Source organism: Sciurus carolinensis, chromosome 3 (assembly GCF_902686445.1).
Source record: "Sciurus carolinensis chromosome 3, mSciCar1.2, whole genome shotgun sequence".
Taxonomy (NCBI): domain Eukaryota; kingdom Metazoa; phylum Chordata; class Mammalia; order Rodentia; family Sciuridae; genus Sciurus; species Sciurus carolinensis.
The window spans coordinates 28,539,694-28,611,782 of NC_062215.1; positions in this window are offsets into that span (position 1 = coordinate 28,539,694).

The window sequence follows — 72,089 nt, forward strand, 5'->3', positions numbered from 1 at the left end:
CTTTATAAAACAGATGTCCATATAGTGCATAAAAATGCAATATATCTGTGGTATTAACATTTAATGGATGGTTGTTGGGAATAATTAGGAACAAAATGTTTTGAATTCTGTTCAAGGAGATAATAACAAAAAGAGATTGGGGGAATATATTTAGAAATTTAAAAGTGATGTCTAATTATGTTCAGTTGTAACTATGATGAAATGACATATTCTGATCACATTTTGACATTAAAGGTCTATAAAATTTGGTTTAAATGTGGGTAATCATTTGAAGGTAGTAGGGATTAACCACCTTAGTATCAAGGTAAATCAAAAAGGATTTCTTTTTCAGCAAATAGTGCTGGATCCATGGTCTAGTCCTAGGTAAAAACTTCCACCTCATACCATATATAAAATTGTTTCAATTTGGATGATAGATCTAAACTTATAGGACAAAAAAAGATAACTTTTAGGAAAAAAAATAACCCCTGAGGTTAGGCAAGGACTTTTTAGACAGAATTCAAAAACATCTTCTCAGAATTAAAGCTTTTACACATCCTAAGACCTCATTAAGTCCAGGAAATGTGAAGTCACCTGTAGGTATAAAATATTCATAATACATATATTAGACACATAATTTCTATCTCAATTATACAAATACCTCTTCCATTATAATCAGTAATCCAATGAAAACATTAAAAGAGTTAAACAGATTCTTCACAAAAGGAGACATGCAAAAAGGTCAATTAACACTTGGGAAGTTTCTAGATGTCATCAGTCATCAGAGAAATGCAAGTTAAAAAAGTGAGATGACACCACACACACAAACATCCTTGAGAGAAAGGTTAAAATTTTAGCATGTCAAGGATGCCAAATGCTAGAGAGGAGGAGATGGAGTTATTGATGTTGTAAGTGCAAAGCTACAAAACAACTTTGCAACAGTTTAACAGTCTAACAGTTTAATTGGTTAAACATACACCTACTCTATGGCTGAGAAATTCCACTTCTAGATGTTTACCCAAGAGAAGTTGAAACAGATGCCTGTGAAAGAAAAGAACAGGGTTTGCAGCTTTCATCATATATGTGCTGAAAATGGCCTGCTTCACAATGAAGAAAAAAAAAATGTCAAACAGAAGATGTACAAACAAACTGCACATTAATGGAACACTGCACCACGGCAGATCTGTTGAGTGAAACATGCACAACAGATGAATCTCAAATATACGGTGAGGATAATAAGTCAGATATGGAAAATATGTACTGTTACTACATATGCATGGAATTTGTGGGAACAGGCAAGGTTAAATTCTAGTGTTACAAGTTAGAACTACAGTTACCTTCAGGATGGGAAGAGGTTGATGGAAAGGAGTACAAGGGGATTTTCTAGGTTATTGGCAATATTTTATTTCTTAACTGAGGCAGTTGTTACGCAGGTATACACAGTCCCACGACTCATCATATCTTACACAAATTTCATGCCAATAAAAATACTGTTTTTATAATGCCTATATTCCCCTTCCACTATTTAATAATTTAAAAGCTTAAAGTTTCATAAATCATATTTTAACTACTTTCTCGTGCTTGAATCTGCATGGTTCAAGACAATGCAGAAACAAATCTTTCTTCAGTTCATTTGTTTTTTTTCTTTTATATATTAAATTTCTTTCATGGCTAGGTTCAATTTTTTTTGTCTTTGATGTATTGATTCATTGATTTTGGATTTATTTTGTGATATGCATGGGGATCATTCCAGAGGAGTTCATTAGTCTCAGGATTTTCCCTTATTTAATAACCTGCCCAGCACCCAGTGATTCCTTTCCAGCATTTTTAATTTTTTTTTAAAGAAAAGCCTTTGATATTTTCTACTGATTGTTATGACTCAATTCCAGAGTGTTCCTACAACAAGAAGTAAATGGCCAGTCTGCGTTCCATCACTTGTGCGTCTCACACCAGTCCTGCAGCCTTTGGGCCTGGTGTCCAGGGTGCCTAGAACAAGCCCTGTGACCCTCTGATTGTCAGAGCATCTTCAAGTGTTCTGTTACCTCCTCTGGATTCCACTGTGTGCAGACTGATTTTATCACTTCCCATTGGGCATTATCTGAGACTCGGATAAAGTGACTTGATTTTTCAACAACATCGTACTAAGACACCTTCACTTTGATCAAGTGTTCCTCGAGCACCCACCCTGTTATTATTCTAGCAAATGTGACAAACTGTAATTGCCTTCAACTTGCAGGTTTCCCCTGATTCTTGCCACTTACCCATAATATGCCTCTGCCTCGAGGACTCTGCCTAACACTCCACTTAAGTTAAAACTCCCAAGATGTTTAGCCTGTCAGCACAACCCTGTCTGGCCATCTCCCATTTATCCAAATAAATATCCTTCCTCTTTCCTCTTTCATCTCAATCCTATAGCATAACTCTTTAAAGGAGGTTACACAGACCCTATCTTGACATACCATTTTAATGTTCTGTCATAGAACTTCAAACTTCAGTGTTCCACATTGTACACAGTGTTCCACTTTATATACTTATTGAAAAGCATCCAGAAACCACTCCGGATGCAGGAACTCACGTTAGAGATTTTATTAAGTGGACAGGCAGAGTGTCTGCCTGCAGGGTGAGAGAAAGAGAGAGAGGAAAATAAAAATGAAAGAGAGAAAGAGAGAGAATGGCCTTGGAGTCATTCTTAAGTAGTCGAATTTAACGGGCTAATAACAATGGACCAATGAGTGGTGCAGAGGTTCTTGGGCTAACAATCTGAACCAATGACTGCCTAGGAGGATGGTGGACTAACAAGCTGAGTTATAAAATGTTGTGGGGTGGGGAGGGGAGAATAATGAAGGCAGCAAAACAGCAGATCTGATGCCAATACTTATATACAGTGTTTATCTGTCTTTCCTCCCTAGTGTCTGAGCTACATCAGAGCAGGTCCCTCTTCTGTGTTAATCACTAGAGTGATGATGGAGACAGAGTGGATACTCAATAAATTTTTATTAAATATGTTTTTAAATCTTAAGGCTACTGAAAACCTAAATTTTGAGCCACATTTTGAAGAATTGAGAAATTTTATCTTTGAATCTCAGGCTCCTAATGTGCTAAGTAGGATTGGTAAAATGCACATAGAGGGGTTTTTGAGCAGGAAATGTGAAAGTGTTCTTAAGATGACAAAATTTCTAATATACTTTTAGGTTACATTTTGAGGAATATATATATTCAGGTGCTACTCTAATGTTACTGTAAGGCAATTATAAACAAACAAAAAAAAAAACTCTTAAAGATAATAATGATGTTCTAATATCACCTTTAATTAAATTAGTTCAGGAAGAAAATAAAATGCACTTCCAAATATGGAAGAATTCAGCTTACTGAGGACCTCGGGAAGTAGTCCAACATCCAAAGATGTGACGATGTCGAAAGTTATTGGAGGGCTGGGCTTATAGCTCAGTGGTAGAGTGCTTGCCTAGCATGTGTGAAGCACTGGATATAAATAAGTGAATGAAATAAAAGTCCATCAACAACTAAAAATATATTTTAAAAAAATCTATGATTGATGTTGCTTATTTAAAATTAAATCTCATTAAAAAAAAAAAAAAAAAAGCTATTGGGATTCTTCAAGGTCTGCTTGTCAAGTTCCAGGTAAATGCGGGTTTCAGATCTAGCATAGCTTTTCCTGCTAGACCATAAAGGGCTATGCCCAGGATGAATCACGTCCAGGTAGGGGCAGGCCAGGCCTTCACTGAGCAGAAAGGGCAGGTAGAGGTCATCAGAACTAAGGAAATCAGGAGCAGAACTTTGGGATAATTCAACAACTTTGAACAAAGATGGTTCTAGCATTCAATTATTTCATTTTACTTTTGTCTTCTCTGTAATCAGTGAATTGTTCCTTAAAGCATTCTAGACTGGCCTGGGTTCTAAAATGACACTGTGTCTTCTGTTGCCTCATTACTCAGTAATCAGCAGAGTCTCAGGAGGTAATAACCTAGTATATTAATTGTTATTCAGATCCAGATGACTATCTGTCTTTAGTTTCTTCCTTTCTTCTTCCCTTGGATAAAATGAATAAGTGGCAAAATTTCAGGTGGTAGGAAATGACAGATAAGACAGATACTTAGAGAAAGAGAAACTTGCTACTAGCAATTTCAGAGTACATTTGACCTCATTTTATAACAAAGGTATGGACTTCAACTCTAGTTTCTGGTCTGCTGATCACATATGCACTCGTACACACGTTTTGAAGATAATCAAATTAAAGTTGAGATAATCTAAGTCACAAATTCCAAAGTTCTGTAACTCATAATTGTGGAGCTGGGATTGAAGAAGAGGTTCACAATTTTTATTCTACGAAAGTGAAAAGTGTATTTGTAAGGTTCTACCAGTCATTAAATGGGTTCATCTTTATCTGGCTAGTAAATTTTTCATTTAGAGAATGTCAGTATCAACACATCATCAATTATCTGAATGGAAAAATGTTGGATAATTTTAAATATCTAGGGAGTGTCCATCTTTTGGGATGAATTGTTTTATTCATTGATCCACATGTCAATTCTCCCAAATATGTATCCCAATAAATATTTGATTATCAAAAGTGGTTTTTCCCTATAGTAACTCTTCAATGGCAGAGTATTTGGTGTTTGGAAGACTATATAAAGAGATCAAGGATATCAATTACTCTGCATCATAAAGTTCTTAAGATTTGTTTTTAATGAGCTCAGTTACCTCAAAGATAAAAGTATGTTCAGGAAACCAAGATGATAAAGTATGCATTGTACAGCACTAATCATAATGGCTTAATTGGATGTTAATGTGTATTTTACTCTCATTAAAATTTAATGGTAACTGAATATTTAAGTGCTCAGTTCTCATTTTCCAACAGCATAGTTCTGGGTGAGGAGATATCCTTTCAAATCTAGAACTTGGTGATGAAATGGTGTCAGTATAAATTAGACTCCAAAGAGAAATTTCCCATTTCTCAAGACTACATTTCATTCCAGGCCATAGCAGGTGGTGAAATCAGACAGGGCATGAATAACGTAACTTCTATTTATGACCAGTCCTAGAACTAGAAAGTAGCGGCTGCCATCTGGCATAATTTTGGAGGGTGTTGAAAGGTCACTCTGATCACAATATTCAATTAATTCTCTTGATTTAGACTCAAGTAATATTTATTAAACTATAGTTATGCGTCAGGTGCTCTCCCAGGGGCTATTACATATGCTATCTTAAAAAGCAAAAGAAAACAAAGAAACAAACAACAACAAAATCACCACCACAAACTCAACATTGATTTTTACTTTAGATCAGAAAATTAAGACTTGGAAAAACAAAGTTGTTAAAGGTAACCTAGGCAATGCATCAAGGCTTAGATAAGCTGAGATTTCAACACAAAATCTTTAATTCCAACAGCCAGATGTGGAATTTCCACTAACACACTCGCTATTCATGGTCTTCTTTAGAAAATGCATTTTAACCAGCTCCACCTACGTTGTCACCAGAAAACTGTAGAATGTATCAACAATATTTCAGGTCTGTTAAACTAAGGTTGATTATAATTTGTCTAGGTTTCTTTGCATAAAACTGAAAATGACAGATTGACAAGGGAAAACCTGATTGATGATGGGAGACCAGACTAATGAACAAACCTCTACACTATTAAATGTGTGGAACAATAAGATGTGATACATAGAGAAAACTTTTAGAAGATCTACATGTGACTTCAAATATTTTGTTAAATGAATTTTTTTTTTTCTGTTCATGTCCCAAGATGAGTGAATGAGGCAATGTGTGATTAGAGGTGTCTGAGATATGGTGAGGGAGGAAGAGTCTTAGAGATAGATGACAAGGAAAAATGACTTCATAGCAATGTCTGAGTCACATAACGTCTAGGTTCCTCCGCCAAACAGGAGAATCTATGATAGCACAAGAAATAAAAGCAAGAATCAATAACTGGGCTAGATTCAAACTAAATAGCTTTCTCTCAGCAAAGGAAACTATCAGCAATGCAAAGAGAGAACCTACAGAGTGGGAGAAAATCTTTGCCATGCATACTTCGGATAGAGCACTAATTTCCAGAATATATAAAGAATTCAAAAAACTCTACACCAAGAATACAAATAACCCAATCAACAAATGGGCTAAGTAAATGAACAGACACTTCACAGAAGATACAATCAATAGATACATGAAAAAAGGTTCAACATCTTTAGAAATAAGAAAAATGCAAATCAAAACTACCCTAAGATTCCATCTCACCCCAATTAGAATGGCGAGTATCAAGAGCACTAGCAACAATAGGTGTTGGTGAGGATTTGGGGAAAAAGGTACACTCATACATTGCTGGTGGGGATGCAAATTAGTGCACCACTCTAGAAAGCAGTGTGGAGATTCCTTAGAAAACTTGGAATGGAACCACCATTTGACCCAGCTATCCCACTCCTCGGCCTATAGCCAAAGGACTTAAAATCAGCATACTACAGAGATACAGCCACATCAATGTTCATAGCTGTTCAATTCACCATAGCCAGATTGTGGAACCAACCTAGATGCTTCAATTGATGAATTGATAAAGAAACTGTGATATATATACATATATGTATATATACACACCATGGAATATTACTCAGTCATAAGAATAATAAAATTATGGCATTTGCAAGCAAATGGATGAAACTGGAGAATATCATGCTAAGTGAGATAAGCCAATCTCAAAAAAAATCAAAGGACGAATGATCTTGCTGATAAGCGGATGATGACACATAATGGGGGGTGGGAGGGGGGCAAGAATAGAGGAAGGAGGGACTGTATAGAGGGAAAAGAGGGTGGGAGGGATGGGGGAAGAAAAAAAATAACAGAATGAATCAAAAACTATGTAAATGTATAATTACACAAATGGTATACCTCTACTTCATGTACAGAGAAAGAAGATGTATCCCCTTTGTTTACAATAAAAATGAATTAAAAAAATAGTTGGTTAAAATTTTTAACAAGAAGTTTGTGAAGCTTACAATGGGAATGGAACTCAAAAGATATTTGAAATTTCATTGGTGAATTAATAAGGCTCCATGAGCCACTCATTAGAGCTGGCTTCAAAGGTCAATGCTATATACAAAAATTTAGAAAAGGTGATTCAAGAACCCACTAGATTTCTTGCTAAGAGAATTCTTCATTCTTCTTGTCTTGGAGTCTGAAATACAACATTGTAGAGACAGTCAAGTGACTTTTGAAGACTAGTTGATCTTCAGGAATTTCCATTGAAATGTATGTACCCTACAAGACTTCATCAATAAGCATTTCGAACAGTATGATAGAAGATTGCAGTTTAACTCTGAAGCAGTATGCAAGACATTAGTATTGAAATCTATGAGAAAAGGGTCAGAAATGAGAAACAAATGAGAAAAGAGATTTGTAAGTTTAAAAGTCAGGTGTTTAGAAGGACATAGAGCATAGTATTTCTCAGTGATTCCTTTAACGTGAACTTTTTTCAATAGCTACCACTGATTCTAGACTGCATGCACAGACCTACCACCCTACATTTTCTCACCAAATTACACCTGTGCTCATTCAGGAACACACACACACACACACACACACACTCACATTTCCTCACAAAATCTAAAATATGACTAAAGCAAATTTTGAAAATGAGCAAAGTTGGAGAATTGATTTCAAGATTTGCCCCAAAATAATACCAATGGAGGTATTCATGAAAGTAGTTCTTTATGGAGAAGAATAAGGCATCAATAGATGCACTCACACATATGCAGTCAATGAATTTTCAACAAGATTGCTGAACATACACAAATAGCAAGTATGTGAAAGAGACAATTGACTTTACTCAAACTTACTCTCTAGAACAAATGAAAACACCAGAGAGATCGTAGTACCCAAAGGGCTAAACTTCCAAAAACTGATATTTCAAGTATAGGAAAAGATGTGGAGCCATGCTATACAGCAGGGCATATAGTAAGTGCTCAATAAATGTTAATACCTTTAAAAAAACTAGTAAGAGAAAAAAAATAAATGTTCGACTATATTAGTTTTTCTAATGTAGTTTGCACATGTATAATCAAATACACTTCAGCTTATATACAAATTCACACATGGTGGCAATGAATCTTTGACAGGTGTAGGGGAAGTAGATGAGAAAATGCACAAGTGGTAGGATGACCAGGACTTATTTCTCACACTGATAGACACACGAGAGTCCAAGGAATCCTGAATATTGTTACATAAACGAGAACTTCTTGCAATTATTTTTTGCAATAGCATATGACATTTTAATTTTTCCACTTAAATAAAAGTTATCATACTGTAAACCAGGTATTTATTTCCAATTATGGATATAGATATGGCTGTATCTCCATGACCCTATCTACACATCTCTATATAGGAATAGATAAAGACAATTTTTAATATACAATATTTTGCATCATTCGGATTTTTCCTACAGTACCCATGTATTTAGTAATTCAAGACATGAAAGTGCAAATTTAACTGGTGTATTTTGGTTAACTATATCTATTACTTTTATAATTTTAAAAGTGAAAGCTATAGTGGGATGCTGGAAAAGGAAATTTGGGGTCTTTACCTGGTTTCTATCAGTCTTGTATTGCCACTGGGCAATTTCAAATGCATACTGCTAGTCAGCATCTGTTTCCCTTTTCAGGGTGGCTTGACTTTAGTCACTCTGCAAAAACACTCATTTTGAAGTTTAAACTAACTCAACTGTTAAACTTGGAACCTACTGCATTTAGTTCTTGATACATAATTATTTTAATTCTTTTTTTAATGTCACTTTGGACAAGTCCTTTATGCCTCCTTAGTCTACTGGGAATATCAATTTGTTGTCATTCCCACTCTCTCTCTCACTGGTTGGGTGATGGTAGTCAAGTCTCTTCATCTCTCTAAACCTTGTATTCATTATGTGTAAAAAAGAAATGATGATATTGCCTCCGAGTGCTGGAAGCAACTTGAATTGATAAATAAAATAACTTTGTGAACTGAATTTTATATAAAGGTGATACAAATAGAGAACTAAGAAGGATACAGTTGTGGAACATAAACTATTATCAAAATTCAGATACCCAGCATGGTGGCACACACCTATAATCCCAGTGGCTCAGGAGGCTGAGGCAGGAGGATCTCAAGTGCAAAGCCAGACTCAGCAACTCACCAAGGCCCTAAGCAACTCAGTGAGACCTTGTCTCTAAAGAAAAATACAATAAAGAACTGGGGATGTGTCTCAGTGTTTGAGTGCCCCTGGGTTCAATCCCTGGTTAAAAAAAATAATAATAATAATAACTCAGACAAATGATGGAGCAATAGAAGATTCATTCTTCAGGGGTTCATATATCAAAGTAACCAGAGATATCTTCATTCAAAAATCCCCCATCTACACAAAACAGTTAATATAATTATAGTTGTAGAAAAATGTCATCTTAATAATTTCCCAATTTATTGCAAATTTGATTTAACCAAACCACAAGTGCAAGTGGATAGCAAAAGAAATTTCTCTAAGGGAGCCAATCATTAAAAAAACATTCAGTCACCAATTGTTCTGGCCTACTTCTCATATTTTCATTTGGCTCTTTGCCCAGATTTGCACAAATCACTAGTAATGCCCCAAACAATTCATGAATATAGTAAAAAATAAAAAAACAGAAAAAGGAGAGGAAAAGGAAAAATAAACTCAAGGGAAAAATAAACATCAGTTTTTAATTACTGGGGCACTAATGAAGACAGTGAATCAAGTAAACAGTTTGTTCTCCAAGTGTTGTCATGCAAAACGCAATAAACCTGAAAGTTCCCAAAATAACACTTCACAGCTAGTGGAGGGAAATGCCCTATAACAGTCCTTGAAAGAAGAAATACATTAGTATTTTGCTTTATTATTCCTGGTCTCAGGTTCCAATCTAATCTCCATAGAAATGGAATTCCAATTGGGCCTCAGAGATATCTTACAAGTACCCTGTAATCCCAATTTGAGAGAGAAGTTCAAGTTAACTGAAATTCAGTTTACTCTCCTGGGAGCAGTTAGGTTGAACTACTAGGAGGGACCAAATTCAAGTTGTTAAAATTGGCCAGGATGAATTCTAATAAATACGAAAAGAGCTAATATTAGAATATCGTATGAAGAAAAACAGTTTTACGTTCCTTTCTCAGCTTATTCCGTTTCTTTTCTTTCTCCCGATTTCTACCATCAGTGGACTGTTTGTCTCTCTTTACTTTCCTTTCACAAATATGAAGAGATTACATGAATGGAAAGGAAAAAATAATGGCCCAAAGTACCCAACAATTCAGGCACCTTTAGAGCCAGTAAAACAAATATGTAACCACCATTCTAACACAGGGACTCCTATCCATAAGGAACCACGGGGTTTATTTTTATTTCAACAACTATTAGGTTCTTCATGATTGCCAGAAATAAATCATTGTTTGCTTTGATGCTTTAAGTTTTTTTTTAATTTTTGTTGTTTTTACTAAAGTGAAGCAATTTTAAAAACTCATCTAACTGTATGTGGATTCATGGTTTGGCCTACACTGTTACCTCTTTCCTATGTTTTGAAAATTATATTTACCTTTTCAAAACATCTGACAGTAAATATTTCCTACACATTTCAGGATATAGGAATATGTGGGGGTCCTCTCAGCCACATCCCTCATGGATGAGAAAAGGTTAAACTGCCGAAGGATGAAGTTGGCCATCAATCAATCAATTACCCATAAATTATCTAATCAATAAATGCACAAGAGCCAATGCTTTTTTAAATGAGAGGGGGCATGATGGATCTGTCCGTACCAGGTCTCGTCTCTAACAACATGGAGAAGTCCACGTCTCTTTTATTTATAATCACACAGGTAAAGGGGCCCGGAATGGGAGGGGCTTCTTCTGTGATGAACAGGATGGGGTGGAGTTACAGGAGCCAATTTTCTCAGGGAAATTATCATATAACCAGGCAGGGAACCACTCCCACAGTCCCACATAGCCCCTGGCAATCAGGGACAGACCTCCGTCTCTGCCAGTTCAGAGAAGTCAGGCCCTCCTGAGGCTCAACCTCGTCTGATTCTGCTAGATAAGGATGGTTTCTCACAGGAATACAGTCAATTTGAGTAACCACATTCTTTTGCTGATTTTTGAACATATTTCTCTGTACTAAGAATGACTCTTTTGAGGTGAGTGGGGAGAAGACTGGGGATTGAACCTATGGTGCTTAGCCATTGAGCCACATGCCTAGACTTTTTATTTTTTATTTCCAAACAGGATCTCACTAAGTTGCTTAGGGCCTCCCTTAGTAATTGAGGCTGGCCTTGAATTGAGACTCTCCTGGCTCAGCCTCCCGGTTGCTGGGATTACAGGCATTTGCCACCATGCCCAGCAAGAATGACTTTTAATAGCTCTTTTTAGTGTCAAATAGAATGAGACTTAAGTGGTAGCTCTACCCTTTCTCTGGGCAGGTTGCTGGATCCACAGGAGCCTTTCTTCTTCAACTGCGAAATCATCTGTTTGAGATTAAATGCTGCAAGGCAAGTGGTTCTCCCACAACACTGCATAACTGAGGAATTCAAACCTTGTTGAAAAGTCACTGGTAGCCATTTGGTCTTTGGTGGGTCCATCTTTGAAGACAGAGAATGCCTCCCCATGGCCATTTCTGCACCACCTGATCTTGTCATGGAAGTAGCTGATGGATTTGGGACTTTGATCTGGGCCAGATTCTCTGCCTCAGAAAATAGAACTGAGATGGGAAAAAACCCAGAGCTTGGGAGCTGTCCCTTCTGAATCTCCTTGCACAGAGACTCTTGGGAAGAAGAGATCGTGGCTCTTGATGCTGAGGTCTGCAGGGCTGACCTTGTCCCTTCCCTTCTTGATCTTGTGCGAAACCATAGTCATTCTGCCTTATCAATGTGCACACTCTTCCTTTTCACTTGTTTGTTTTCCCTCAGTTAGAAAGAGTTTCATGTACCTTAGAAGATGGAAAGATCTCCCATGTTCTTGGGTGGGCAGAATTAATATTGTCAAAATGGCCATACTACCAAAAGTGCTATACAGATTCAATGCAATTCCAATTAAAATCCCAATGATGTTCCTTACAGAAATAGAGCAAGCAATCATGAAATTCATCTGGAAGAATAAGAAACCCAGAATAGCTAAAGCAATCCTCAGTAGAAAGAGCGAAGCAGGGGGTATCGCAATACCAGATCTTCAACTCTACTGCAAAGCAATAGTAACAAAAATGGCATGGTATTGGTACCAAAATAGAAAGGTAGATCAATGGTACAGAATAGAGGACACGGACACAAACCCAAATAAATACAATTTTCTCATACTAGACAAAGGGGCCAAAAATATGCAATGGAGAAAAGATAGCCTCTTCAACAAATGGTGCTGGGAAAACTGGAAATCCATATGCAACAGAATGAAATTAAACCCCTATCTCTCACCCTGCACAAAACTCAACTCAAAATGAATCAAGGACCTCGGAATCAAACCAGAGACCCTGCATCTTAAAGAAGACAAAGTAGGTCCAAATCTTCAACATGTTGGCTTAGTATCAGACTTCCTTAACAGGACTCCCATAGCACAAGAAATAAAAGCAAGAATCAATAACTGGGATAGACTCAAACTAAAAAGCTTTCTCTCAGCAAAGGAAACTATCAGTAATGTGAAGAGAGAGCCTACAGAGCGGGAGAATATCTTTGCCACTCATACTTCAGATAGAGCACTAATTTCCAGAATATATAAAGAAAAAAATTCTACACCAAGAATACAAATAATCCAATCAACAAATGGGCTAAGGAAATGAACAGACACTTCACAGAAGATGTACAAGCAATCAACAGATATATGAAAAAACGTTCAATATCTCTAGTAATAAGAGAAATGCAAATCAAAACTACCCTAAGATTCCATCTCACCCCAATTAGAATGGGGATTATCAAGAACACAAGCAACAATAGGTGTTGGAGAGGATGTGGAGAAAAAGGTACACTCATCCATTGCTGGTGGGGTTGCAAATTAGTGCCGTCACTCTGGAAAGCACTATTCCTGAGAAAGCGTGGAATGGACCCACCATTTGACCCAGCTATCCCACTCCTCGGCCTATACCCAAAGGACTTAAAATCAGCATACTACATAGATACAGTCACATCAATGTTCATTGCTGCTCAATTCACCATAGTCAGATTGTGGAACTAACCTAGATGTCCTTCAATTGATGAATGGATAAAGAAACTGTGGTATATATATACAATGGGATATTACTCAGCTATAAAGAATGATAAAATTATGGCATTTGCAGGCAAATGGATGAAATTGGAGAATATCATGCTAAGTGAGATAAGCCAATCTCAAAAAACTAAAGGACGAATGATCTCGCTGATAAGTGGATGAGGACATATAATGGGGGGTGGGAGGGATTAGCGTTAGGGTTAGGGTTAGGTTAGGTTTAAGGAGGGTGGTAAGAATGGAGGAAGGAAGTACTGTATAGAGGGAAAAGAGGGGTGGCAGGGGTGGGGGGGGAGGGAAAAATAACAGAGTGAATCAAACAACATTACCCTATGTAAATTTATGATTACACAAATGGTATGCCTTGACTCCATGTACAAATAGAGAAATAACATGTATCCCATTTGTTTACAATAAAAAAAAATAAAGAGTTTCATGTGCTTTTAGATGAATATTAACTAACAGAAATAGATGTAGATGAGTATGTTTTAGAAACAGACATTTAGGGAGATGGAAGTGATTTACATAGTGGGAACAAATATGGGAAAAATCACAAGACTGTCTTCCACAGGACTAGAAGAAAGCTGTGAATCCAGAAACAATTCACAGCAGTTGTTACTGAGGATGATGTACCAGAATTGGATGGTTGCTCTTATTATATTTTATACAATGACCACTGGAAACCGTTCTATTGCCTTCTCTCATAGTTAGGCTACTAGCACTGAAAACTAAATACAGACATTTATTTGTTCCAGTTATTGGATTACTTTAGCTTAATTCATGAACTCTCCCTAGTTATAATACCTATATTGTGTTACTGGTCAAATAGGATTGACTTTTTGAAGATTAGGGTCAGAATTTCTGGGAAGTATTCAGAGAATGCAAGAAGAGTCACGCTCCTCACCTGCATCCCAAGCCTACCTTACATGCTTCATCTGGGTCTGCTCTGGTGGAAGGAACTATCCATCTAGCTCATGCCTCCTCTTCGTTGTCACTTGCTAAGGAAATACTTTCAAAATCAGTTTATTTGGGAATATGATAAGCAGCATCAGGAAAATGATCAGCATTTACAAGAATAATAATCAAAATGTTTGCAACTATGATTTACGAAGTATTAATAGAAAATTCTGGTGGGGTGTGACTGGGAAAATATATCTTGCAGATTTTGAAGGTTGTCAATCAAAGAAGATTAAACATGAGCTGAGAACTGCATCTCATGGCCTAGTTTGAAGATCTCGCTGTGTTTGTAACCCTTGTAAAAACTCCCTAATACAATCATGAACACCATGCTTGATTGTCCCCAGTGTCATTGAGCTATCAGATCCTTCTTGTCACTACAGAGAAAAGTATTCAAATATTTCAGAGGGCAAATATACTCAGTTGGGTCTGTACTGTGCTTTCTGATTACTTTTGGCTTTGAAACATGCTGGGGAGAGCAGTATCCATATTTTTCAAAAGGCCATGACCAATTCTTCTGGACATTTTTTTTAAGATAGGCATATTAGCTGGGCACAATGGCACACACCTGTAATCCCAGTGGCTTGGAAAGCTGAGGCAGGAGGATTCTAAGTTCAAAGCCAGACTCAGACATTTAGCAAGGCCCTAAGCAACTTAGTGGGATCCTGTCTCAAATAAAAAAAAAAAAAAAAAAGGCTGGGAATGTAGTTTAGTGGTTAAGAGGACCTGGTTTCAATCTTAGGACCCACCTACCAAAAACAGAAAAAGCATATTAAAAGGGAAGAGCTTCCACCAACATAAAGTTGCTGATCTAAGGTGCTGCATATACAGGGCCTACATGATCATAGTTCATCCTGTTGATGACAACAAAATGGACTTTATATTGGGTTTTAAGGGATATGTCAATTCACCTTCCGTCTGTGGTGTGTGGTGGAAAGTCATGTCAGTTCTTTCTGAAAAAAAAAAGATTCCTGTCATTTCTGTATCAAACTCTACTGACCTAGTACTAGCCATCTTTATCCTTTGCCTGGAGGACCTCAGTGCCTCCAGTCAGTCTCTGTTTCCCCTTTCCTCACTCTGAATAATACTATGGAGAATCGAGAGTGATCATGCAATGATGTAACCCCAATAATGACAGCTCTCTGCTCCATGTAGGCAGCTTTAGTTGCATCTAGAACTAAAACCAAATTTATTTTTTTAAATATTTCATGTTCATACCTGAACCCATTTATGTCTCCTTTTATACAATATGGATTTTTCTATAATTTATATTTTCCTCTGTGTGCATATTTTGAATAGGTAAGATATAGACTGGAAATCAATATTCTGAAATATATATATAACTGGCCATATGTTTGTACCCAAATAATATAAGAAATTTCTACAAAAAAATCTTTGATAAGGTGACAGACGTACAAATTTAAAAATGGGCAAAAGATTCGAGCTGACACATCTAAAATATATATATGAATGTCAATTAAAAAATGAGAAGATGTTAAATAGACTTGATCCACAGAGAAAGGCTCTAGATATAGTAAAATAATAATAATAATAATAATAATAATAATAATAATAATGAAGTAATACCTGCTCTAAATATCTGGATGTCTTATACACAACATTTGTTATCCATGACTCTAACAAGTCTAAGAGCAAGGAAAGCATTTAATAGCATAGATATAGGGAACATGAAATTATACAGGAAGTTGACTTCAGCAAAGATTCCTATGAAGAAAGATTCCTAAAGAAGAATGAAATGTGAGTTCTATCAACCTACTATGTGACAGAATTTATTCCAATATAGCTAATAACTGCTTTATGTCCTACTAAAGCCAATTTTAAGCACTAGCTTCTGTGTTTGATATTGGTAATAAAACTATGTCTTTCTTCCCTGAGTTCACAGTAAATATAGGAAAGAGCATTAAGTGGTAATCATCATAATATGGAAATACTGATACAATCAAGAAGTGAAAATAGTTCATCAAAACTTAGGGTTTAGAAAGATCTGGTGAAAGAATAATGTATCTTCCCCAATAGATGTGCATTCTTATCCCAGGTAATTGTGAATATGTTACCTTACATGGCAAAAGGGACTTGACACATCTGATTCATTTAAGGATCTTGAAATGAGAAGATTATTCTGGATTTCACAGGTAGACCTAATATAATCATGGGGTCCCCGAAAGTGGGAGAGGGAGGCAAAAACGAGAGGGACAGAGGCAGTTTTAACCACTGGAGAAGAGATTGGACTGATGTGGTGTGAAGAAGATGAGACCCATCACACTCTGAAGATGGAGGAAGGAGGGCTGGGAGCCAACTACTATACCTGGAAAGGGCTGGGCAGTAGATTGTGCTGCCTTGCTGACTGAGTTTCCAGCCTAGTGAGACCTATTCCAGACTTCCAACTTCCAGGATTGTGAGATGAGGTCTTCTTGACTTCAATCACTAACTTTATGGTAATTTGCTAAACAAGTCATAAACATGGAACCCAGATCTCGTATGAAGGATGAAGGGACCCTGTGGGTAGCCATGTCCTTTCTTTTTTTCTATTTAGATATGACTCTTTCCATCTTTTGGATTGTGGATGAAAACAGGATCTTGGACCCTGTCCAAATATGGGGCTTTATCATAGTGTGGATTAAATGTCAGGAGAGCAGAGACTTTGAAGTCAGACAAACCTGGGTAATGGTGTCATCGATGTCGCTCGCTCGCTCACTTACTCCATGAGCTGGTAAACATGCTCCACAGGTCGAGTCTCACTCTGCTTTCTCACTCACAAATCAGGAGGATTATCACTGAGCTGCTATGGGAATTAGCTGATGCTTATAAAAATTCTAACCCCATCCCTGATTGTGCATGCTTAGCACATAGTCTCACATCTCAGATTTCACAGTAAAGTCTTAATATTTATGAATATATATATACATGAAATAATTAAAACACATATACAAATAAATTGTTTAATTGACAGGATTTCAGCACTTTTTCTGAATGTGTGCTATCATAGAGAAGTGAGAATTGACCTGATCCCTTCTTCAGAGCTTAGTAAACTCACTTAAATGTCTAAGATAAATGCATACACATCAGTCCTGGGGAGATTTTTCTGGAGAAATGTGAATTCTTCCTTGAGGAACTTGGGTTTGTTGTTTGTTTTATTATGTTTATCCAACAGGAATTTTTTAAACTTAGTTTTGTAACAGTATTTGGACAACAATCTGTTTTTAATTAAAACAGATTGGCATTCTAGCTGAATAGCCAGCCCCATTTACACCATAGAACTCGAAACCCTGGCAGAACATGAGAACTTCTCTCCAAGGTGCCCCCAACATGGCACATAGAACATCACATTTCCTCTTGAGGGGGGCACTTTGTTTTCATCTTCTTCAGACCTGAGTAAGAAGTCTGCCATCATCTCTTTGAATGACCTGTAAATCTTAGGTAAAACACCTCAACGCTACTTTCCCAATGATTTTCAAATATTTGACTTGTGATCTATTTTAATGATATCACTAATAAAAGCAGGAAAGTAAAAGGCAATGTTATATATAAAACATTGATACAAACATACTTCCTCAAAACCTATGGGTTTCTTTCACATAACAAATTGAGATAAGCATTATTCTTCCTATTTAACAAAAAAGAAAATTCAAAATTTCTTATTTTTTTATGTATTGGTTCTTTTTAGTTATACATGACAGTAGAATTCATTTTGGCATAAATATAAAAGCATGAAATATACCTTGTTTGAATTCAGTCCCCCATACCTTTCCTTGTCCTTCCCTCCCGGCCAATCCCTACTCCCATAAATTTACTGATCTTCCTGCCATTTGCCTATAATTATATGTTTTTTAAATAAATTTCTTGACCAACAAGCAAAACCAAAACTTGCTTCCCACTGACTGCTCAGGTTGAGGGTTAAACTCTATTTTACGTAGAGTCCTTTAAATTTTTTACATTAACACTTGTTATGATTACAAACATATATTTGGCAAATCTTGTTTTCTTCATTATAACATTTATGCCTCATGCAAAAACTATTGTACTTCTATGTGTGTTCTTTTATAAATTATGATTTAGGGTTAGAGGAGAATTATGTCCAGACTCAGTAGTTATATGAGCATTGACAGATAAGTTATAAAATCTTTTCAAATGTCCCTATTGGTAACATGGGGTGACTAGGCTATGTGTCATGGCTCATTTTATGTTAAACACTCATATTTCCTAATGTAAATATTTGGAACTAACCTTTGGGCTGCAATAGCTAGGTTATTCACTAGTGATAGAGTTATGGAATATTTGATTTCCTCTTCTGGTGCTTATGGGTCTAAGGAAAGTTTTATAAGGGTTGAGAATTTATTTTTATTTCTTTAGATATTTAATTCAGCATTATAATATACATGCTGAGAGCATTCTTGAATAGATATTTTGCATGTGAATTGAATTTTTTCAAAATTATTTTTCAAAAGTAACTGCTCTAAATGATTATTTTTTATGAAAAGATGAGTTCAGGGTATGTACAAAAGTTATTCTCTACTATCAAAACCTTGGAAGCGTTACCAAGAAACCCAACATTTCATACTGGAAGAAAATACAGAAAATTATTGTAGAAAATATGTAAAGAATAAATGAAGTAATTCTAGATAAAATATGAACTGATGTTCCTTGGAAATGAGAATCTTATCATACTACTTGTATTTGAAATACTTAAAAGACATCTGGACTAAGAATAAATAACATGCCAAACACAGTATTTCTTTTAGACCAGTGGTTTAGTGATCAAATGGTAAATCAACATTACATTAGGTACTCAGAGATTATTATTTTTGTTTGTATCAAAAGCCACACATGTATTTTTTTTTAATTTATTTTTTTGGAAACAAATGGGATACATGTTATTTCTGTTTGTACATGGAGTAACAGCATACCATTTGCGTAATCATACATTTACATAGGGTAATGATGTTTGATTCATTCTGCTATTTTGTCCTCCCCCCACCCCTCCCACCCCTCTTTTCCCTCTATACAGTCCCTCCTTCATCCATTCTTGCCCCCCTTCAACCCCCCATTATGTGTCATCATCCGCTTATCAGCAAGATCATTCATCATTTGATATTTTGAGACTGGCTTATCTCACTTAGCATATTCTACAATTTCATCCATTTGCCTGCAAATGCCATAATTTTATTATTCTTTATAGCTGAGTAATATTCCATTGTATATATATATGCCACAGGTTCTTTATCCATTCATCAATTGAAGGACATCTAGGTTGGTTCCGCAGTCTGGCTATTGTGAATTGAGCAGCTATGAACATTGATGTGGCTATATCTCTGTAGTATGCTGAGTTTAAGTCCTTTGGCTATAGGCCGAGAAGTGGGATAGCTGGGTCAAATGGTGGTTCCATTCCAAGTTTTCTAAGGAATCTCCACACTGCTTTCCAGAGTGGTGTACTAATTTGCATCCCCACCAGCAATGTATGAGTGTACCTTTTTCCCCACATCCTCTCCAACACAATGTGTTGCTTGTATTCTTGATAATTGCCATTCTAATTGGGGTGAGATGGAATCTTAGTGTAGTTTTGATTTGCATTTCTCTTATTACTAAAGATGGTGAACATTTTTTCATATGTTTGTTTATTGCTTGTAGATCTTCTTCTGTGAAGTGTCTGTTCATATCCTTAGCCCATTTGTTGATTGGATTATTTGCATTCTTGGTGTAGAGTTTTTTGAGTTCTTTATATATTCTGGAAATTAGCGCTCTATCCGAAGTATGAGTGGCAAAGATTTTCTCCCACTCTGTAGGCTCTCTAATCGCATTGCTGATGGTTTCCTTTGCTGAGAGAAAGCTATTTAGTTTGAATCTATCCCAGTTGTTGATTCTTGCTTTTATTTCTTGTGCTATGGGAGTCCTGTTAAGGAAGTCTGATACTAAGCCAACAAGTTGAAGATTTGGAACTACTTTTTCTTCTATAAGATGCAGGGTGTCTGGTCTGATTTTAAGGACTTTGATCCATTGTGAGTTGATTTTTGTGCAGGGTGAGAGATAGGGGTTTAGTTTCATTCTGTTGCATATGGATTTCCAGTTTTCCCAGCACCATTTGTTGAAGAGGCTATCTTTCTCCATTGCATATTTTTGGACCCTTTGTCTAGTATGAGAAAATTGTATTTATTTTGGTTTGTGTCCATGTCCTCTATTCTGTACCATTGATCCACCTGTCTACTTTGGTACCAATACCATGCCGTTTTTGTTACTATTGCTTTGTAGTAGATTGAAGTTCTGGTATTGCGATACCCCCGTTTCATTCTTCCTGCTAAGGATTACTTTAGGTATTCTGGGTTTCTTATTCTTTCAGATGAATTTCATGATTGCTTGCTCTATTTCTGTAAGGTACGTCATTGAGATTTTAATTGGAATTGCATTGAATCTGTATAGCACTTTTGGTAGTATGGCCAGTTTGACAATATTAATTCTGCTTATCCAGGAACACGGGAGATCCTTCCATCTTCTAAGGTCTTTCTGAATTTCTTTCTCCAATGTTTTGAAGTTTTAATTGTAGAGATTTTTTACCTTTGGTTAGATTGATTCCCAAGTATTTTTTTTTTGAGGCTATTGCAAATGAAGTTGTTTTCCTCATTTCTCTTTCAGCTGTTTCATTGCTTGCGTATAAAAATGCTTTAGATTTATGCATGTTCATTTTATAGCCTGCTATTTGCTGAATTCATTGATGAGGTCTAGAAGTTTTCTGGAGGAGTTTTTTAAATCCTCTAAATATAGAATCATGTCATTAGCAAATAGTGACGGCTTAAGTACCTCTTTTCCTATTCTATCCCTTTAATTTCTTTGGTCTGCCTAATTGCTCTGGCTAGAGTTTCGAGGAAAATGTTGAATAGAAGTGGTGAAAGAGGACATCCCTGTCTTGCTCCCGTTTGTAAAGGGAATGATTTCAGTTTTTCTGCATTAAGAATGATGTTGGCCATGGTCTTAGCATAAATAGCCTTTACAATGTTCAAGAATGTTCCTACTATCCCTATTTTTTCTAGTGTTTTGAACATGAAGGGGTGTTGTATTTTGTCGAACGCTTTTTCTGCATCAATTGAAATAACCATATGATTCCTATCCTTAAGTCTATTGACATGATGGATTATGTTTATTGATTTACGGATGTTAAACCATCCTTGCATTCCAGGAATGAACCCAACTTGATGGTGGTACACAATTTTCTTAATATGTTTATGGATATGGTTTGCCAATATTTTGTTAAGGATTTTTGCATCTATATTCATCAAGGATATTGGTCCAAAATTTTCTTTTCTTTATGTGTCTTTTCCTGGTTTGGGTATGAGTGTGATATTAGCTTCATAGAATGAGTTTGGTAGGGTACCCTCCTTTTCTATATCCTGGAATACTTTGAATAGAATTGGAAAGAGTTCTTCTTTGAAGGTCTTGTAGAACTCAGCTGAGAATTCGTCTGGACCTGGATTTTTCTTGGATGGTAGGTTTTTAGTGGTTCCTTCTATTTCATTGCTTGATATTGATCTGTTTAAATTGTGTATGTCCTCCTGGTTCAGTTTGGGAGGAGCATATGTCTCTAGAAATTTGTCAATGTCTTCGGTAGTTTCTATTTTGTTGGGATACAGATTTTCAAAGTAGCTTCTCATTATGTTCTGTATCTCAGTGGTGACTGTTGTGATATTTCCTTTTGTATCACAAATTTTAGTACTTTGAGTTTTCTCTCTCCTTCTCTTTGTTAGTGTGGCTAAGGGTTTGTCTATTTTGTTTACTTTCTCAAAGAACTAACTTTTTGTTTTGTCAATTTTTTGAATTGTTTCTTTTGTTTCAATTTCATTGATTACACATCTGATTTTAATTATTTCCTGTCTTCTACTACTTTTACTGTTATTCTGTTATTCTTTTTCTAGGGCTTTGAGCTGAAATGTTAGGTCATTTAGTTGTTGACTTTTCATTCTTTTCTGGAATGTGCTCTATGCAATGAATTTTCCTCTTAGTACTGCTTTTACAGTGTCCCAGAGATTTTGATATGTTGTATTGTCATTCTCATTGACCTCTAAGAATTGTTTTATCTCCTCCCTGATGTTTTCTGCTATCCAGGTTTTATTCAATAGCATATCATTTAGTCTCCAGGTGTTGGAGTTATTTCTGTTTTTATTTTGTCATTGATTTCTACTCTCAGTCCATTATGATCTGATAGAACACAAGACAGTATCTCTATTTTTTTGCATTTCCTAAGGGCTGCTTTGTGGCATAACATATGGTCTATTTTCGAGAAGGTTCCATGTGCTGCTGAGAAGAAGGTGAATCCGCTTGTTGATGGATGGAATATTCTATATATGTCTATTAAGTCTAGGTTATTGATTGTGTTTTTGAGTTCTATGGTTTCTTTGGATGTTTTTGTTTGGAAGAGCTATCTATTGGTGACAGCAGTGCATTAAAGTCTCCCAGAATTATTGTATTGTGGTCTATGTGATTCCTGAAATTGAGAAGGATTTGTTTGTTGTACAGGGATGCACCATTGTTTGGGGCATAAATATTTACTATCGTTCGGTCTTCCTGATTTATGGTTCCCTTAGCAGTATGAAATGTCCTTCTTTATCCCTTCTTACTTACTTTGGCTTGATGTCCACTTTATCTGATATAAGGATGGAAACCCCTGCTTTTTTACTGAGTCCATGTGCTTGGTAGGGTTTTTTTCCCATCTTTCACCTTTAGTCTGTGGATGTCTTTTTCTATGAGATGAGTCTCTTGCAGGCAGCATATTGTTGGCTCTTTCTTTTTAATCCATTCTACCCATCCATGTTTTTTGATTGATGTGTTTAGGCCATTAACTTTCAGGGTTATTATTGAGATATAATTTGTATTCCCAGTCATTTGGCTTATTTTTGGTTTTTAAGTTGGCTTGGTTTCTCCTTTGAGTGGTTTTTCTCTATGGTAGTTCCTCCCTTTGCTGACCTCCATTGTTGTTTTTCATTTCCTCCTCATGGAATATTTTGTTGAGAACATTCTGTAGCACAGGCTTTCTATTTGTAAATTCTTTTAACTTTTGTTTATCATGGAAGGATTTTATTTCATCTACAAATCTGAAGGTTAGTTTTGCTGGGTAGAGGATTCTTGGTTGGCAACCATGTTCTTTCAGAGCTTGAAATACGTTGTTCCAGGCCCTTCTAGCTTTTAGAGTCTGGGTTGAGAAATTGGCTGCCATCCGTATTGGTCTCCCCCTATATGTAATCTGATGCTTTTCTCTTGTGGCTTTCAAAATCCTATCTTTATTTTGAATGTTAGACATTTTCATTATAATGTGTCTTGGTGTGGACCTGTTGTGATTTTGTGCACTTGGTGTTCTGTAAGCATCTTGTATTTGATTTCCCATTTCATTCTTCAGACTTGGGAAATTTTCTGATATTATTTCATTGAATAGGTTGTTCATTCCTTTGGTTTGTATCTCTGTTCCTTCCTCAATCCCAATAATCCTTAAATTTGTTCTTTTCATGATGTCCCATTGTTCTTGTAGATACTGTTCATGATTTCTTACCATCTTCTCTCTTTGGGAAAGTTTATTTTCAAGGTTAAGTATTTTGTCTTCATTGTCTGAGGATCTGTCTTCTAAGTGGTCTAGTCTTTTGTTGATATTTTCCATTGATTTTTTTTAATTTGGTTTATTGTTTGCTTCATCAAGAATTTGTTTTTTTTTTTTGTTTTGTTTTTTTTTTTTGAGAATTTCTATCTCTTTGTTGAAATGATCTTTTGCTTCCTGCAGTTGCTCTTTCAGGTTATTGGTATTATCATTTATTGCATGAATTTGCTCTCTTATCTCATCTTTGATTTGCAAATCTTCTTAATCATGTATAATCTGAAGTCCTTTTCTGACATTTCTTCTAACATACTCTCATTGGATTGTATTAATACAGAATCTAGATTTGTTTGGATCATTTTGTTCCCTTGTTTTTTCATGTTGTTCATGTATCTTCCCCTGAAGCAGTGCAGATCTGGACTATTGAAGATTTCCCCCTATAGGCTTATAGTGGCCCTATAGGTTTCCAAATCCCTTTCTTTAAGGGGAGATCAATATTAGCAGTGCCCAATTCAGACAGTATGCAATCCTATAATAAGTAGCCCCTGTGAGGACAATAACAAAATTGTCATATTAAACAGAATGAGTTCAAATACTATCTTCAGTAAAACAAACAGATTTGCAATAAGGTCTGCAGTTTTGAATGGAGGGCAAAGAGGATGCAGAGGGATGTAGAATGTGGCTGTTAATGGGATAAGAAAAGAATATGCAGAAGTTCTAGATAATAGAAAGGTGAGAGTGTAATCAAAAGAAATTGGATGTTAGCATGCAAAAAATGGAGAAAGAGACTCTGAGGGAAGAGGTAAACAAAAGGAAAAGAGAGCAAGAAAAGTAAAGAAATAAAAACTTAAATTTTTTAGTAAGGAGAAAAAAGAAAATCTACAGTATAACAGTCAAATAGTATTCAAACCTCCCTGAGTTCAGTAGTCTGATGCATGAGACGTACCTCACAATGAGCTTCAAGCTTCCAGCTGGTGTCTCAGGATGGGATTTGCCCCACCTAAAGATCTGAGCTATGGCTTCCAGGATTATCCAGGATGGTCGCTCTGGCTTCGAAATGTGTTGGCAAATAGGGAGCTGCAGCTCAGGGTGTGGCCGTGGTCAGCAGGAAGTCCTGGAGGCGGGATGCGTTTGGTCAGGCAGGGGTCCTGGAAGTCAGGTGTGTTTGATGTGGTTGTGGGATCCTGGAGCCAGGGGCAATCAGTCTGTCTGGGGTCCCGGTGATAGGGCGCAGTCAGTTGGTCTGGGGGTCCTGGCAGCAGGGAGCGGTCATTCGATGTGAGGGCCCCAGAGGCAGGAGTGATGGGTCGGTCTCAGGGATCCTGGAGATGGGGCTCAGTCATTCTGGCCAGGGGTCCTACAGGACCTGGCTCTTGTCTCAAAATGGCGGCAGCCAGGTGTAATCAAACCTGCAGCTACTGTGACAGTGAACTTCCAGGCAACAGCAGGCTGTTGGTGCTCCACTGACAGTTGGCAATCAGTTTGCTGACTGTAGTCGGATGATCGGGAGGTGAACCTCATGTGTTGGGTGATGGATAGGTGTAAGGCAGGCAATGGACAGGCGAGAGACAGGCAAATGGCGGATGATAGGCATCTGACTGTGAGCAATCTGCACTCAAAAAAGGAGTCAATATGCTGGCAAACTGCAGGTGATCACAGCAGACAAATGGGCACACACATTTCTTTTTAGTTAAGTCTGTTACCCTAGACCCGATCCAACATCATTCATTTTTGTCACCTCACTCATTCTTGAGGACCACCTTTGAATTTCAACCTCAATACTAGGGTCTTCTCAGCTAGAACTGTATATTGAATTTTAAACACTTGCCAGCAATATATCTAACATTTATCAGGCAACTGTTATGAAGTAGGTTCTTATGTACATTATCTCATTTAATCATGGAAGTAAAATTTGCTTAAAAAAACCATTTCAGCTGCAGATGAATCAGTCAGTTGCTACAATCTGAACATGAACATCCTTATTTGTTAAGATAGTAGTAGTTATTTGCAAGCATTAAATAACTCCCTGTAAGCTGATGAAGAACTCCTGCCACTTCAGGCCTTGTAGGAAAATCTCCTGAAGTTTTCCTAAGACCTTAAACATAGCAGTTTGTGAGAGCTCTCATTCTTCATTCTTGCTCACAGCAAATGAATACGTCTAGACTTCTCAGGAATCTCTTCTTTCCAGTACCTCTAATTCCTTTAGTATTTTTTTTTAAATCCTGTGGGTTGACATTATGTTGCCTCTAATTTTCTTCTCCCTCAAGATCTATGAGGATTCCTAATTTATTAGAATGGATTCATGTTTTATGCATTAGAAATTGACCCATAATTATAGCAAAACATAAAGGAATAAATTCTTCTGTTCCTGTTTCCTCAAGTCCCTCTAATACCTTATATTGCTTTTCAACTTATCTTTTTGAAATACCTAACCAGCCATCTTGTGTGTCCACACCGATTGTGTTTTTATGGATATCAGTTAAGTTCCTCAGTTTAGCACATCAGTCCATTCATGATGAAGTTCTTTCCATTAGCTTTTATTTCATTCATTCCACCTTCTTTTTAAATCAGTGCTTGTTAGTCATACATGGGAGTCGAATTCATTTTTATAAAATTAAATAAGCATGACTATATCCCATTCTCATTAGGATCCCATTCTTATAGGTTTAATTTCAGATATATGCTGTGTTAAGCCATTGTATCTTTCTACATGTTATTCCCTCTGTGAACAATGCCTTTTACTTCCTCTTGTACCACTTCCTCTTAACTTTCCAGAAAACTCCACTTACCCTAAATTACAAAAGCATTTGGTGTGTTCACCAGATTGGAATGTTTTTCACACTATGGGTAAATGAATCATTGGGTTATCCACTTGAATATTTCATGAGACCATAGAACCTGGTGGGTGAGGAATATATCTTACTTATGATTTCATCTTGATTACTTAGGACAAGTTACCTTGATTTTGGTCAGATCCTGAGCTCCGCACTTATATCAACATCTGTCTCCATCTTCATGACCAAAAGACACCTCTAACCAAATGAACTGAACGAGATTTCTTTTCTTTATGAAAAAGTGTTTTCTTTCAATAAATATTCTTCTTACAAATAGACACAGTAGGATCTATGTTTTCTAAGACAGAAGCTATGAAATTATCCTGAAGATTTCTTTGCTCTCACCACCTTTATACCTTACCAAACTGTCACACTTCACGTACCCTAAAATCTCCAATCTTCAGGACTCTGCATCCCCACCGAGACAACCCTAGGATCAGACTCCAGCAGCTCAACCTGAACTAATGGTATTCTAATAACCAGGCTCTCTGCTTTTGCTCTTACCCTCTACAACTGATATTTCACAGGATGACTATGGCCATCTTTCTAAAGAACGCATCTTATTGCCCTCATGCTACATCCCCAAAACCTTCTGATGGTCTCCCATTGCCTTTGGAAAAAGTTCAAATGGCTTATTGTGACCATCAGAAACATTTGCCACCTGGAACATCTTTACTTCTTCAGTTTCATTCTTATATAATTCATGTAGGAAAGTATCAGCAAATCAAAATTAATTCTTTATGTTTTTCCCCAAATGCTATGTGTTTCAGATACTTGTACAGTTCTGCTTGAAATACTTCCCCTTCCTCTCTGCTTCACTGTCTGCCATTCTTTCTTCCTGTCCCAATTAGGTATTAATTCTTGAAATCTTACTTGGTCATCATCACTGTGTTATTTTACACAAAGGTAGCCCAATCCTGGGCCAAATCACATTTACATTAAATATTCAATAACCTTATGAACAGCTGTCAAATTACTGGTAATCTGAAATCAGTTATGGTAGAAACACATACAACGTGGAAATTAACCAGTAGTACAAAATCAGTTTTCTTTTTTAATTTGCTCCCAAAGAGCCAGTTTACTTGCACACTACCTAAATATAAGGAGGAGAGTAAGTTTCGAGGGCTCCTTACAGAATTCTTCATATCATTAAAGTAGAACTGGTGATTTTTTAAAAAATATTCTTCACATATTTAATTTAGAATGGAAGCTTAGCCTTGTGGACATCATCCTGGGCAGAAAGGAAATTATTTTAAATGTTACTATAAATTTAACCACATTTCTTATTTTCCAGGGGTAAATAATTGGCATCTAAGACAAATGAGTGATGAATAAGGAAAATAAATTGACTAAAAGGAACAGAATTGTAGATAAGTTTTATGCATGCTATCTATATCCTGAAATACAAAGTCAAGTTTTATGATACACATAAAGAAAAAGGATATTTTTACTAAAATCTCTGGGAAAAACTTCAAACTCTTGATTGTCATGAAAATTTTGAGCATGTCACAATCTATATGAACCAATGACTGAGGAATGCAGTATGTTTTCATTTATGCTTATGACTGAGTACATATGTCAATGTACAGAACATATTTGCTTATTTATGAAAAATAACTTTAAATATATCAACCACATTAAAATAATTCTATGTTCAGTATAAAAAAAAAGTATCTCCATTCTTCTTAAAGTGGTACAGCTTAAAGCCTCTTCCTATAGTTACAGCATCCAGAACCAAATCAGAAAGAATAGATTTTATCTTTTTTGCTATCAGAAAGAGGCTACATGATAAATTATTTGCACTCAAAATATGCATTTGACAGCTGTAAATGAAATCGCTATTTTATTAAGGACCCTCAGTAGAATAAGAGTAGAAGCAGAAACAGCATATAACATGCATTAGCATTTCTTCTTGGAAAGGAGCAATAAATGTTTTCCCCTTACCAATAATGAAGACTTCAGTCAGTCAGTCCACTCATGATTTATTCTTGAGAAAAATCATTTTTCTTCGTATTAGACTTGAGTAAGTCTTTGAGGGAGCACTTTTCTTTTTACCAAGAACATAGGGCTAAGGAAGATCCTGAGGATTGAGCAAATACATTATCGATGTACCCAGATTCTGAAAAAGTTGTCAATTGTGATGGTTAATTTTACATATTAATTTGACTAGCCTAAGGGATGTCTAGGTAGTGGGCAAATAATATTTCTGGGTGTATCTGTGAAGAAACTTTCAGAAGGATCAACATTACCATCAACAGATTGAGTAAATGAGATCATCCTTAACAATGTGAGTAGGCCCATGTATTCCATCAAGGGCCCAGATAGACCAAAGAGCTAAAGGAAGGACAAATTCTCTTCTCTACAACTACAATTTCCATCTTCTCTACTTAGTCATTGGAACTACCGGTTTTCTGGTCCTCATTCTGGTTGGATTTAGAATAGTGGCATCCCACCCACTTTCTTGGTTCAGGCCTTTTGCCTTGGACTGGGAATGACACCTCAGCTTCCCTGATTCTCAGGACCTTGAACTCCAACTCATACTGAATTATACCATTTGACTTCCTGGTTCTCCAGTTTGCATAAAGCACGTCTGGGGACTTCTCAGTCTCCATAATTGTGTGACTGTTATAAATTCAGTTTCTGTTATAAATCACCTCTTATACATGTATCTCTGTATGTCCTATTGATTCAGTTTTTCTGGAGAACCCTAACTTATACCTGAGCTAATACCTAAACCAAAAGGTTGCCCAAAAAATGCCCTAAATCCATTGCCAACATTTTTTACTGTGATTGATGCTACTTTGCACTGGGCTGCAGTGCTAGGAAGTCCACCTGGCCACACATTCAATTTAGTTGGAACATCTTGCTTTTGGCTTTTTAAGCAACACATGTGAGTAGATATTTCCCAAGAGAGCAGGTCTCACATGCTCTTTGATCCTAGGCCTCATCAAATAGTACTGCCCTTCACTGTTGGGTAATTGGTTATCTTTGAATGGTAAAATAAAACTTTTAAGAGAGTTTCTGGCCATTCCTTAGTTCCATTCTTGTATCCTCTTTGGTTTCTCAAAATCGTTTTTCCCCCACTAACATTAGCTTGGAAACAGAGATTGTAGTTCTTGTTTTTTTTTTTTTTTTTCTTTTTTTTTTTTTTTCTTATCCAGCAGTCTTTGTGATTTTAAGACTTGGTCGAACATATGACTTACAAATTAAAGGAGTCTTCCCAGCAACACACGGTGTGTTTGCTTGTTGGCTGACAGGTCATCGTATCTTAGACTGTAACTTTCTCTCTCTTTTTAAATGAGGTTTTTCAGAAAGATATTAACAGAAGAACCCCAACCTTCTGAAATGTCTCAATGAGTCCCTTAACTGATGCATCTTTATGGGCACACAATCTGATTTCACAGAGAGTGAGTGTATGTCTCACTGCTGACTTCTCAATGCAATAACAACTTTTTAATCCTGGTTGGGTGCTTGCTGCACAACCTCTTCTCAATTTGCCACTCTCATTATTGACTCTGTTATGGATAGTATATGGCATCCAGTTACTTAACAAATCAGGAATAGTTAAATTGTAATTTACCTAAATCCAACTGAATGTAGTTTAAGTGAAATATAACAAGGCTGACCTTTGTAGTCAGACATTCTGACATGGATTGTCTTTAGGCACAGCAGGATCAGGGCTCTGCCTTTTTCATCAATGTACTAGTCTTTTCTCAGTAGTGGCTTCATTTTTCAGAGTATTTACTGTAAAAGCGATAGAAAAGATATCGCCAACACTAGGTCCCACCTTATGTATTCTTCCTATGACTTATCTTAAAACCTCAGTGAAAGTAAGTGTCCACAGAGTCCTAAGGAAGATGCTAATTTATGGTTATGCTGGACCATTACTCTTTGAAGAGGAAGATAAAATTCAGATTGCCAGGCTGACACAGTGGGATGCAGATGAAGATTTGGTACAGATCCAGCCACTAATTGTGTAGAATTAGTATGAATTCAGAGAAACACTGATTCTTAAGTAGAAGAGATAATGACAAAAAAGAAAAAAAAAAAGGTCATAAAGAGTAAAGAAAGAAGGAAACTTTGTATCTAATATATACCTAAAAATAGAACTGAATGCACATGTTGATACATAAGAAAATTTCAGCTTTGCCTATTTTTAAAAAGGATGGTAATTTTTATGGTTAGTTCATCACATCTAGGAACTATGATGTAATTTCACAACAGTATGCTTTTCATCTTTCTACAAAGAGTCTTTCTCTTCACTTAGACTTAAGCCACTTTATTTCTGATTCTGAAATCATCTACAAAATAAAGTTAACAATATTTTGCAATGTTATTATGAGAATAAAATGTAGCAACATGAGGTCCAATTAAGGAATAGTTGAGAGCTAATAATGTCTGTTTGGTTAAGTCTGTATTTGAATACTGAGTCAGCTGAGAAACCTCCATGTTGCTGGATGAAGTGCCCACAGTCATGAAGTCCAGTGTTATCTATGACAGATAGACAAGAAAGCCTGATGTTTTGAAAAGGTGAGACAGTAATGATCAGCTGTCATGGTCTCTGTCTTAGAGTACACAGATAATCATAAAGTGGTCTGAAGATCAACATATTGAGAGCAACATATCGACGGAAAGGGGATACTACACTAATTGAGGTGAATGTCATCATCTATATTTTCTATACACAATGACTATATTTAAAAGTCCATTTCTTTTGCAGTCATCTTATTTTTACTAGATGTTAACTATAATTTACAGATTCCTTGCACCCAGACCACAGTATCTTAAAGAACAAAAAGTAAAATAAATAAAACTAATATTAAAGAACAAATAGTATATGCAAATAAAGCTAATATTAAATGGAATAAGTTCCTATCTTAAGGCATTTTCCATTTCTCAAACAGTATGTCTCCTGAGATGTATACATGACTGAGCAATAAGTGAGAATTAATTAAGAAGCCCTTGTTTTCCATGAAAATTGTTCCTTTCCGCCTTGGTTTCCATCCCTGCCAAAACCCCTCCAGCAACTTCAGTATGCACCTATAAATACTGCACTGCCTTTCATATTTGATCTCAAAAAGGAACTGAGCTTGATGAAGCAGAGAAAATGAAAAATAATAAGACAAGATGTTTTCAGTATTTTTAACAATTAAAAAATACATAAACAATGCATTTGTTAATATTCTTGGTTCAATACATAAAATCATCAACAGTGTTACCCAGAAGTGATCATTTTCAAGTCTTCTGTTTCCCCCAGTAAGTTTTACTGAAGTCTTGATTTCTAGTGATGTTCTCTAACCTCCTATTTCTGGAACTCCTCAAATGAATACATAATGGATTCTAGGGAGATCTGTTCAATATGTTGGTCTTTTAACAAATATTAAGCTTCCTCCCTAGATGTTTATGAATTTGGTTAAGGTAAGTCTGACACACATGTAATTTTGAATCATTATACAATTACCTATTATAAAAAGACCTTTTAGAAAAAATAATGGGACATAAATAAAGTGTTCAAGCACACAAAATTAATCTACAGCTTATTTTCCTAGATAGAATCCTGTCAATCTTCTCATATAGAATGCTCTGGTTAGATATCATTTCTTAAGCATAAAATCATTTACGTTTTATTATAAAGTAGATATATATGTAATATATAAAAATTAAAGTAATATTATTAATTTCCCCTCAAAATATATCTATGCATAGACGTGTCATATGACTTGATATTGAACTTCAAATTAATGTTGATTCTTCAAATCGTAATATGTAATTAATTACATATGTCAATTATGTAATTATGTAATTACATGTCAATATGTAATTATGTGGTATCTGTCTAAACCATTACCAAATAAGCATATTTGTTTCATTTCTGACAAGAATTTATTGTTAGTTGTTAGTTTAAAAAGGAATATTCAGACTATGATAGGACGTGGGTTTTGAAGCTAGAAAACACGTAATCAGGTCCTTTGAAGTGCTACTTCCTGCATATGCATAACAAAATCGATTATATATCCTGTTCTTTCTCATCTGTAAAATAGCATTTTATGTCTTACCTTTTGTCTTGAGAAGTAATTGTAGTAATATACGTAAAGAATCTATCACATTACTAATTCTGAACAAATATTAGTTTCTGCTTACTTTCAAAAGGATTTTGAACTATAAGAAAAAATGAAAGACACTCAGGAGCTTAAGAAACTGTTTACATTTTTTTTTTTTTTTTTTTTTGGTATCAGAGATTGAACTCAGGGACACTTAACCACTGAGCCTCATCCCCAGTCCTTTTTATATTTTTTTTAGAGACAGGGTCTTGCTGAGTTGCTTAGGGCCTTGCTGAGTTGCTGAGGCTGGCGTTGAACTCGTGATCTTCCTCAGTCTCCTGAGCCACTCGGATTACAGGCACGCGTTATCACTCCTGGCTGAGAAACTGCTTAATTTTTGAATGTGTATGTTTTCAACATTTCTCTTTATACTTACAAAAAAAAATGGGATGTGTGTTAATCAGGATCCTCCTGAAAAACAGAATTCATCATACACACACACACACACACACACACACACACACACACACGATTTATATATATAGATACATGTGTACAGAGAGTGAGAGACAAACAGGAGGCAGAGAGAGAGAGAATTATTTCTTGTAGAGATTAAGCTTATAAGATAGGGGGAGTGAAAAGTCCTGGGAACATAACCAGCAGGAGACCCAAAAAGGCTGAATATATGTACCTACAGGTCCAGGTCCAATCTGAAGCCCTGAACACCTAAGAGACAGACCTTCAGTTACAGTGTGAAAACTGGCAAGTTTAAGATCCAAGGAGAGCCAATGCTTCTGTTAGAGTCTAAAGACTGGAAAAAGACCAACTATTCCCCACCTTAAGATGGTTCGGCAGAAGAAATTCCCCATTTTTTTTTTCCCATATAGACCTTCAGCTGATTGGGGAGAGGGCCACCCACATAAAAGGAAGGCAGTTTGTTTTTATTTACTCTGCTACTAACTAATTTATAAACACCATCACTGACACACCACAAATAATGTTTGACCAACTCTAGGGGCACCCCATAGCCCAGTCAAATTGACACATAAAACTACTACAGGACTAATAATGGCATGCTAAATATTTGACCAATGAATATTTTGGTGTAGTTTTCTTTCTGATAATTTCTAACCACAGAAGTGACCTCTGAAGCATAGGGCATTTCCTTGGGAACTAATTGCTCTGTTAGGGTTAATGGCCCACAGCAATGAACTTTCCAAGAGAGTCATTAATCTGCCTTGATTATTGTTGCTTTATTACTCAGTTCTCCCCCTTGGTATAAAAATCGAGCACCTGTGTTCCATCACTTTCTGTTTAAAATGTTTGTGCAGCCAGAACTTTTAAAATATCTTTAACCTGGTAATGATGATAAATCTCGATTTAATCATTTTAATGATTCTTCATTGCCCAGTCAATGAAGAGCAAACTCCTAGGTTTGTATTTGGAACCTTTACCCTCTAGCCTCAACAAAAGTACATTTCCTTCCTTGACACTTCCTCAGTGTCTTTTAAGTTCCTAACTCAATGTATTTCTTATCATTTTCCAGACAAGGTATTCTATATCATATGTTTGCATAGAGGCATTTCAAATTGTCAATTTCTAGAATTCCATAAAATCTTCCTTTTGTACCTGAAACACACCTATCACTTCTAAGAGTAACACAGTCTGTAAAAAGTGGAGTTGGCATTTGAGCCGAGGCAGGCACACTTAAAATTCCCAAATAACCACTGCGATAAGTGAATTCATACATCTTTATTATTATACTTAATCATTTGAAAAAATTTGTTCTTTTGTACCCACTCTACTCTTAACATGTAGTAGAAATAGTCTTATTTATTTTTTATCATTGGTGCCCAAAACATTATGTGGAAATTCAGCAAATATTTACTTAAAAAATTAAAAATATAATTCAAAATCTAGTGTTAACAAATGTTTTCCAATTTTCTAAAATTCCTTTCCAGTTTCTTGTCAATTTACCTATATAATAATTGCATAGTTTACATGACAGCAGGAATAGAATTTATCATCTTCCCTGATATTTTGCTAACATTATGTTGATAATTTTATAAGGTGCCACATATTCTTCATAATTACCCTTTTCAGATTCCAGAAAGTACTCAATAAGTAGTTCCTAATATGTATTAAACAGCAATGTAACTTGCAATAAATTTGTAATAATCATTTCTCCTATGAAGTATTTACTTGGATAAGACTTTTTTTGGTGATATAAAAGATAAACTAAGAAAATTAACCATATAGCTTCTTCCTACACTTCTTTCAGAAATGGAAAGGAAATTTGAAGATATCACACTTAATATATTTTTTATTGGACTTGGGATACTGTTGACCAAGATATAGGAATCTCCCCTCAAAAAGTGAAGCATTAGTTTGTGGGTGGTAAGACAAAGTTCTGTAACTCATGATTCACTATCTCTCAAAAGTGAACTTTGGTTGGTACATTATATATTGGTACGTTATATACTCTCCCTGATTATAAAAGTTTCATAAAACATTGCATATCTTGAAGAATTAAGCTTTGTAACAGTGTGAAGTTAAATATATGTTTTATTGTAATATATGTTAGTTTGAAACATGAAAATAAGTGATTTTTAATGAAGGAACCCACTGGAATTTTGCTTTTTTTTTTTTCATTTTCTTTTTATTTTTACAGACTGCATTTTGATTCATTGTACACAAATGGGGTACATCATTTAGTTTCTGTGGTTGTGCATGACGTAGATTCATACTATTCCTGTAATCATACATGTACATAGGGTAATGATGTCTGTCTCATCCCACCGTTTTTCATACCCCCCTCCCCTCATTTCCCTCTAGGTAATCAATTTCCTCCATTCTTCTCCCCCTCACCCCCCATTTTATTTTATTTAGTTTCTTATTTGTTTGTAGTTATTCTTGGCAAATATTACATAAATCTTTCTCTATTGTTAACAAATTTTTAAACATTTTATTCCAATGCATTAAATTTTTTGCAATAGTTTTTCAACTGTAACTTTTATGTGTTTTTATAGCCATTTACACTAGTATGAGCTTTTAGCTTCTTTACTGAACATTATCATCCTTTACTCTTTAGGGAAACATTGTTGTTTTCTTTAAAAAATGAGGTTTCAATAAATTTGTAGTTTATATTTATGTGTAGCATAAAATACAAATGAAAATTATTATTTTAAGTAATAGCTTTTGTTCCCCAAATTTATTTCCAGTGATTTGATATGTTATTTTTATCAAAGGTGTAATTTTTTATTCATATGAACCTCATTAAAAACTCTCTTCATATTAATTCTCTATCGTACTCTTCTGAAGCAATAAAAGATTACATTAATTTAAAAATAATAACTAATTTTAATTTTTTTCTATTTGGTAAGAAGAGTGCTCTCATTACTATTCATTTCAGTAGCTTAATTGTTTTGTGTTTTATTTGTTTTAGGGTTTTTTGGGCTACACTTATATTACTTTACATAATGAAATAAATCTTGTGCCTCATTGTTCATCTAATTTAGACTGTAGCTATTAGTTTACAAGGGGAAGATTCACGTTCTCCCAAAACATTCACCCTTTATCCTCCATTTCCTGACTGGAATACTCAAATCCTATTATATTTAACTTTTCACTTGTATTCATAAAAACTAACTTTTGATTGAAATGGGATTTTTGTTCACTGTCACCACTGACAGAATAATCTCTTCATTTTTTCTTCATTGTTTTATTTCCTCTTTAGGTCAACTAAATATCACTGTCAAGTAGCCATTTTCTAGCTGTTTTAACCTGGTTCCTTTAACATGGAAGAACTTCTGTTGCATTCAGCCTTCGCGGTGTTATATGTAGCACCTGCCCCCAGTTCTCACTCCCCTTGAAATTTGTAGGTATTTCTTCAAGATTCAATTTTCTGAAAAGTTCTTTGGAAGAAAATCACAGTCTAGCCAAGTTTTGCCATCTTGTAGAAAACAATTTTTGTTATTTTTGTTCAGTTCTTTCTCCATAATTTCCTAAGAGTCCCTTTGATTTTATAATTCTTTCAATCTCCTTGGGTTTTTTGATGATCCCATATTAAAATTTCTCAGTGTACAAGGAGATGTTCTGATCTAAAGAATAATTTTCTCCCTAGTTTTAGGATTTTTTTTAACTTATTCTCTCTCTAAATAGGTTTTTATTCTTATTCTTATTCTTCTTGCATTTTTCTTCAGGTACTGAGATATTGTGTAGTTGTTTTGTTGTTGTTTTTGTTGTTGTTTTTGTCTTTTTGCGGTGCTGGGGACTGAACCCAGGGCCTTATGCTTGACAGGCTATGAACTGAGCTATATCCCCAGCTGGTAGTTGGTTTTTTGTTGCGCACTGTCTTGCTCTCCTTTTCCAAAATCATTTCATTCTCTCATCTTTTTTTTTTTTTTTTTGATATACTGCACCATGTCTCATTTTAAATGCTTTTCCTCGATGTCACTAATTTGACCTTTTGCCATATGATTTCTGTTTCTCTTGTATTAATTGGTTCTGAAAAAGAACAATATTGGTTATTTTAAAGCATTCTGGTATCACTTAATTTATTCGTATCTTGACCTTTCATTGTTAAATTCACTTTGGATATTTTGTGTTTTTCTAACTTTTTGGGGAAAGTTTGAAGTTATTGTTGAATTCTTTTTTTCTTCTATTCCTTGGGATTTCTTTTTCTGGAACCAATTATCGTTTCTTCTTTTTATTTCACTATTCCCATCTCCATTTCATTATCATTTGCTTTAGTGTTTTAACATTTCCACCTTGCCATGTCTTTCTAGATCTTTTGTTAATTAAGCAGGCGGCTTCCTCTGAACCTTACCTTTGGTCAATTACCTTGTGAATGTGTTATTTTTAGATGAGTGTTGGGAGGTTTTCTTTCAGAGCATCAGATTGAAGACTGAAAGTCATGGGCTCTGAGAGGCATCCATGTTCTGATTTTCTAACGACTCATAATGGTGAGGGGGTCAGGGTGGGAGAGAAACTTGAAGGGTTTTATAGCCAGTGGACTTTTTTTTTTTTTTTTTTTTTCCTGGTACAACTTTTTTAATGTCATTCTGCCTTGTGGAGTCATACAAGATATTGTGGGGAGTGAGGCCAAAAGAGCTTCCATTTGTATAGTTCCCCTAATTTGGTAGGATTCTAACACTTGACTCTGCCTAGCATTCATTACAAGTCAACACAACTGGGAATTAGAAAGCATCCACGTCAATGCGAATCATTCCTTACCCACTGTGGGTAGACTGCTTTCATCTGGAAAAGTGTTTGCCACTTACTGAAGTATACCTCCATGACTTACATTGACTTCTTATTTAACTTTTTAATTCCTAAAGATATTCTTCTTTGTTGGAGATAATTAGTATTATTGTCATCTTTCTCCCTGTCTGAACGAGACCAAATGACAATTCTGTTAATGACAGTTTTTAGCAAGGCACATTAGCAGAAATGATATTCTAAGCCTTTTCCTCCATTTTTTTTTTTTTTTTAACTTCTTTTCCTTCCTGGTTGGCCCACCATCTCAATTCCTCTTTCAGACTCTTCACCTAGGATCCTTCCCCAAATAGCGAATTTCCTCTGAATTCCTCTCTCCCTCTTCTCCACACAATCCTTTGGTGGTGATTGGTGAGGGATGCTGATGGGGTTACTGGTTCTGAACTGAATGATGGAGGAAGACTTTTCTGTGGATTCTGATTTACTACTTTCAATTTTTATATGCTTGTTCTTTATCTACTAAGACAATACTTTTTTATTACTTACCATATGTCATCAAGCCCTTGAACGATGTCGAATGTGGTTAGTTTATTTTGCTATTTTTACTTACCTCAACCTCCACCCAAAGGTATTAAAAGAGAGTCGTGTCAATTTTTATGTCCACAATTTGTGGACCACCAAAATTCACTCAACTTATGACTTTGGCTACTCTTGGAGTGGTGATTAAGCTTAAATTGATTAGGATCCTGTCTCATTTTGTTCTCATAAACTGAATGACTGCAATGACAACCAAAGCTACAACTTCAAGTCTGTTGTTAATCAGTTAATTTATTTCTTAGCCAATACCCTAATTTTTAGCAATGTTCACTTTGCATTCAGAGTGACTGGTGGGTGACGGATGGGAGACCACTAATCATTTCAAATCATTTCAAATGTAAAACCAACTCCAAGCTTAAATTCTGTGGATGGCAAGGCAAATGTAAATTAGTTGTGGATGTAAGGGATAATTTTTAAGCTCTTAATGTAGACAAGAAACTATTTAACCTGTTTAAACTAATATCTGTAGTTTGTCTATTGTACCAGGTTAGCTCAGGTAAGGACGCGAAGTCAAGATGCACAGACTCCGGGAGTTGGGTGGAAGCAGGCTTGTGGCGAGCAGCCTGCAAACTTGTTTATTGAGGGAACAGGCATACATTTTATAGGCTTCTTGCCCAATCACAATGTGCCACAGGGGATCAGACCACCAGGTTGCTATACAGGTTCCCTAGGTAACACTGGGTCAACCTGGGGCAGTTGTTTACTTTCCTAGGTAGCTGAAGTGGAACGCTCCTCCCTGCAAGGGTACATGCTTGAGACATTCACTACTGCCAGCCAACAACTAGGATTTCTCCCAACAAATAGCCAGGTTTGTTTGATACCTTCCATCAAGGCAGGTGGTATACGCACACACGTGCGCACACCAGCTTTGGGAACATTTATCATGACTTTAAAAGAAGTTACTTTTGTTCGACTTCCAGAATATAAGAATCTTCTCGGTGCTCTCCATCTCAAAAATGTTACTGCTAACATCACACTATGGAATGATTATAAAATGCAGTATCTGTCGTTTACTTACATTCGAGATTTGTCATTGAAGAGTAATATGAGATCTTCGAATATGGATCAAAGTCCCAGGGTCATCTCTTGTAACTTGGAATAATTTTATTTTATCTGGAATGCCACTACCTGAGGAAAGTGTTGTCACATCTTGGTGCCTGGATGGAAAGAAGACCAAGATGACTTTTCCATAAGCAGAGTACATTAAAAGGTGTGTCAGACTGGGGTTGCAGCTCAGTGATACCTAGCATGTACCTAGCATGCATGTGGTCCCGGGTCCAATTCCCAAGTGCCACATATGCACATAAAGATGAAATTTACTTGAGAAAAAAATGTGTCAAAATAACCAAAATTTAAAAGTGCACTTCTCATTTCAGATAGTCACTCATAGTGTCCTTCATCTAGATCTTCTGTTCTCATCTGTGGTTGGTGACATTTGGAACATTAACCTTCAGATGGCAGTTTTCTTATTCCACTTTTCTCCTTTCTCAGCTAGGATTAATTTTAATCAGATGGTAATTAAAATAGGCACTGCATAACCAACTCACATTTCTGTAGGTAATTAAAGCTTCTAGATTCATGCATCTTCCCCCTTCCAGCTCTGTTAGAAGCAGTGGCAGATAATTTGTATTTTTCCCTTGGAGCACAATTCTTGTTGGTAGTAATGGCTCAAATTCTAATAAATCTCTTGCACAATAACTTGTCTGGGGTTTGGATATAAGACACAAGAAATTATAAACTGTTCATTTGTTCTTCTTTTCCTTAAAAATGTGTAATTCCCCATTGTATGCTATTGATTCTAAAACCTATAATTTGTCATTGTTTTATTATGAAATAGTTGGGAGTTATATCTCAGAATTCATGTTTGTGGCTAAACCCTGAAGCAAAAAAAAAAAAAAGACCTTCTTTATCTCCATTCTTATTTCTTTTCCTTTTTAGAACTAAGCATGATACAAGGATTTTTCAAATATATATATTTTATATATAAATTATATTTGTATATGGGTGTATAAATGTGTGTACATATAAATTTTATATATATATATATTTAAATACACACACATATAACTTATTTCTTCACATGAAGAAGAAAATAACCCAACCTTAGGAAAATTTGGTTACATATATTTCTCTTTGCTGGATTATTACCACATAGTAAAAATAAACTACCCACTTGCCCACAGGGAATATCTTTGTTATGGAAATTTCTCCCATTAGGACTACTTTTAAGAAAGACTCTTGAGTGGTCTTTGTACACACATTACATAATATACATATTTTAATCAATGGAGCTGTACAAGAAATTTTAAAAAGCAAGCTTTTTTTTGTTTTTGTTTTTTGTTTTTTGTTTTTTTTCCAAATTGGGTGCCTTGCTTTTCACAGCTGCTGGTATATTACTCTGCTTCCAACCTGGAGCTGCTTGAATGTCACTTGCAGCCCTGAGCTTGCAATATTGGATCACTTGCCAACGGCAAGGCCAGCAAACAGCATCCCACCAAAATCTCACTCTCTGGGAAGGGGTTGCCCCCTCGCCATTGCTAGAGTCTCTGGTGAGCAGCTCGCTATGCATCTGGTGGTTATGAAATCTCATTTCATTACACTACTAATTTACAGGGAATGAAATTATAAACAAGGTGATTACCCAGTGTAATTTATGGTCCATGTAATTATATAGTTGTCAAAGTAGTGCTGGCAGCTGCATTGTGCAGAAGAGGGCTGCACTTTTGCCTGGTCAACTGAGTTTGTTAATTGTCCACAGCTGAATCTTTTTTTCTTTTTTTTTTTTTTTTTTGCTACTGCAAGATCAGTAACCTTCAGTGTGGAGGGCTCAGCTAGAGCTGGTTCTAATTACCTACCTACTGGAAATGTTGCCTATTGGCTTTGAACTTCCCAAACCTTTTGGTCAATGGAGACAAACAATGAAATAGTAGCAAATAAAAAAAGGCAGAGGCACAAATAATGTATCTCCATCTAAATATCACCTATTTTACACACTCACACCTAGATATACATAATAGAAATAATAGTGATAGAAAGAAAACTTCATATTGCTACAATGAAAATAAACAGAAACAAATTCTACCTTTCCCCTTTTCAATAAATGGGACCTTCGCAGTGTCTTTGTTAAACATATCCCAGGTCTTATGGCTTTTGAGGGAGACCACATCTGCGAATGATGGCTAGCAGGTGAAACACACCCAATTCCTCATTACTCTAACCTGATGCCCAAACTGACATATAAAAAAGCACAGAGGTGGGTCATTAAATCAAACACTTTGTTTATACAGTGTAAACTGAATGATTTTTTTTTTTTTTTTGCTCTTTTCAATTTATAGATATTACCTGGGAAATACAAGCTCTATCACAAAATGCTTACCTGAGTATCTTCTGCTATAGATGATCAGAAATTCATTTTTTTATTAAATTTAGTTTATTCTAATTAGTTGTACACGGCAGTAGAATGTATTTATACATTTTGATAGCTCATACATAAATGGAGTGTAATCTCTCATTTTTCTGACTATACATGTTGTAGGATCACATTGGTCATGTCATATATGTACGTGAGATAATAATGTCTGGTTCACTCTACTATCCTTTCTTCCCCCATACCCCACTTCCCTCTACCTAATATAAAGTAACTCTGTTATTCCCTATCCACCCACCTTACTGTGAATTAGCTTCTGCATATCAAAGAAAACACTGGGCCTTTGTTTTTGGGGGTTTGGCTTATTTCGCTTAGCATGATATTCCCTAACTCCATCCATTTACCAGCAAATGCTTAAAGCTGAGTAATATCATATAGTACACATATACCACATTTTCTTTATCCATTCATCTGTTGAAGGGCAGAAATTCTAATGCCAAAACAGAAGTATGTAAACTATGCTGCCTATGTAAATGGTCTGAACCCCTCTATAGCCTGAAGTACCATTAACTTCCTCTGCTGTTGTGTATGCAGTTGACAGTAAACAGACCCATTATTCCCTTGTACCATTTCTTGCTGCAGTTTCTAGGATCAGGTCTCTCCAGACTCCCTTATGATTGTTACTCCTGAGCAATAACAAAAGACAGCAGTATTTTTACACTTTTCCTTCCCCTTAGAGAGCAGATTTTGTTCCTGAGGTTTGACTTGTACAATGTTAAACCTAATGGTAGAGAGTCATTGACACTTGAAGTTGAAATTAAAAATGTCAAAAGTGGTATTCTAGTTAAGCAGCATTTTATATAGCAAACTACTAGGATACAAATTAGTTTTATTTAAAAATAATAGTTAAATTTCTACTGTGGAGTATCTTGCACAGCTTTCTCACAGGTGATGATAAAATGTAGTAACTTGATAGTTGAACAGTTTGTTTGAAGGGGACCATAAGAAAATCTGGCTAGAGGAAAATTTGTATTTGTCTTGAAATTGATTAGATGATGTATTACTGGTATCCAATCTACATTTATTAGAAAGCAGATAATCAATTTTGTCAAGGTCATGTGGTCCTTTGGACTTAAAAAAGTCAGGATTTATAATAAAAAGGTGTTCATATGTAACACCTAGTTATTAGTAAAAAATTAAAACAACTTGATTTTTATGGAAGACTGTTTCAGTAAATTATGATATACAATTAGATTGAAGTAAAAAAAAGCAAAGTAGAGTATTTGGTTATAGTGGTATAAGAAAATGGAGTAAACATAGAAAATTGAAAATAAATGAAAAGGAGAATAAAAAAAAAAAAAAAAAAAACACAACTAGTGAGGTTGTACAATGATTCCTGCCACTGGTGAGGAGTTTTTGTGTAATGCACTTTAAAGAATATTTTAAGGCAAAGCAAAAGTTGCTTTCCCCTTCTACTTCCCAGGTAAAGCCTTTGACTAACCACAAAAAACCCCAGACCCGGGGAGAGCCACACCTTTGCTGCAATGAACACTTTTTGTCCTGGCCAGGATTTCCTAGGGACTCATTGGCTTGACTAAATTCACCAACATCTAAGATGCATTCAGACAAATATTTAGGAAATGCCTCGTGTGTGTGTAGCCAGGTTGGCAGGACTGTTTGCTGAGGAGGATACAGACAAAACCAGCATCTCATGTAAGTTAATAAAAACTCACAATGGGGGGTCCCTATCCAAAGACTCTCTCTTGTCTTTGTGATCTAGGGTTACTGGAAATTCCACCACAGATGCAAACTGATTTTCAGGCAGTGTGAATCTTTTTATTAGTGGCAGGCTAAGGAAAAGAGATAGTAAATGGAAATTAACTTTCAAGAGAAAAACATCAAATCATCCTGGCAAATAACTTACTTTGTTTTTTAACTGCTAGAGGTTTCTCTGATGTATTTTAGTCAATGAAAATGCTTTGTCTTTCAAGATAAAATTAGTATCAATTCCCCAAGTACCACTGTCCCACAATGCACCTCTCTGTAAAGAGGGCTCACCTCATACAGGAAAAGGCTTTTATTGAATTTATATTTTCTAATCTAAGTCATACTACTGTTTACTACATCTCTGAATAAAAGTCATCGTAAATTTTATTAATTGTGCATTCTCCTCCATGTTGATGAATTTCACTGGACATGGAAAAGTTACATCTTCCCTCACCTCTGAAACAGTTTTTGCTTTCCTTTCTTCCCCACCCCCCTATAATCATACTGAAGTATTTCTCCAAACTTGATGAGATTCCATATGCAATCGTACCTCAGAAACTTTATAGCATTCTCTTCTATCCTGAGAGTCCCAAAGTTGAAGGTCAGATTGACCTGGAGCAGGGATGATTATTATGCTATGAATCAAATTAGCTCACTCTTTCCACCTAAGTAGAAAATAATATCAGAAGTAGTTGAAGTCCTAAGTCAGACTTCTCCTATTAAATGGCCTCTGCATGCTTTGTCCTTCCCTGATCCCTGTCTGCTACTCTGCTGTTCTCTTCCCTATTTTTACAAAATTCCCCCATTTTATTTTCTTTTTTTCTCTTTAGCTTCCACATTTTTAAGAAAATACATGACCCTTGACTTTCTGAGTCAGATTATTTCACTTACCAGAATGTTCTCCCCTTTCCTTCATTTTCCTACAAATGTGTAATTACATTACTTGGGACTGGTTACAGCCCCATTGGGTACAAGCACCACATTTTCTTTATCCATTCATCCATTTTTTTGTTGTTGTTGTTGGTTCTCTTTATACCTAGCATTAAGATTCATTGTGACAAAATTATAAAAGCAGGAAATGTAGTTTATTCTAGTTAGGTTCCTAGTATTTCCCCTTTCCCCTCCTGCCTTCCTCTTCTCTACTGATCTTTCTGCTATTATATATTTTTTAAATTAGTGTCTTGTGGAGATACATGATGGTGAGAGTCACTGGGGTATATATTCATAAGTGTACACAGGAAAATTAGGTCAGATTCCTTCCACTCTTCTTTCCTTATCCCAACCCTCCCCCTTCCCTTTCAATCCCCTTCATCTATTCCACTGATCTTTATTTTTTATCTCCCTTCCCTTGTTTTGGACTAGTTTCCACATCAGAGAAAAATTTGACCTTTGTTTTTTTTTGGGGGGGCGGGAAGGATACTAGCTTATTTCACTTAGCATAATAGTCTCCAGTTCTGTCCATTTACCAGCAAATGCCATAAGGGCTCTCTTTTTTATGGCTAAGTAATACTCTATTGTGTATATATACCACATTTTCTTTGTCCATTTATCTCTTGACAGGCACCTAGGTAGGTTCCATGGCTTAGCTATTATGAATTGTGCTGCTATAAACATTGATGTTGTATGCTAATTCTGAATCTTTGGCTATTTACTGAGGAGAGGAATTAACTGGGTCATATGGTGGTTCCATTCCTAGATTTTTGAGGAACCTCCATATTGCCTTCTAGAGTGCTTGTACTAATTTGCAGTCAAGCAAATTTCTGGCAGATATTTTTTTCTATTCTGTGGGATCTCTTTACACTCTTGTTTTCTTTACTGTGCTGAAGCTTTTTAATTTGGTACCATCCCATTTGTTCCTTCTTGGTCTTATTTTCTGAGCTTTAAGAATGTTATTGAGGAGGTAACTGCCTGGGCCTGTTGGAGGGTTGATGGTTTTCTTCCACCAATTGCAGAGTTTCTGCTTTAATTCCTAGTTCTTTGATCTACAGAGTTGACATTTTTTTTTTTCCAAGTGCTGGGGATCGAACCCAGGGCCTTGTGCTTGTAAGACAAGCACTCTACCAACTGAGCTATCTCCCCAGCCCCAGAGTTGATTTTTGAGTATGGTGAAAGATAGGGACCTAGTTTCATTCTTTAACGTACGGTATTCAGGTTGCCCAGCACCCTTTGTTTATGAGCCTGTCTTTTCTCTAACGTATGTTCTTGGAGTCTTTGTTAATGATGCATCTGTGTAGATTTTTTTTCTGTGTAAAGACATTTTTTTTTTTTTCCAACTAGCACTCTGGTCTTGGACTAAATCTTGACTTTTGTGGAAGTAGCCACTCTTGCCTTCTTTTTGCTCAAAATGTGATTATTTATGGTATACTTATTATTATACTTACTTAGATTTCCCCAGTTTGTCAGATAATTGTAGTATTTTAAAATTTATTACAATAGCTTAAGAATAAGAGAGTGATTTCCCTTTTAGCTCTTATTTCATATCTCCCTAATCTGGCTGCTATAAACATGTTGATTGCCTTCTATCCCATTTCTCACAGTCAGAGGGATTGGAGAAATCCTTTTTAACAGGGGGCGTTGATCTGGATATGCAGAGCATTTTAATTGAGTAGTGTTTGTCACCCCACTTTTCATTATTTTTTTATGTTCCAGCTGCTAAGAAAAGGCTATTTAAACCTAAACATGATATCCATAGCAATCTAACTAGATGCATTTAATTCTGTAACCAAGTAGACTGTGAAATACCTGATTTGGCAAAGCAGGTCTCTCAAAGGAAGAAACTCTCTTACCAAGAACCTTGCTCAACAGGATGTTGGCGTTGCACATGTCTTTCCGATATGTGCAATTCTTTAAGTCTTCTTTCACATCAGACTAGTTGGCAGTGATTCCTGCCTGTGTCAGATGTCATGGGAAGGAATAAAAGCATTTACTACCCTATTTCAAAGAAATACATGACTATTCAAATTTTTATTTTCTTCCCTTATTTTCCTTTTTTAAAAATGTTTTCTTCCCCTGGTGTTTATCTCATTAGCACAATGTTGAATTATTTCCATCTGGCAAGCTGGGGAAATTGCCTAGGATTATGGAGACCAAGCCAAAAACTAACATGATAAGTTATTTATTAGTTCTGGCCCTCTGGTTCCTTTACCGTAGTGGGGGTTGTGGAGATAGTTTTTCATTGCTTATTTGTAATCCTTTTATTTAAAGGGAAAGCAAATGCTGATTATCTCTGCAGAGAAAAGAAACACGGATATGCACCTAAAAAAACTAGAAATACTCATGTCTGGCTCTATCCCTGGAACTGATTATGATGAACAGAGGTCCTCTGAAATAAAAACACAAAAATGAGGTTTTATAACTGTGTTTCATGATAGGTCACTGGCATGCAGGATGGAAAATCAAGTAAGGCTAACAGAGAAGATTAGTAAGAATTATTTATTGCATCGGTTCACATATCAAGGTGGATACCCCATAGGCGTAGAAGCAAGGAAACGGGGCCTCTCCATAGGAAGAGGAGGAAGAAAATCAAGGGATGAACCACAAATCCATATTTTGGAGCTAGAACTTAAACTACTTATAAGCTACATTGCAATCTCTCATTGAGCCTGGACCAATTTGCATGTGATAAAAAACATGTGCCTAAAATTACGTTAGATCTTCCCACTGGACAGAAGATATTTGGTATAGGTATACTTTAAATTTGTATGAGAATTTCAATTTTATCCTGTAGGTAGTTTGAGAGAGTCTGGTTTCAGTTAACCTTTGTCGTCTATAGAGAAAGTTCAACAAGGGTAGAGGACTAAGTTTAGAGAGCAGTACAGCTACCTGAGAAAGTGCACAGGACCCGTTCCCGAAATAATAAGGAACTGCCAGGCGAAACTTCATACATATCTAAATAATAAAGCCAGTGCTCAGGGCTTGTATGGACTAATTAGTTACGCATACATTGAACTACGGGTCCAGCCTGGCGGAATATAAATATGAACAGCAGGAAAATACACGAGAGAATTAAAAACATACCGAAGAATAATTCAGACCCAACCAACAGAAAATACTTCTTTAGCTGTTCTTGTTATAATATCCCAGTGATTACTTAGTGAGGATAAAACCTTTAAAATTTTTTACATTTGTTTTTCCTGTATTCATGTGTATTGTAGGGCACGCCACAGGAATTCCACAATATCAGTGCCATTACCGTCAACCCATCCTGAGGTTGTAAAATATTCTAGATTAAACACTTCTTCTATGGGTTGCTATAAATACTTGAAAAAGATGTATTATTTTCTAAACTTGTATTATTTCCTGCATGAATAAAACCTAACATCCAGAATATCTTATGTCTCCAAGAGACTTACACCTATGGGGATATGAGTCATTATATTAGAATCAGGGAGTATCTTTTAAAAAAGCAAGTAAAATGATTGGACATTGCAAAATTATAGTATTACTCTAAAACTTCTTGTTTTGCTGTCAATTCTAGGGATAGAATTTGACATGCCCAATTAGTGCCTTTCATTTTGATTTTTTTTTAACAATGTCAATTCATATTCCATTTTACTCCGTCCCATCCCATCCTGTGGCTAATGGATTGTCTTTAGGCTTATGAATATGAATGGGCAATGCCATATCCAGTAAAATTTTTAGCAAAGATGAATAACTTATTTGTGTCCAGAGTTTTCCTCCTCTTTCTCATTAGTAACCAGCAGTCATGCTCTGCATCTCTGCGGCACCTCATCCCACTGCTCCATAATCCTCCCCTCTAAAGCCTCACCGCACCCTCGCTGGCTCCTTGCTTTTCAACTAATGCACTTGCTGCTCTCCTTTTCCTCATTTAGAAGCCTCACTATGTGTTAAAACCCAGCCGGAGCCATTCTTTCAATCACGTACCCCTCAAGATTTAAAAATTTAGGAAAGACATATATATGGTCAGGTCGGTTTGTGGAATGTTCTCTTTTGAGTCTAGTTTCCCACTCCACAAAAATTCTTAACAGTGGAAATTGTGTATTTTGTTTTACTGGTATCTTAGGAGACAAGGCAATGATATATAATAAAGGATATAATGATATATAATAAAGGATATAATAAATCATAAAGGATATAATGAAGTGGTGTCCAAAGGAATTTGAGGATTCTTAAACAGGTGTCATCGTCAAAACAATTCATTTCATGAATGAATGAAATAAAGTTTGAGAAGTGAAGTAACTTGTCTAATGTTATTTTAAGGTAAATATCAACTCCTGAGTTTTTGTTTCTATGCCCAATATTCCTTCTGTTGCACCAGCCTACCTCATAACCTCTGCTTAAAATGTCAACAGGAGAATATTGACTGAGAGACTGTTATAATCTAACTGTAATCACTCTTCCAAATATCTTTATATTTGTTCCATTGCTGTGTAATACAATCGCCCTGAAACTACTGGAAAAGTAACAACTTTTGTGAGTCGGGTATCTGGACAAGCTTGGTTCTTTGTATCTGACTGGAAGACTCTCAAGAGGTCTTAGCCTCAGTTATACTGGTGATAAAACAGCTTCCAAGCTCATTGCCATGGTTTTCAGAAGACATTGGTGCCTCACTCTGTGGGCCTCTCAGCAAGGCATTTGGCTTTTCCCGAAGTGAATGGTCCAGGAGAGAGGACATCAATGCCCAGGGTGAAAGCCATTGCCGTTTGTAAGCTGATCTTAGAAGTGACTTCTTATCAATTCTAATCTATAGTCTTGATTAAAAGAGAATTGCTGACTCAGTGGTGTGTGCCTCTGATCCCAGTGACTAGGGCGGCCGAGGCAGAATGGTTACAAGTTCAAGGCCAGCCTCAGCAACTTAGTGAGGCCCTATGCAACTTAAGGAGATGCTATCTCAAAATCAAAAGGCCTGGAGATGTAGCTCAGTGGTAAAGTAAAACTGAAGCAATAACTCCACACTAAAGAGAATCACACAAGCATATACACACCAGAAGGTGAGGATCATCGGAAGTCTCTTTAAGGCCTTCTTATCAATCCCTGTTAATAAAGAATTGAATATTTAAAGACTTAAAAAAAGGTCAGTGTCAGAGCACTAGCCTAGCACGTGCCAGACCCTAGATTCAATCCCAGTACTACAAAGAAGAAAAGAGATAGAAAGAATGGAACATTTAAAGCATCGTTATTCTTGAACAATTGTTGTGATCTCGTAATTTTTAGCTCCTCAGAACTAAAATGGTCTTTTTATTAGTCGGGTCAAGGATAAATTACCAACTGTACAAATATATCCTCTTGAGAAGAGGGTAGACGTATTATAGACACCTTGCTTAGGATTAATGTTGAGTGCTGTGCAAATGGAAATAAGCTGTGCAGATTAAGAAGAGGGAAAAGCAAAAATAAAATTTTGTGGGTCTAGAACTATGTTTACAAGAGAAAAAAAGTCTTCTCTGAGTTGAAAAATGCTTAGTTTTCTAATTGTCACATTTATTATTCAGGGAAGTGGCTTGAAGAAGTTCAGCTGATACGATTCAGAGAATGGGTTAATGGGAGATCCTTATACAAGAAATGATGAAATTCTAGCTGGAAAGCCCCTGAATTATCCCTGGGAATGTAAGAAAGGGGCTGCCTATGAGGCGAGATAGTGTCTCTTAGGTGTCTCTCAGTCATTAAAATACAGTATTCTGAAGAGTCTTCCTGGCTTATGAAGGAACTTATGTGTACTTAAATATCATTTTAAACATTACCTATTGTTCCCATTATTCAAAGTATGTGCTGTGGAACCCACATCCCATGGTTGAACTGGAAGTTCTATTTCAAACAAACTCTGTGACTTTGGTCTAGTTATTTATTGATTTTCAATTTAACTTTCCCTGGTATGAAAATGTTTTAAAAATATTCACCTACCACACATTTCATTGTGCAAATTAAATGTGATAATAACGTATATGAAACACTTAGAATAGATCCATCATTTAAGTCCTTAGAGATGTAGCATATATTGTCCACAGACAGACCTTTAGTTAGGTACAGATCAAAGACTTCACTGAAATTGTCTTACTATGTATGGTTGATACATGTTGTTCAACAGATTATTTCCATTATCCCCTATCTATAAAAAAAATGAGGTATACATAAATATTAAAATATTAACCAATAATAAGTGTTCTGCAGACACTATTGCTAATGTACAACAATGAAGTTAGCATTTGTTTCATTTTCTATGGGGTATGATACTCTTTGCATATGCCTTATTTTAATGTTATATGTATACCAACACATAAGCTGAATGAAATTATTTTTCCATTCTACCTGCCTGGGAACTGAGATAAGGTAAACATGATTGAAGTCACACACTTTCTATCTGGAGACACCAGAATATAGAGAGAATATACAACAGTGAAGAGTTGCCATGTGATACCTGAACAATGAATCTTCGAAATATTAAGGAGAGCAGGTCAGCATCTTAAAAACATTAGTGCAAATGTACTGTGCCAGAGTTCCACCTGGAACCGTGGAGGAGTTGCTGGGTATTCTGTGTACTGCTGAAAATTATTCAGAGTAGGAAACTTTGCAAGGTTCCAACAGAGAGACTGAGAACACCCTGAACGTGGAATTAGAACCCTTGCAAAGGAAATCACCATGCAGAAGCAGATATAGCACTGGTTACAAACAATGTGATGTGTAGGAAGGAAGTTGCTGAAAGAAAGGTAAGGATCTGAACACCAGCTAAAGGGAAGTTACACAGACTCCAGAACACTCAGTAAGGTGGAGACCCTTTGTTCATATCTGTCATTAGTCACTGGGTGTGTTTGCCTATGTTTGGAAAGGCAGTGGTATATCTAGTCCTAATTTATTACAGAATAACTCATTCCACCTATTTTTTCTTGAAATCTTTCATGTGTCTTTAAAAACAGATATGTGATTGTTTTGCAAGTAAATTTTTAAAAATTTATTTGTCTTTTTTAGATATACGTGACAGTAGAGTATATTTTGATATATTACACATATATGGAGTAGACCTTCCCATTCTGGTGGTTGTACGTGGTGTGGAGGTATACTAGTCATATATTCATATATGAACATAGGAAAGTTACCTCTGATTCATTCTATTGTCTTTCCTATTCCCATTCCCCTTTCCTTCCCTTCATTCACTTTTGTCTAATCCAATGAACTTCTATTCCGCACCCCACCCTACTTGTTATGTGTTAGCATCTGCATATCAGAGAGAATGTTTGGTCTTTGGATCTTTGAGATTGGCTTATTTCACTTAGCATGATAGTCTCCAGTTTCATCCATTTACTGGCAAATGCCATAATTTCATTCTTCTTTATGACTATGAGTAATATTCCATTGTGTATATATATATATATACATGTATATATATATATATGCCACATTTTTTTTTCCATTCATCTGTTGAAGGGCACCTACTTTGGCTTCATAGTGTAGTATTGTGAATTGAGCTGCTATGAACATTGATCTGACTGCATTACTGTAGTATGCAAATTTCAACTCCTTTGGTTATGTACTGAGGAGTGGGATAAGTGGGTCAAAGGGTGGTTCCATTCCAAGTTTTCTGAGGAATACTGCTTTCCAGAGTGGCTGCACCAATTTGCAGTCCCATCAACAATATATGAGTACAACTTTTTCCCCACATCCTCTTCCAACTTTTATTGTTATTTATGCCTTGATAATTGTCATTCTGACAGGAGAGAGATGAAATCTCAATGTAGTTTTGATTCATTCATGCCCCTGTATCATTGCTTATCTCCTATTTGTGACCTTGGACTTATCTCAGTTTTGGGGGTCCCATTCTACAGACCCAAAGACTATTTCCACAGCATCTTCTTGAAATCTCTGCCCTACTTTCCACAGTCAGGGATGTCTTGATTCTAGAAGACCCACACATAGGTTTTCCAACTCCTCCTTTGCTAACAAGCAAATCAAGCTCAGTTATTTCGGACCTAATCTTGAAGAATAAATAGTAAGATCTTTTAAATTGAACTGATGTTCTCCCCTGCATCCCACTCTTCCTCACTTCAGTATTAGATCAGACACACCTTGGGCTTTAACTTGCTTTGTTCCTTGCATCTTAGTGGTTTACTGCTCTATGATCTATTTCAGAATTCACATCATCCTCCAGACACTACCCTGCTCCTTAGTAGGAATTCTGTCTTACTCAGCACTGTGTTGACCTTGGCCAGGATAGTTCATGTACCTCCTAAGAGAATAATCCTTTTTCTTGGATTGGACCCAGCCCTTATGACCTCTGACTAGTATTTTTTCATCTGTCTTGTCCCTTTATGTGAAGTGACTCCAAATGTGCGCTGTGTGACTGAATATGTCAGTTAGGACTATTTCTGGAATTAGCATCACTGTATTTTCACTGTCCCATGCTGGTCCTAAATTAATGTCCTTCTGAAGCTAGTTATAATAGCCAGTTCTCTGAACCCCTGTTCAACCTTAGGAGCGTGTATCAGATGGTGCAGCCACATTGATTGCCTAATTCGTCTATTATTTAATCCATATTAACAAACATCTAGCTTATAAAAGATAACCTTCTCTGTGCTTGTCCTTTTAAAATAATTCTTTTCTGAAATTCAAAACTCAATGAATTGTATTTTAAATAATTTCTCTAAGTCATTTTAGTCCTCCTAAAAGTAAAGTAATGCCAGGAATCTCTTTAATGGTAAAACGTGGGAAAGTTTTTAAAAAGGACAAATCAGGAGACTTCCACCCAAACTGAATCAGGAGGACATACACAATTTAAATAGATCAATTTCAAGCAATGAAATAGAAGAAGTCATCAAACCAACAAAGAAAAGTCTGGGACCAGATGGATTCTCAGCCCAGTTCTACAAGATCTTCAAAGACGATCTCATTCCAAAACTTCTCAAAGTATTCCATGAAATAGAAGAGGAGGGGACCCTTCCAAACTCATTCTATGAAGCTAATATCACCCTGATACCAAAACCAAACAAAGACACATTAAGGAGAGAAAATTTCAGACCAATATCCCTAATGAACATCAATGCAAAAATTCTCAAAAAAATTTAGGAAATCACATACAAAAACATATTAAAAAGATAGTGTACCATGATCAAGTGGGTTTCATCCCAGGGGTGCAAATTTGGTTCAACATTGGGAAATCAATAAATGTAATTCACCATATCAACAGACTTAAAGTTAAGAATCACATGATTATTTAAATAGATGCAGAAAAAGCATTTGATAAAGTACAGCACCCCTTCATGCTCAAAACACTAGAAAAAATATGGACGGTAGGAACATAGATCAACATTGTAAGGGCTATCTGTGCTAAGCCCATAGCCAACATCATTCTAAGTGGAGAAAAACTGAATGCATTCCCCCTTAAAACTGGAACAAGTCAGGGATGCCCTCTTTCACCACCTCTATTCAACATCATCCTTGAAACACTAGCCAGAGCAATTAGGCAGACTAAAGAAATTAAAGGGCTACAAATAGGAAAAGAAGAACTCAAATTATCCCTATTTGCTGGTGACATGGTATATATTTAGAGGAGCCAAAAAATTCCACCAGAAAATGTCTAGAACTCATAAATGAATTAAGTAAAGTAGCAGAATTTGAAATCAATGCTCATAAATCTAATGCATTTTTATTCATAAGTGCTGAATCCTCTGAAAGAGAATTTAGGAAAACTATCCCATTCACAATAGCCTCAAAAAAAAATAAAATAAAATAATTGGGAATCAATCTAACAAAAGAGGTAAAAGACCTCTTCAATGAGAACTACAGGACACCAAAGAAAGAAATTAAAGAAAACCTTAGAAGGAGGAAAGATCTCCCATGTTCTTGGATAGGCAGAATTAATATTGTCAAAATGGCCATACTACTAAAAGTGTTACACAGATTCAATGCAATTCCAATTAAAATCCCAATGACATACCTCATAGAAATAGAGCAAACAATCATGAAATTCATTTGGAAAATGAGAGACCCAGAAGAGCTAAAGCAATCCTTAGCAGGAAGAGTGAAGCAGGGGGTATCACAATACCAGACCTTCAACTATACTACAGAGCAATAGTAACAAAAACAGCATGGTAATGGCACCAAAATAGACAGGTAGATCAGTGGTCCAGAATAGAGGACATGAACACAAACCCACATAAATACAGTTTTCTCATACTAGACAAACGTGTCAAAAATATACAATGTAGAAAAGATAGCCTTTTCAACAAATGGTGCTGGGAAAATTGGAAATCAATATGCAGCAAAATGAAATTAAACTCCCATCTCTCATCCTGCACAAAACTCAACTCAAAATGGATCAAGGACCTTGGAATTAGACCAGAGACCCTGCACCTAATAGAAGAAAAAGTAGGTCCAAATCTTCATCATGTTGACTTAGGACCAGACTTCCTTAACATGACTCCCAAAGCACAAGAAATCAAAGCAGGAATCAATAATTGGGATAGATTCAAACTAAAAAGATTTTTCTCAGCAAAGGAAACAATCAACAATGTGAAGAGAGAACCTACAGAGTGGGAGAAAATCTTTGCCACACATACTTCAGATAGAGTACTAATCTCCAGAATCTATAAAGAACTCAAAAAACTTTACACCAAGAATACAAATAACCCAATCAACAAATGGACTAAGAAAATGAGCAGACACTTCACAGAATAAGATCTACAAGCAATGAAGAGATACATGAAACAATTTTCAACATTTCTAGTATAAAAGAAATGCAAATCAAAACTACCCTAAGATTCCATCTCACCCCAATTAGAATGACTATAATGAATACAAGCAACAATAGGTGTTGGCGAGGATGTGGGGATAAAGGTACACTCAGACATTGCTGGTGAGGAAAGCAATGTGGAGATTCCTTAGAAAACTTGGAATGAAACCACATTTGAACCAGCTGTTCCACTCCTTGGCCAATACACAATGGACTTAAAATCAGCATACTACAGTGATGCAGCCACATCAATGTTCATAACTGCTCAATTCACAATAACTAGATTGTGGAACCAACCTAGATGCCCTTCAACTGATGAATGGATAAAGCAACTGTGGTATATATACACAATGGAATATTATTCAGTCATAAAGAAGAATAATATTATGGCATTTGCAGGTAAATGGATGAAGTTCAAGAATATCATGGTAAGTGGGGTAAGCCAATCCCAAAATACCAAAAGCTGAATGATCTCTCTGATAAGAGGATGATGATACTTAACAAGGAGTGGGAGGGAGGCAAAAATGGAGGAAGGATGGATTGTATAGAGGAAAAAGAAGGGTAGGGAGGGAGTGGGGGGAAGGAAAAATAACAGAATGAGACAAACATCATTACCCTACGTACATATATGATTACACAAATGGTGCAACTCTACTTCGTGTACAACCAGAGAAATAACAGTTGGTACCCTATTTGTGTATAATGAATCAAAACAAATAAAATTTTTAAAAAAGGAAAAATCAGGTTTTTTTTTTTAACCTGATACTCGTCAATCAGGATGATAAAGAACCACCTTATTTCTCACTTTAGCAATGATTTTAGTCAGGAAAAGTAGTTAAAATTGATGCTAAAAATATTTATAATGAAGTCTTCTTGCAGATTTATATTTGTTTCATATACACTATTAATAACTGGTAATAAACTTTCCACTGTTTTAAATTTTTACCAGTTACCCTTCCCCCAACAGATTATGAAATTGCATTTGACCTTGCCTAGGATTCTTTCTAGTACAGACTCTGGAGGAGTTTCAGATCTCTTTGACTCCCCAGAATGTGCCGGGTCCTCACACATTTTTGTGCCTCATTTATTTAACCTTGGGACTTTGGACATGTCTACCTCATCAAGGTTCCATTAAGAAAGAGCACATTGATACTCAATGATTAAGATTTTAATAAAACAACCATTGACAATAGTGTGGACAGGATGTAGGGAATCCAAAAAGGTGGTTCAATGATTAACACTCCCTTTAGAGGGTCGTTCTCACCAACCTGAGGCCTAAAGAGACCACGGACTGTTACTGAATCCACCAGAGAGCAGTAGCATAGGGGAGGCCTTAGCATGGCCAGTTGGCATATCTACTCAGCAGGAAGGAGCCTGGGAGAACAAAGGCATTGAGGGCAACCGTGTCTGTCCTTCCATTTCTTGCTCCTGTCTCCCACAGAAGACTCACTAAAGCTCGGTCTCCCAGAAAAACAAGCAGGGTGGAGAAGCATGGGGCATGGTTCTGTGGAGCAAAGAAACTACATCCATCCTGCACCCTGGCACACAGAGTGTTCACCTAAATGCTTTTTATGTCAGGTCTCCTGTGATTTGTCTTTCTGCCTCCCCAACCATACAAAGCGTTCCTCAAAAACAAGAAAAAAGCCTTATTTTATTTAGGTATCCCCAAGGTTTTGCATTACGACCCACACATAGTAGGCACTAAATAAATATGTGCTGACATGTAAATGAATGTAAATTTGTTTCTATTTTTTAAAAGTCGCTTTAGAGTTGTAATTCATAAAGAGGATGAGGTCATTTTCAAAAATATTGCTGTCTTCCCTTTAGGCTGTTCAGGTAAACATTATTTTCCAGGTGAGAAAATCAATAACATTTCCTAAATTTATGGGAAGGACTTTTGAAGTAAAATTACAGTATTTCAAAGAGTGTTTTAGTGAAACAATTGACTGATTCAACATGTGAGATACTTGGTTGGTAAACTCCATTCATATAATGTTGAAAATAGAACTTTTTTTTTTTAATGTCTTAATGACTCACAGCTATTATCTTTGATGATGATCTTTCCACTCCCATTGCCTGAATACCAAAAAGCCCCTTGTATGTGTTACTTCTGGGGGAAATTACCAGCATAATTCCTGACTGGTAATCTAAAGTACTATAATTACAATTTAATGCTTCTCATTGATTGTTTTTGACTCCATGTCTGCAATTATATATTCAATACTCTCTCATCTCCTGTGAATTGTAAGAGAGACTTTTATTTAAAGAGTGTTTGGTTCAGCTGTCCTAAGAAGACTCTTCACTTTTTTGCATATAATATGGAAAATTTCAGCTGAAATTAGACATTAACACTTAAAAGAAAGAAGAAAGGTATGTCCATCAGCGGTCTGATTTTTCTCATTGAAAAACAAAATCAAAAAATCAACAAAAATATAAAATGCCAAAACCATGTGTTTCCCTGCCTCTAGAAACTAAGACTTCAAAATCATGAGTTAAAAACTAAATGTGAAAACTTTCTACATTTATAGTCTCAGCAAATTGTTCATTCTGAGCCTCAGATGTTTTAATCTGTAAGTTGGAATATTTCTAGCTATAAGGAGTGACTGACCATAAGAATTTAAAAAGATAGTAAAGCTAAGCTTCTTACTTAATCGAACCACAAAGTAGTTTGGTGATTTCTGATTCAGTTTAAAAGGAGTTTTTTGAACCGAGAACATTTTCCTTAAGAACTTGTGAGGTATAAGGATGGACAGTGACTGGCCATTTGCATGCTCTGAGAATCCTGCCCTCTGCTTCAGATGGGTCTTTCTCTGCCCCAGTTGTATTTCCTGAACACATGGACTGGTCTATCCTCAGCTACAGACTGGGGGAGGCAGGTATTCAATGCCCCACTGTGTTGTGCTCTCCTCTTGTGTTCCCTGAAAATCCTCCCCATTTTAACTTCCTCAGATTCCCTGTTCCTTTTCTTCAACTCTGTAACACCACCAGGCCCCTCTGGTTTGTCCACTTCCTGGACTTTCCAACTCTCTCTGGTAGTCATTTGGGACAATAATTAGCCTTCATTTATTTATTTATTTTTTAATATCTCAGAAGTCACCGTTCTGTTATGCCTGACAATACAATATCTGAAAATCTTTTTTTCCCCATAGTTTTTCCAGTTACTGTATTTGTGTCAGTCAAATATGGTTCCTTTTACTCCATCTGGACTTAAAATTCCAATATACAAGATGTAGGATAAAGGAATTCATGTCAACCCGGATTCCTGAGGACACTAGCAAAAAAACCTACTAACTTCTAGGCTGTGTTCTATGAGCAAGAAATAATATTGCTTTGTCTTGTCAATAAAACAGTAAATTTTATTTATTAGGCACTATAAATCGCTCTGTCTCTCTAACATAGGTACTTTGGGAAAAGTTATTAGTTGTGGGTATTGCTTTTCATACATCTTTCCAGGAAACCAAAGGGAAGGGGCAAGATATGTCTCTTCTTCCATAAGTCTAAATGCTCTTCGAGTGATGTTATTTATTTTTTTTTCAGATATTTTCAACACCTGGCATGATGGTGCATATCTGCAATCCCAGCAATTTGGGAGACTGAAGCAGGAGGATTCCACATTTGAGACTTGCTTGGCAACTTAGCAACATCCTGCCTCAAAAATCAAAAGGGAACTTGGGATGTAGCTCAGTTGTAGAGTTCTCATGAGTTCAATCCTCAGTATCACAAACATTAAAAAAAAAAGTTTTAAATATCACCTTTTCATCCTTATGTAGCAGAAATCTTCACCAAATGTAGTAAAATATTACTCCCTGTATACTACATTTGTATTCTCACCCATTTACTCCTAAAAGAAATACACTTAGCTCTCAGGAATATCCTCAGAATAAATACTACCAGGAAGCCAACATGACAAGTACTGACACCAAGGCTTGAGAGGATCAAGCATATTCACAGGGAACTTGAGTGCTTTCAAACACAATGCATGATTTACTAGAAGACAACAGATTCTAGAGTCTTAATAACACAGTATCCATATATCTAGCATACAATGAAAACTACTACACTTCAGAATAAAAAGAATATCCATCTATAATCATGAGAAAAAAGTCAATATAAACATAATCAGAGGTGATATAGGTGATAGAATCTATGAACTAAGACTTTAACTCAACTATTTTAAATGCTCTCAAAGATTTGAAGGGGAAATGGACATAATGAATGAGTTGATATGAAAACTACACAAGAGAAGGATTTTTAAAAAATAATCAAATATAAAATGCAAATGCCGTATAGATATAAATGCTTAGGATATAGCCAACATTTTGTTAGTATTATCTAAATGTTTGTTAAATGAAAATATCCAAAATTTTTGCCTTTCATCAGGTTGATAAGATTTTGTATTTACTCTTTTTTTGTTTTTTTTTTTTGTCTTTCCATAATGTCAGAATTTATCGGATAACAATGAAGTCAGGCTACACCACTTTCAGCAGTGACAGTTCACCATATACGCATGGGTCACCTGATAGTCATAAACTGGAAAGTCACAGACTCTTTTATTCCAATCTTAGCTACTAATATCCATGATACTCAAGTCACACATCACACTTGATACAAATATGTGTGCGTGTTACAGAAAGGCTAAGAAAGGGTAAAAGTGGCCACTAAACTGAGAGCAAATGCAAAGAGTCACTACAGGTGGTCAGATAAGATTAGAAACCAACCAAAGAACTTGCTCAGGGTGCAGAGCAGTCAAAGCACAGGAATCATTCTACACCAGGGTCTGGATGGACAGCAGTTTCACAGTGTCAACTTGAGATGTCAGTTTGGAGGGGGCTGCCTGTGGTTGCCAAGGGCAGGAGAAACCATTCTGTGCTGAAGACCAAGGACAGAAAGTCAGAGGTTCATTGCTTTAATGATTTTCCTGGGCAAGGGTCATAATGCGTGAGCAGTTGACAGAGTCAGTGTGCAGGAACTGGGGGATGCTTAGAATACTACTGTGGGTCTTGGGTCAGGGTGTTGCTTCATTTGGTGGTCTGATGTGTTCATGGGTCTGGGTTTTTCCCATATGAATTTGATACACCCATACATCCATAGGCCTCATTATAAAGAGAAAATATAACTATGTTTTCTGTCTTGCTCTATTTCTATTTTTTTTGTGATCAGCTTCATGATAAAGTAATTTTATTTTTTAAACCCAATTTAAGGGCTCTTTATTTAATAAAGAAACTCCCAACTGATCTTCTTTTACAAATTAATGCTGTTAGTCATAACACATTGTTCAGAATTTATACTCATTTATTCACTGAACAATGTTTTTTGAGTAATTACTAAGTTCTAAGGCACAATGTTAGGAAATAGAAATGTCTTTACACTTCTTACATTTTATTGATGGAGAAAAAATATATGTATATAAAATAGAGTTTTGTCTATAAAATATGTATATGCATATTATATACATATGTATAATATGCCTAGATACAAAATATATATGTATATAAAATAAATACATATACAAAATAATATACATAATTTTAGGAATTTATAAGTTCAATGAAGGAAATAAAACAATATGACCGGCAGGAAGTTGTGAGAGATTGACAATTTTGAAGTCCTATCTTAAGAATATCTTAGTGATATTCCATCTGAGACTTCAATTTTATTAAGAGCCAAACATGAAGACCTGGGTAAAACACACCCACTGAAGGAATAAGGTTGGTTTGTGCTACAAAAAAGAAGACTACTGAAGCATGTTGCTCTTAATCATCTGAGTTCCATCAGGAAAATAAACTATTCTAGTTATCTTAAAAATTATGCATTAATTTTGATATTGGTTAATTGTGTGGTAGAAGAGTAAACAGGCAAAATGTAATTTCTGTATTAACACAAATAGTTGCAGCAAGAAGCAGATACAATCCCTAGAACAGTGGTAAGCAAAGAAGTGTTAATAAAAGTTCAAGACCTGGAAGAAGGGCCATGTACAGCTGGAGATATGATTTTTTTTATTTTTTATTTTTTTAATTTTTTACAGACTGCCTTTTGATTCATTGTACTCCAATGGGGTCTCTATGGTTGGTACTGGAATCACTGAGGAGCATGATAAGGCTAGTTCAGGGAGCATGAATAAACCCTGGAAAACAGAACCCACTGCCATGCCAGGGGAAAGCAGTTTCACTGAGATAACACTGATACAAATTATAAGCAAAGAGAAAGGAACATGTCTTTCTTCCTCTTTCAGTTTTCCATGCTCCTTCTCCTCATGTTGGCACCACTTAATGGTGAGCCAGCAAGAAGCAGAAATACTGTTTGCATAGTCCCAGCACAAGTTGAGACATAATAGCTTAGTAACAAAGTGCACATAAGGAAACATGTTGTTATTTTAGCATCATGTTCATAGGAAGTAGATGATATTGTGAACAGTCTTCAGATAATATAGCTTATTCCATAAGTACAGATAGAATTGGAAGATAACCAAGCCTTAAGTATTATATGAGATTTGATTTATACATGGAAACAATATTAGATTGCTACATGAACAGTGGATTGGGAAATGTTAAGAGGAAAAGTAAAGGAATCTACTTTAGAGGCAAATACTCGAGTCCATATGTTAGTCAGCTTTTTGTCAATGTGACCAAAACCCCCTAAAAGAACAACTTAGACAAGGAAACATTTATTTGACTTGTGGTTTCAGATGTTCAGATCATGGATTTCAGACTCCATTGCTCTGGACCATAAGTGAGGCAGAACATCAAGTCCGAAGGGCATGGAGGAGGAAAATTACACAGCTCATGGCATGGGAAGTAGAGAAGGACTCAGGGGACAAAATATATTCCCCAAGGGTATGCCACTACTGATCTACTTACTCTACCTACTATTACCACCCATGCAGTAGCCTTTTAAAATTATTAATATATGGAATAGGTTAATGCACTGATTAGGTTACTGCTCATAATTTAATCATTTGATCTCTAAAGATTCCTACATTAGCATAGGAGATTTTAGGGGACACCACGCATCCAAACCACAACATTCCACCCTTCCTCCCCAAAACTTCATGTCTATTTCTCAATGTAAAATGCATTCAGTCTCTCTCCGAGAATATACATATTCTTAAAAGTTCAGTATTGCCCCAAAGTCTAAGTCCAAAGTCTCCTCTGAGACTTAATGCTAACCTTTGGCTATGATACCCTCTAATAGAGATCAAAAGCAAATTACGTATATCCAATATACAATGGTACAGAGTAAGCACTTTTATTCCAAGGTGGAGGGATAGGGGCTTAGAAAGAAGGGATAAGAAAAAGTTCAAAACCCAGCTGGGCAAATAAGTTCTGTAGCTTCATTTTTATATCCTGGGGCACATAGTGGTGAGATGAACTCCAAGGGACTTGTGTCCCCTTACCCCTATGGCCTTGCTTATTGCCACCCATGTGGTCCTTCTCTTGGGAAGACTCTGTCTGCATCTGGCAGCTTTCCCTGGCAGACATGTTACTGTCACCTCTTAATCTTGAGGTGGGAGATCTTCGTGGCAGCTTCATCTTCTTTCTCAGAGTTTAACATATTGCCCTCTTAGGAACTGCCTGCAGCAGTTCCAGGCCTGCTGCACTTAGCTTGCCTCCTATATCTTACTTTGAAATATCAGTGGAAGGTTACTTGAACCCTTAAATCCAGCATTTTGCATTTTTGCAAAACCAGCATCATATGTATGACACCAGGGTCTGCCACCAGCTCAAGAAGTAGCCAGGTCCCCTTGGATCACAACTGCAGAGCCCTCTTAGTGCCTAGTTGACTGAGCATGCATGGTGAAACATCCTGGAGAAACAGCTTTCTAGGCACTCTATGTGTGCATGGTGTCCTCCAAGTCTAGTAAAGGAGTTTTCACTTCTATGCTCATGAACCTGCAGTGAATGTGGTCTTGCCAGTTCCAGAGATGCCCTCAAGTCATTTTTCCTATTATCTCTGTGTAAAGTACTAGTCTTCTCTGAAATGGTGGAAATCTCTTCAACAACCAAGCCTACCTTAAGGCTAATTTTACATCTGTCTCTCTGGTCAAAGTGAAAGTTTTTAAATCATTCCACTCTGCATTCTACTTCTAATTATCACAGAAACTTAACCAAAAGCCACCAGCAAAACTCATATCACCCCCTGAATGCTGAGTGACCTTAAATTTTTCTTTGGAATTAGCCCATCACTTTTAAATTTAGCCTCACCAAAAATTGTAGGACATGGGCAAAATGCAGACCACTTCCTTGCCAGAATATAATATGAATAGTCTGTAATATAATTTCTAATACAGTCCCTGTTCCCCTCTGAAATCTTATGAAAATGGTCTTTACGGTCTGCATGTTTATAGGCATTCTGGTCTTCTGAGTTCCCACCCGAATTGCTCATTTAGCTCTGCTTACAACATTGCCAGTTCCAAAAGCTACTAAACCACATGGTCAGATTAGCCACAGTCATGACCCCACTGTTGCTACCAATTTCCGTGTGAGCTTTTTTCATCTATGGTCAAAATACCTAACAAATTAGAGGATAAGAAGTGTATTTTGGCTCATGGTTTCAGAGGTTCAGTCCATGAATGGATGATTCCATTGGTCTGTGCCTGAGGTGAGACAGAACATCATGGCAGAAGATCACTCATGAGGAAAACTGTCCAGCTTATGGCAGTTGGGAAGCAGAGAGAGAAAAGGAAGAGACAGAGGGACAAGAGAAAATGACTAAGGGCACATCCTCAGTGACCCAACTCCACCATCCTACCTATAGTTACCATCCTGTACAGTAGTCCTTTTATAGTATTAATCCATCAAATGGAACAATCCTCTGATTAGGTTACAGTTCATAATCATTTTACCTTTGAACATTTCTGCATAAGCAGGAGCTTTTTGGAGACACTGCCTATCACAGCAGTCCAGGTAGAAAATAAGAGCAGCTTCAACCTGCCTGTTAACAGAGAAACAAAGAGGAAGGAACAGATTGGAAATATATCACAGAAGTTGCTTTGGAATTAGATGGGGAAGGTGAAAGGGGAGAGGAAGCAAAGATGTTTCCACTGGTTTTTAATTTGAGCAACTATTTGGATGTAGGTCATGATGAGATGTTGAAAGGCTTGTAGGAGAGTTTTAATTTGGGTATGTTGTACATTTAAGAAAAGATTTTGATTGACAGCTGAGTATATGATTCTTGAGGTTAAGGGATTTAGCTAGCTAGGACAAAAATGTGGAGACCTGGGCATTCTGATGACATGTGAAGTCATGTTAATTGATGAACCACTAGTAAGTTCTTTGGTATACACAGAAGAAAGTGAGGTCAAGTACAAAGCCTATGGAGAATCCGAAGTTAGGATACTAACACAACCTAGCAAAGGAGTTTGTTGAAAAGAGTTGACCAGTGGGGTAAGAAAAACATCAGGATCCTGCAATTTCACAGAAGATGGAAAGAGCAGGAGCTTTAAAAAGGATGAAGTGCAGAAAGCTTTGAAAACATGGGGAGGAAGAAGATCTGAGTATAGGGTGTGATGGGCTGAAATATTTCTGAAATCTTTGACAACAGGAGTTTAAGTGGTCACAACAAAAGGCAAATTGGGGTTGTGGACAAGAGTTGATGGTGAGGGAATAGTGATGGCAATTGCAGACTACTTTTTCAGAAAGTTTTTCAGTGAAGGTGACCAAAGATAAAATACAGCCATTGTCAGCAAACAGAAACCCAAGGAAGAGGAATTTTTCCCCCTTTTAAACAAAGAGTAAAGATTGTTTACATATTCATTTGAACAACCTCTAGAAAGAGGTAAAATTCGAAGTTGTGGAGAGATGGATGATTATTTGAGAAGTTTGAAATTATTTGAGATTTCCACGGTAGAAATGATCTTGAGTAAAAGAGAAAGCTACATGACAGAGCACTTGCCTATCATGTGTGGGGCTCTGGGTTCCATTCTTAACCCTGCATAAAAATAAAATAAAAGTAAAATATAAAATAAAATGGCATTCTGTCCATCTACAACTACAAAAAAAGAAAGAGAAAGAACTGGAGGTGGTGTTGTTTCATAGGATAAGTGACATTTTCTTCTTGAAATTGATCAAAAGTCTCAAAGCATTAGAGCAGAGCGGGTCAGTGTACAGCTTCATTAATAGAAAGGTGAAACTCTTTTCTCCAATTGCTTTTAATTTCTCAAAAAACGAGGCCAATAATCAGGTTGAAGAATGGGAAAGGGGTCTTGGAAGTTTGAGAAGAAGAAAGATGTGAAGTACTTATTTGAAAAGGTGAGGGGTGAATGTAATCTAGAAGGGTGGCAAGATCATGGGTAGTGAGGTAGCTGGGTAGGAGGATGGACCCATTTGCAAGAAATGGTGTGAGTTCAAGAGGAAACCGGCAAATAGAATTGCTTGGCGCAACGCAAAATTCATGATTGCTTATGCAGCGCTTCCACGAAATCCTTAAGTCCCTCGTCTCGGGAAATAACACCATAATATAAACAATCATTCACGCTGAAGACTCAAGAATCTGCTCTTTCCTTTCCGCTCTTCATGTCTAATCTGTCAGCAATTCCTGTGGGCTTTGTCCTAAAAATATATCAGAAATCTGACCATGTTTTCCAACCTGCACTTTTCCTCCGCTCAGATAAAGTCTCTGTCTTCTCTCGCCTGGTTTATTAGGAAAATATCCTGGTTCTCCTAATTCCTTGCTGGGCCACAGAGAAACTAGAGGAAGAGCTGAGTTTACACAATTGAGATGAGACCGTTCTGTAGAGCTCAACATTTTACAATTTTTTTCTACAACACATAGACAAGAATGAAACGTCTTACAGTGGATTTTAAGACCGTCCATTGTTCCCTTTATGTGTACCCCTCCAAACGCATCTTCTCTCAGCCCTTTCTGCCGGCTTTATTGTAGCCACCCTGGCCTTCACACACCTCCCTAACACCATGAGTTCAGTTCACCCTCAAGGCCTTACTGTTTGCTGTTCTATTTGCCTAGAATACATTCCCCTGAAAAATACCTCCTCAAATAAACCTCCTCTGCCCAGGCATGGAGGTGCACGACCGTAATCCCAATGGCTTGAGAGGCTGAGGCAAGAGGATGGCGAGTTCAAACCCAGAATCAGCAAAAGCGAGGCGCAAAGCAATTCCGAGAGACCCCGTCTCTAAATAAAATACAAATAGGGCTGGTGATGTGGCTCAGGGGTTGAGTATCCCTGAGTTCAATCCCTGGTACGCCTCCAAAAAAATAAAAAAACCTTCTCTGATCTAAAACAGACAATTCACACCCAAATCTCTGTCCTTTGACTTTAATTTTCTTTAGAGTGCTTATCAATATATGAAATTGACATCATTTGAACTTTCTTGTTAAAGATTAATGTCCCCCAATAAAATGTAACACAATAAGGATTTTTTTTTTTCCATCACCGTAACCCCTTTTATTACTGGACACAAAAGCAATTTTATACATGAATTTATTCTAATATATATCTTTTTTGTGTATTTTATACAGAACCAGGCTAGTGAAAAAACTGAAATGAAATCTAAATTCTCCTCATTTCCTCTAATTATATGCCAGGGGCAGATTATCACGGTTGTAATTATGTATGCAATTATTCTTTATGTGCTGTTTGTAAAAACCACAAGGGCAAGAGACCTGCCAATTTTGTTCACTGATACATCATCCTTACTTTTCACAATTCCTGAAATGTAGTATGTGCTTAATAAATATTTATTGAATACATGAATGAATAAATTCAAGATCGCGTAAATGAAAAATGGATACTTCTCAATTTGTAGGGAAACGAGAAATCTGAATAACTTCCCTAACCCTCTCTACAGAGCTGGACTTGGCTCTCTTAAAGCTAGCTATGAATATACTGCCCTCTTATGGTCCACCTCAGACTCAATTAGGAAAAAAAAAATATAGACTGAATCCTTACCTTTATTTTGTAAATTCGATCCCAAAGGGGTCTGTGCTCAAAGACAACAAAGTGACCAAAAGAACCAATAGGGGCATTTTAGACTTGTGGGTGAAATTCTCAATGTGATGTATCAGGTAGTAAGGTTCTACATGACCAGACGATTGTAACGAAGCCTATTGTACTTATGGTTCAACCTGCATGATTTTTAAAATGTTTTCCAGATGAAGAATAAAAGGACCTTGACTTCAATATTCAATATTAAAGTTTCAATATTAAAGTTTCAATATAATGTAAGAAATCCCAAGGCACCTGGTTATCCTCAGAACTCTGTTGGTTCAAAATCTTGGTTTGGTTTTCACACCCACGTCAGCATAGCCAGGAAGAATCAAATAGTCAATGCTACAAAGGTGACTTTTTAAAGAGCATGGATGTACGTGAGTTCCGGGAGTGGGGTGAGGCTGACGGGGAGAGTGTGGAGTTTTGTGCGTTCTGAGTTCTGGACTTCTTTCCTCCAGGGGAAGTGGTGCCTTAGTTCTCTGCCTCCATTTCTCAGTCCAATAACGTGACCTGCATGAATGGTGGTCTCAGAAGGGAAAAGACCCAGAAAACAATGGTGGAAGCAGTCAATTTTGTAATTCAATCATTTGCATTTGTATCACACCTTTTTCTCTCTAAGTTCCTGGTTCTTGCCCAGAGTAGATCATTCCAGAGGAAAAGGTCAGTTTGTTTTTGACATCATTGGCATCTGCATCTTTGGTACCTCTCTCTCCCTAAGAAATAACCTGCCTCTTCTTGCCTTCGGCTCCCTGTAAACCCTTCCTTTCCTTCCCCACACCACAAATAAGATAATTGCAGTACTTCTGAATATGATGAATATCTGCTGGTCCAGATATTTGTCTGAGGCTGATGCCCTGCTTCATCTGAAAGTATGAATTAAGGGGCAGAAATGATATAATATATACAGAACTTGTATAACTCACTAGAAGTGCAGGTTTTTGAGTTTTAATGAGCTGACCATAGGAAACACAAGTTCTGAGACTGAGATCAGGGATCATGACTTTAGCATGCACTCTGGGTGACAGATATTCCAAGATATTTTCCATTCTATTTATTACTTGTTTATATATATTGAATTTATGAACTATTTTAAACATTCAAAAGCCAGAAAATAATTAAAAGTACCTGTTCATCTATTGTGATGTAGTACAAGTCAGTTTTTTTTTTTTTGCCATGTATGGATTGTATAAAATTTGTAGGTATTACAGGTACATATAAAACCTTGCACATTTTATGATATTTCTTTTCTCCCTAGAGCAAACCAATACCCAAAGTTCTAATATGCTTTATAAGTATTTCCTTTTTAAAGTTTTTTTCAAGTGTAATGCCATACAAAAAAATCCAGAAAATTAGTATGGAGTTCAATGCATTTCACAACAGTCTCTTCTGCAACCAGCACATAGACGGAGATACAGAACATCAGGAGCAGCTCCCAGATTCTGTTGTCCCAACTGATAACTTGAGGTTGTTTTTACTCCCAAGTTCTTCCTCGGAGGGTCTTAAACTCTATTCTTAAATTCTACCTACCTTGGATCCTCTATTATGTCTTTACAAGATTCTGTGTGTGTGAGTAATAAACTGTAGTTTTTGAGCGGTTTTGGGTTTGTCGATGAATTAATAGGAAAGTATAAAGTATGTAGTTCCCTTGTACCTCCCACTGGAGTTTCTTCTATTGTTAGCATTTTGCATTAGTGTAGTACTTGTGCTACCATTAAGGAGCAGATATAGATATATTAGTATTAGAAAAAGTCTATCATTACATAGGTTTCACTTTTTGTGTTAAATTTCTGGTTTTGATAAATGAGTGTTGATACGCACACACCTTTGCACTACCCTACCCACAGTTTCACTACCCACAAATCCACTGTGATTCACCTGTTCCTCCCTCCCTCCCTTCCTACTAGCCTCTGGTAATCACTGATCTTTTTACCATCTCCATGGTTTTCCCTTTTTTCAGGAGGTCATATAGATGAAATGATACAATGTAACCTTTACAGACAAGCATTTAAGTTTCTTAGTGTCTTCTTGTGGTTGGATCAAACCACTTGATTATTCATCAAATGAATAATGCTCTGTGGTATAATGTAGCAGAATTTGTTCACCTGACCACTCTTTGAACATTTTGCTTTCTTCCAAGTTTTGGCCATTATCAATATGGCTGCTATAAACACTCATGTGTAGTTTTTGGTCGTGACGTAATAAGTTTTCAACACAATTAGAGAAATACCAAGATATAAAGATTGCTGGATCACATGTTAGGAGGAGGCTGGATTTTGCAAGATACTGACAAACTCCCCCAGTGATAATGGGATTGTTCTCTATCAGTGACTGAGACTTGCTCTTTCCCCACATCCTCACCAGGAGCTATGTTTTCATTTTTGCTCTCTGAGCAGATGTTTAGTAGATTCTCATTGTTGTTACTTAGTTGAAGTTTCCTGGTCATGTATGATATTAGGCACCTTTTCATATGCTTGCTACCTTATAACAAGCTTTATCTTTAACTGTCTGAATCTTACACCCAGTTTTAATTGGGTTGAGTTCTTGGGTATTTTTAGTCACTAATCCTTCCTCAGATAATTCTTTTGCAAATTATTTCTTCCAATTTGTGAATTTTTTTAATTCTCTTCTCAGTGTCTTTCCATAGAGCAGATGTTTTTCATTTTAATGAAACCCAACTTCTCAAATTATTTTCTTTCATAGATTATGCTTCAATGTTGTATTTAAGAAGATACTGCCAAGAATAAGTTGCCTAGATTTTCTCCTATTTACTCTTTAGGACTTTTCTAGTCTGGCATTTTGCATTTAGGTCTGTGTTCCATTTTGAGTTAAATTTTGTGAAGTGTGTAACGTTCAAGTGTAGATCCTTCTTTCCTTCCTTCCTCCCTGCTTATGAATGTCCAGTTGTTCTAGCACCATTTGTTGAAAGACTAACCCTTCTCAAATTAATTGCCTTGGTTGCTTTGTCAAAAATCAGATGACTATTTGTGTGGGTCTGTTTCTGTGTTCTCTGTTGAGTTCCTCTGATCTGTTTTTCTTTCCATCAATAGGACTTTGTCTTGGTTACTGTAGTGCTAGGTCAGGTAGTTTGAGTGCTCTGACTTGGTTCTCTGCTGACACTGTGTTGGCTATTCTGGATCCTCTCCTTCCCATATAAACTGTGGAATCATTTGGTCAATATCTACAAAAATGACTTGCTATGAGTTTATTGAGATTGTATTGAATCCATAAATCAAGTCTGGAAAATCTGGCACATTAATATTGAGCATTCCTCACTAGGAACAAAGACTATCTCTCATTTATTTAGAGTCTCAATTTCTCTCAGTTCTTTTAATCAACTTCTTTGATTGTCTTCAGTAGGTCATGATCATTGGACCATCCCAACATTTTCCATGATAGCTGCAAACTAGTACTTTTCCCCTCTGAATGATACTTCTGGTCTCTAAAGCTTGAGATTCACAGTGATGCAAAAATACATCTGGGTTTAATATGAAGAACGACATTTCAAGGAAGAGCTTAAATAAAGTGTAGAACATGAAATCAAATACCCTACAGCTGCAAGGCATGAGCTCAAGTTCTTGATCTAAAATTTGTTATAAATCTTGGGCCAATTATTTGATGCTTGTTCCTTAGTGTATGCCCTGAGGATATAAGCATGATCAATTTCATATATTTTGATGAGGATTAAATGGCATAGGGTATGCAAATTGCTTGATGAATAATAGAAAGTGTTCAAAATATTGTCTTTGAATGCTTTGTACTTTATTATTGATTGTAAAATATGTGGTCTTTCGATAAGTCAAGTATGAATAAACAAATGGGGAATATTCACAAGCAGCACACCTTGCCCCAAGAAATATCATCCCAGGAATGCAGAAACTGCCATTCTTTGATGCCAAGGAGGATTCCCCACAAACATCTCAACCAGACATGTGCTCATTTCAGGATGTCAACTACTCCTAAAACTACTTGTAATCCCAAAGAAAACTTTTTACTTCCCACCATTTCTCAAGACGATCCACCTCCTTATCTTGAAAAATTGGGAAGTAGATCAATTTCCATTTCTGTCATCAAGCTAAAAAACATAATAATCCATGTCTGTCCCCACCTGTTCAGTTTCCAATGCTGGCAAAAATGTTTTGCCTCAGAAATGTCTGAATATTTTCCCAATTTGTTAAATCCACTGCTTTAACTTAGACTACTCTCCTATTGGACCTATTAGTTTTCTAGTAGCGCTGGCTTTTATATCTCCTCCTTTACAAAATGTGTTTTTACTGTTGCTAAATGGAGATTTATATTTATATGAAACATAAACCTAAGTATTTTACTCTTCACATAACTGTCTCCTACTGTTTATATCATATTGTTTTTCGTGTATCCTGTGTCTGAATTATCAGGTGTCAGTCACAGAGTGGTCCTGTCTGGTTCCAGCCCAGCACAGTGGGTAACTTATCTGCACTGAAGTGCTGACATTTTCCCATTCCAGGAAATGTCTCAGTAGCATGGCAATTGATCTGTCTCCACACGCTGAATCAGACTCTGTTGGTAGATTCACAAAACTACATTTAGACAGCAACTGGCAGTAATTTTTATTCACAAAAATGTGTTAGACATCCACTGACTTAAAAGTATATAAGTTTTTTACATGATATAGAATATGGATATGTTTTATTGCATATTTGATTGTTAATTGTACTTGGGATTGAATATAGGGGCACTTTACCACTGAGCTACATCCCCAGTGCTTTTTTATTTTGAGACAGAGTCTTGCTAGTTTGGTAAGAATCTTGCTAAGTTGCTGAGGCTGGCCTTAAATTTGCCATCCTCCTGCCTCAGCCTCCTGAGTCTCTGGGATTATAGATGTGAACAATAATTTGCTTTTTAACATTTTCTCTTGTGCACAC